This window comes from Oncorhynchus mykiss, chromosome 1 (genome assembly GCF_013265735.2).
Source record: "Oncorhynchus mykiss isolate Arlee chromosome 1, USDA_OmykA_1.1, whole genome shotgun sequence".
NCBI classification, from domain to species: Eukaryota; Metazoa; Chordata; class Actinopteri; order Salmoniformes; family Salmonidae; genus Oncorhynchus; species Oncorhynchus mykiss.
In genome coordinates, this window is record NC_048565.1 from 46,104,561 (window position 1) to 46,176,649 (window position 72,089).

At 41.9% G+C, this 72,089-nt stretch overlaps 1 protein-coding gene across 2 annotated transcripts; it reads left to right on the top strand.

The window, feature by feature from the left end:
- Positions 1-37,445: 37,445 nt before the first annotated feature.
- Positions 37,446-54,962, top strand: wt-t1a (Wilms' tumor suppressor 1a). Of its 2 annotated transcripts, NM_001124294.1 has the most exon segments (9): positions 37,461-38,219; positions 42,658-42,774; positions 43,714-43,816; positions 50,361-50,460; positions 52,526-52,670; positions 52,788-52,877; positions 53,113-53,196; positions 53,542-53,663; positions 53,665-54,124. In NM_001124294.1, coding segments are annotated over 8 exon segments (1,161 nt in total). In that variant the 5' UTR covers positions 37,461-37,819; the 3' UTR covers positions 53,665-54,124.
- The last annotated feature ends 17,127 nt before the right edge of the window (positions 54,963-72,089 follow it).

Sequence of the window (72,089 nt, forward strand, 5' to 3'; positions counted from 1 at the left end):
GGTCTTCCTTTAATAAAGAGGAATGTATTCTCATCACGCTGCGCCTTGGTCTCCTCGTTACAACGACCGTGACAGCAGGGTGGTGATAGTGCAGGGTGGTGAGCTCGATGCTCCTTTCCAATAACTGTCGAGGATCTTTATTTGTATTGTGGCGACATGATGATCAGTGCTTGGCTGCCAATTGGCAAATAAAAATGATCCCACTCTTATCTATACCCTCAGCATGTACCCTCCGCACTGTAGAGTGGGCATATTTGCTGTTTATCTTAGACATTGTCCAAAAACCGTCAACAGAGATTTTTTAAAAATAGGATGGAAACACAGAAGTTTAGTTTTTTATGTATTTGGTAAATGAAAAGTTATACAACTAGTGCTTTTTAAGTGCATTACGTCATGACCAATAGTTATACATCTGCAACAAGTCAGTTTGGAAATACACCTCTTTTGGGAAAATGCCATTTTTTTTCATGCAGATTTGAGAATATTTCAATGAAAACATTTCTCCTGTCAGAAAAAATTGGACTCAAATGTATAGATACTATATAAAATGTAGTCTCTGGTTTCAATTTGACTTTACACTATGATAGTAGATGATGACTTACAGGTCTGTGGAAATGAAGCGCCATGGACTGCTTGGATTGGACTGATGCTCAGATTTCCCAACTGTCTCCAACAGTTGGCAGTAGAATGGCCTTACTGAAGAGCTCAGTGACTTTCAACGTGGCACCGTCATAGAATGCCACCATTCCAACAAGCCAGTTCGTCAACTTCCTGCCCTGCTAGAGCTACCCCAGTCAACTGGAAGTGCTGTTATTGTGAAGAGGAAACGTCTAGGAGCAACAACTGCTCAGCTGTGAAGTGGTAGGCCACACAAGCTCAGAACGGGACCGCCAAGTGCTGAGTGTCCTCGGTTGCAACACAGAGTTCCAAACTGCCTCTGGAAGCAACCAGCACAAGAACTGTTTGTCGGGAGCTTCATGAAATGGGTTTCCATGGCCAGACAGCTGCACACAAGCCACCATGAGATCACCATGAGCAATGCCAAGCGTCGGTTGGAGTGGTGTAAACCTCGCCGCCATTGGACTATGTATCAGTGGAAACGCGTTCTCTGGAGTGGTGAATCAAGCTTCAGCGTCTGGCAGTCTGACGGAGGAATCTGGGTTTGGCGGATGCCAGGAGAATGCTACCAGGTCCAATGCATAGTGCCAACTGTAAAGTTTGGTGGAGGAGGAATAATGGTCTGGGGCTGTTTTCATGGTTCATAAATAAGCACTTTTATTAACTTCCGCTATCCTCAAAGTGTTGCTAAATTAGCTCTTCGCTTCAGTTTGATTCTCAAAACATGCACTTTGGTTGGAGAGTGAGTAACGTAAGTGTTTCCTTCCCTTTGCACAGGTAAAATAATGTGCAGTCACATATCTGGCATGCACCCAATCACCGGTCGGGTTTCCACTAGCTTCTGTAGCCACAGTCAGATTCCACAGCTACAAAGTCAAAATTGTCAAAACTCTTAATTTAAGGTTAGATTTAGCAGTGTGGTTATGATTAGGTTGCAAATTTAATATTAAGATGATACATTTCAGAAATGTGCTTTTTGTAGATATGTGTGCTGTGCATTCAGGTGTCAGAACACAGGTCCAAATGATGTCCAGTTTTGTTTGTTTTTCTCGCGCGCTGGCCTGGCTGTGTGCGAGCGGCTGATTACATTTAAATAACAGATGGCTAGCTAGGCCTACAACATTGCCTTTATTACTTTCATAAATGTAGCTAACTAGCTAAGCAAACAACACTGTCACTATATAATATTAGAAACCTTGCTAGATTTACTTAAAATCCCTTATTGTGTATTCTCAAAAGTGTGCTTGTTTCTTCCCATCCAAAAGAAATTAGCTGTGAAATTGGTAAGTCACCAACCATGCTACCTAGCCAGCTAACGTTAGCTCGCTGGAAGGGGTCTACCAGTAAGTCGGTGCCTTGTTCTGGTTTATTGGCCCTTGGACTTGAAGACGGTTGGTGAAAATGATTTACAGGTAGCCCAGACTTAACCAGGGTTGTACAACCTAGGAACCAAACGTAACGGGGAAACCGACCTGAATTTGTCATTTACAAAAACACGTTGTAAAATACCATGTGCGACTAATACACCCCTGTGACCTCAGGCTCTGAGGTCGACGCCATGTAGCTAGTCACAGGCACATTTCTCTAAACAGGGGTCTGCTAACTATATAGGCCTGGAGCTACACCAGTGGGTCTCAGCCAGAGGTCCTATGGGTGCCCGAGTGAGCTTTTAGGGGGTTCCTGAAAAGGCAGGGAGAAATCTAGCCCAATGTAGCTACGATAACCTACCGTTACTCCTTAAGGTCCAAGGACCTGGCTATTTTCAGAGGTAGGCTGGCTCTGACAGGCAAAAACTATATCTAAACGTGAATTAATTCTCAATTGTGATACGGTTCTAGAAAACATAAAGCCCTTTACTTTCATATATCACACCAAAATCATTTCACAAATACAAAATATACACTTACTGTTGTAACCAGCTTTATTACAGTTGAAGCTGACAGTATTTTTCAGTTCAATTACGTTTCTGGCAGCGTTCCTTTACACACGGGTGTTCAGAGCATGCTAGATGTCTAATTAGCGCAGGTGGTCGCCTTGACCGTCCATCTGTCTTCCGTAAACACGTGCTGTAACATGGAGATATGGACATGTGCGACACTAACCCTCTAAATGTGTTTATTCATTTAAAAAAGCATGTATTTATCGGGGTATTTTTCTCACTGTTATGAGAGATACATTCCTTATGTTTCCAAAACCATTCCACAAGCTATGGGTGTTCACGTTCAGACCAAGTGTGAGGGGATCTTAACAAAAGTCCCCCAGGAAAAATATACCTTCATCAATAAGCGCTAAAGATACCTCATCAATAGGCGGTAACTGTAGTTAGCGTCTATGAACGGGGAAGGAGCAATCTAACAAATACAAAACTAGAAGATTGATCGACTAGAAGATTGATCACACCGAGACAAGGTGATGCTTTTTATTCAAAGAGATAGACATGGAGGCAATCAGTGAGATGTACAGGACACAATTCAATCAATTAATTAGTTATTCCAGTTTAGTGCTGAGCGATTAACCGAAATGTTGGTTCTTTTTCTGTTTTCAAACAACTAATTGACCAACATCATTTCAACTATTTGAATTCCATTTCGTTCTGTTTTTTTTCCGGTGAGCTCAATGCCCACATTGCACAGTTTCTCTAGAGATAAATCAGATCCAGCCTGAACTTTGCAAAGTTTTTCTTCCCTTATTTAACTAGGCAAGTCAGTTAAAAAAAATTCTTATTCACAATGACGGCCTGCCCAAGCCAAACCCTAACCCCGACGATGCTGGGCCAATTGGGCGCCGCCCCATTCACAGCCGGTTGTGATCCAGCCTGGAAATGTAGTAGGGAGTTGTAGTTTCCAACAGGCCAATGTCCAACATAGTTTAGCAAATAAAGGTAATTAACTACAGTGATCATAATCCATTGTGCATCTACTTGTACAGTTGATTTCTTTTACACCTGCAATGGAAGAGACAGAAGAATTTGCGATCGTGAGTAGATATAGAGAACAGCTGTTGCTTCACGAGGTATCACTACCTGAAAATACATTGGTAGTTTCTATTCAGGAGTCATGACCTATTTCGCAACAATTCCTCCTTCACTCATGCTGCCAAACATACCCTCTTAAAACGGACTATCCTACCGATCCTTGACTTCAGCGATGTTATTTACAAAATAGCCCCCAACACTCTATTCAGCAAACTGGATGTAGTCTATCACTGTTTTGTCATCAAAGCCCCATATACTACCCACCACTGTGACCTGTATGCTCTCGTTGGCTGGCCCTCACTACATATCCATCGCCAAACCCACTGGCTCCAGGTCATCTATAAGTCTTTGCGAGGTAAAGCCCCGCCTTATCTCAGCTCCCTGGTCACCATAGCCACACCCACCCGTAGCACGCGCTCCAGCAGGTATATTGCACTGGTCATCCCCAAAGCCAATACTTCCTTTGGTCGCCTTTCCTTCCAGTTCTATGCTGCCAATGACTAGAACGAATTGCAAAAATCTCTGAAGCTGGAGTCTTATATCTCCCTCTCTAACTTTAAGCATCAGCTGTCAGAGCAGCTTACTGATCACTGTACCTGTACACAGCCAATCTGTAAATAGCACACCCAACTACCTCATCCCCATATTATTACTTACCCTCTTGCTCATTTACACATCATCATCTGCACATCTATCACTCCAGTATTAATGCTAAATTGTAATTATTTCACCTTTATGGCCTATTTATTGCATACCTCTCTACTCTTCCACGTTTGCACACACTGTACATAGATTTTTCTATTTTTCTATTCTATTGTGTTATTGACTGTACGTTTGTTTATGCGTAACTCTGTGTAGTTGATTTTGTCGCACTGCTTTGCTTTATCTTGGCCAGGTCGCAGATGTAAATGAGAACTTGTCCTCAACTGGCCTACCTAGTTAAATAAAGGTGAAATAAACAAGCAATAAAAGTGTACCTTATTTACTTTGAAGATCTACAAGGTGCCAATTTTGTCAGACAGCCCCGGCAGCAGCTCAATAGAGATGACTTGGGGATGAAATAATAAAGTAATCGAATCCAAAAATGTAATCTACACAACAACTTAAATATTTATTAAAACATTTGGTAGAAATGATGGTTAGTAACTGATAAGCAGTAATGGGCAGTACCTACCATCATGGGACTTAAAAAATATATATTCTGTGTTACAGCATTAATCCCGAACCAACCTCAAAAAGCCCTAATCGCTCATCACTATTCCAGGTATGCACTGTTCCCTTATTTGTTGCTCTATTTTTCAGTTGATTTAGGTCAGGATTGATTTAAAGTCCTGAATCATATTTGGACACAGAGAACCGATGTCATACCTGCTAAGTGCTCGGGTTCAAATAAGCTCATGTTGAAGTGAAGCAACCCGGTGATGTTGACATACAATGATGCAGAATAGTTTCTATTTCAATGTTATAAAGTTACAGTGACCAAGGTTTTCAAAATATGGCAATTTGTGTGTTTTAGAATATTTCTAAAACTATTCAGCTGTACCGTCCATCTGCTGTAAGTGTGTACTCTGGTCATCTCACGCCTCCTAGTGCTAGTAACAATTATTGGTGAATGCATAGGATTAAATGCAATTATTAGGGTACACATGCGTTAAACACCTTATGGATTATAGCTGGCAGGGATGATAAAGCTGCCGACCATGCGGAAGCACTTGCACATAAAATGTTGATGTCGCTTGCTAGATATCATATATTTTTTTTGTCAAAATACTGATAAGGTAAAAGACCATAGTAAAAAGTATGTTACTGCTTGGCTGAAACCAAAGCCTCCACCCACCCTGGCCCACCCTGGCTAAGGATTTACTGTATTGTCTAACTTGGATGTTATATTTATTGTAGTTAACCTTTTATTTAAACAGAGAGTCACATGTGAGGTTCTTTAGTGAGCTGCCAAATATTGTTTGGCAAGTGATCATGTAATTCTGAACCTCCCAGTCATCTAAATAATTTAAAATCATCCCATAAAGGAATCATCATATAATGGAAGCATACTAAACAAAAATATAAACGCAATGTGTAAATTGTTGATCCCATATTTCCTGAGCTGAAATAAAAGATCCCAAAAATGTTACATATGCACAAAAAGCTTATATCTACAAAATGTTGTGTACAAATTTGTTTACATCCCTGTTTGTGAGCATTTCTCCTTTGCCAAGGTTCGCCATCCACCTGACAGGTGTGGTATATCAAGAAGCTGATTAAACAGCATGATCATTACAGAGGTGCACCTTGTGCTGGGGACAAAAAATGGCCACTCTAAAATGTGTCACACAACATTATGGCTCAAGTTTTGATGGGGCATGCAGTTGGCATACTGACTGAAGGAATGTCCACCAGAAGCTAGAGAATTGAATGTTCATGTCTCTACCATAAGCCGCCTTCGACCTCTTTTTAAAGAGTTTGGAAGCACGTCCAGCTGGCCTCACAACCGCAGACCACATGTATGGCATCGTGTGGGCGAGCAGTTTTCTTATGTCAGCGTTGTGAACAGTGCCCCATGGTGGCGGTTTGGTTATGGTATGGGCAGGCATAAGCTATGGACAATGAACACAATTGCATTTTATCGATGGCAATTTGAATGCACAGAGATACCGTGACGAGATCCTGAGGCCCATTGTTGTGCCATTCATCCACCTCAATATCTTCATGTTTCAGCATGATAATGCACAGACCCATGTCGCAAGGATCTGTACACAATACCTGGAAGCTGAAAATGTCCCAGTTCTTCCATAGCCTGCATACTCACCAGACATGACACCCATTGAGCATGTTTGGGATGCTCTGGACCGACGTGTACGACAGTGTGTTCCAATTCCCGCCAATATCCAGCAACTTCGCACTGCCATTGAAGAGGAATGGGACAACATTCCACATGCCTCAATCAACAGCCTGATTAACTATGCAAAGGAGATGTGTCGCCCTGGATGAGGCAAATGGTGGTCACACCAGATACTGACTGGTTTTCTGATCCACACCCCTACCCATTTTTTAAGGTATTTGTGACCAACAGATGCATGTCTGTATTCCCAGTCATGTGAAATTCATAGATTAGGGTCTAATGAATTTATTTCAGTTGAGTGATTTCCTTAGATGAACTGTAACTCAGTAAAATCTTTGAAATGTTTGCATGTTGTGTTCATATTATTTTATTTGCACAGTCAGTATTTTCATGCTATTGTGTGGTCATTTATTTTCTACGGCATGAATTTATGATGCTTGTTTACTTCATCTCTTACAACATTATTGAGCTCAGTCATTACCTGGTGGTAATTATGTAATTGTGGTGTAAGAGCCCTAAATAGTTTGCTGTAGCTGTGCTTTAAGCATTTAAGTCAGCCCAGCCGTCGTGATCGATGACATTGTGATTAAATACGTATCAACTTCACCTCAGGGCTTTGGTTATGGCAGTGGTCTCCCTCAGTGCATTACAAGACAATAGTAATAAAACTCGAAGGTAATAAACCCTTCATGTTGCTGATGGGAATTATCCCGTTGTATGGATGGTGTCCTTTTAATTTGGCTTTTCATGGCTTATAGAATTGTTTAATATCTGCTCAAATGAATCAGAGGACAGGCAAATAAAGAAATTGCCCCCCCCCCCCCCCCCCCCCCTCCCCAGGTCACAATGTCATTTATGATAGTAGCAAATTCTAACTGGTTCATTTAATCCCTGCACTTGATTGATAATGGGGCAGGTTGAATGGAGAAAATACTATTTTCTATCAAAGGATCGTCGGCAGTGGAGACCTCCCACTTAAAAAGTGGTCATGATGAGGAGACAGGGACCATCTACAGGTCAAATTAAATAACTTATTTCATTTAAGATGAATGACAGGGCAATTTGTCCATTCAGTGTAATGGCTCTGACCCCTATTAGACTCTCAGGACAGCTTCATTTCCACCTTGATGGGTTGAAGATGTTATTCTCAATGCAGTAGAATTGCTACTACTACCAAATCATTGCACTGTATACCCTGCAGTTCTGTAACGTTAGGCGTATACCAAATATGACTTATTTGCTATATTATATTATATATATTGTTTTTACTTGTACAGGAGTTATCAGAGTGTTAATTAGTCCCAACAAAACCTCCTGACCTGAACGTCTTGACGGATCTCAGTGCACACTCAGGAAAACTACCCGCCACACTAAGCTAGGGTTACTGTGGAAAGACATAAATTATAGAATGCATTTGAATTCTTATTTCCCTAACTTTACAATACAATTATTGTATTTATTTTTTTTTGACTGGAGGACACGACTTTGAAAAGGAGCTGTCGTTATCATACACCCCTCACGAGACAGACAGTGGGATAATTTCCTTACAAGTGTTGGAATTTTAAACAAGTCTTCTTGCTGCAGTGGAAGAACTACATATTCACATGGAATGGGGATTTATAAACACCCTTTAAATATCTCTTGATGTTACTGTAACATAAAGCCGGATAATAGAAGAACTACATATTCACATGGAATGGGGATTTATAAACACCCTTTAAATATCTCTTGATGTTACTGTAACATAAAGCCGGATAATAGAAGAACTACATATTCACATGGAATGGGGATTTATAAACACCCTTTAAATATCTCTTGATGTTACTGTAACATAAAGCCGGATAATCTATTTTTACGTTCTTGGAAAAACTAACATTTTCAGGAACGTCTCCACAACAACAACTTCCTCTTCATCCCATTATTTACCAGGAAGAGCTCGGACACGTACGGCTCTATTTGGCCAAGTCATGAGGAATTGGGGAGTGTAATTTCGTAGGAGGTGTATTATGATTTTTCAGAGGAAGCTCACCGCCATTTTTGGCCATCTGGACACAAGCCAGCTGTAGTTGCACATCAGAACGGGGTCATGCAAGAAAAAAACCTGATGAATTCTCGTATTTGCTTGTAAAAAGGGGTACCCTGGAGCAAGCACTTGAAACCTGACACTGGACATGTTTAAGATTATAAGAGGAAAATAAACTATTGTCTCTTGCCTTTTATTGTTATTGCCATGTTTCTGGAACAGAAACAAAAGTATTGAATCTATGTGATCCTCAGGCATGCCATTAAAGTAACACTTTGTAGTTCTTGGGTTTATAGGTGTGAGGTTAAAAGGAGAGGATGTCACGTCAGAATATCTTGCCCAAGATAAATTCCATCACGTTTGTTTTCCTATATAGTGTGACAATGGAGTAGTGGCAAATATTTTAACTACACTGATTTTTTTTATAATCATATGGACGTATTAGGGGCATGACGTCAAAGTCTGGGTATCTCATTGGTTTACCTGCATTCAAACTCCAGATTCTTTAATGCCCAGACTAGCAATTAAATGAAAGCCGATGATAGGCATTTATCTGATCTTAGAATACTGTGTTGTGAATTTTCACATGTATTCAGATTACATATGGGATAGGCCTGACAATGTGTTTTGGCTCAGGCATTATTTAATCTGCTGTTGCCTCTTGATTTACTTGGATAACCAAGTTTAATAACCTATTTACTGGGCTCACCACCCATTATTCCTCTGCAAACTAACAGCTTAATCTTGTGTGCACTTTTCGAGTATGCAATGCATAGTTTAATGGGAACTTAAATAAACTCCATGAGCCAAATGCCACACGCATATGCAAATGAACTATATGTAGAAAGCGTTTTCCTTTTACCTGCTTTCCAGGGCACTAATATCACCACTCGAATGCACCCCTACTTCCCCGAAGATATTGGGATGAACTACTGAAACTCAATTCATAGTTGAGCCTCCCTCTTTGAATTTATTCTGTAGACCGGTATCCAACTCTGTCTTTAGGAAAAATGTATTGGTATTGATCATGATTTGTTCAGTCATTTTAAATGTTTGCAGCCGTTTTTATCTCAATATCAAACCATTTCTGGTTAACAATTAAGTACCTTACTGTGGTTGTTTTCAATTACAATGGTAAAAAGAAACAAAACTTGTTAACGCTGTCTGGGAGTTGTCTGAGTGAGGGGGGGGGGGGGGGGATACTGAAAATGAGCTGTTATTGGCAGAGAGGTTTGGAACTCTTTCTTATTGGTCTTTGGCCATGCAAGACCAAAACTCCATCCCACCTGAACAGGCTGAAATCTCAGGCGGCGTTTTCAAACCGCTCTTACACTAAAAGGGCAATGTCATCATTTTCACAGTATTTTTCCAACCTCACAGTGTGGAAATATTTATAAAACACTGGAGAATCAAGATTTTGACTGCACTAGGCCTTTTTGACGGCACTGCGAATAATACTCTAGTAATAATTTAAAATTTGAGATTGACTATGTATTTTATATATTATTTGTATGCACTTTGCTTCCGGAGGCTGAAACTCAGTATGAAGAAAAGATTAGTAAACTTGTATCGAAGGAGGAAATTAGAAAAGCAGAATATCTCACAAATGACAGCACCCCTTTTTTCTTTTCCTTTTCTCCAGATTTTTCACCCTCAACACCCCTACTTCCAGCGGCTATGTGGTGGAGTGGAAGCATGACTGTGGTTACGTGCACACAATAATACGGTTATTGTGGATTGTCAGATTAATGTAATAGTTTGTTTAAAATGTTTACATGCTTTGCAGGAAGAAGGATTTGCCTACTATTCCTGTTTACATGGACACATCTGAAATCAGGCCAACTGATGGGACTTAAATAAAATGCAGAAAATCGGCAATCAAAATGAGCGTTCTAACACATCTGAAATCAGGCTACCTGGTGGGACTTAAATTAAATAAATGTAGAAAATCGCCAATGAAAATAAGCGTTCTAGCACATGGTTATATCATGTTATTTTTGCAAAGACCATTTGATTCCGAGTTCGGATATATAAAGTTTGTATGTGAAAACTATTTATAAAATGCATACTTTCCGTTTCTCTGAATTCACTGCACTCGTGCAAACGCAGGAGGCTTGCGTTGCTGGTGCTGGCACATGCGCAGATCAAATACACCCCTGGATAAAACTGTAAACATGTTTTAGTCGGCGTATGCTTACTTCGATTTTGACCTTAGGATAAGCAGAGTAAAGTGTTTACATGACTATTGCCATACTCGGCCTACTGCCATAATCAGTTTTATATCAAATTATTGGTGTGCATGTAAACATGCTCAATGTATTTTTTGTGTCCAATTTTGCTTTATAGTTTGGAAACATTTGATTCTGATATCATGACATAATATCAGTCCCAAATCAGAGGTGTCGAAGATGAAACAATATGATAAAGCTATTCTTAAATTTTTTTTCCCTTTATTCATACTATTTTTTATTATTATTTAAAATGGTGTTGTACAAATGCAGTAATTCAGTAATGCCAAAATGAAGTTACTGAGTTTAGTTTATAGTTCACAAATACTATTCTATTGATTCTAATAAACTAAATACATCTATTGTGACAATGTTTAATTGAAGGGAAAGCACCAGCTGAACAAGGAGATTAACAGTCTGAAGGAGGAAGTGAAATTGTTACAGGCAACATTTCTAGAAAACACACCAGGAAGAATCCCCTCCGCTTTTCCCCCGTTTTGGGGGATATGGGTGAACGATGTGAAAAGCTATCCCACCGCTGGCCTTATGAGTTGGTGTGTATGTGGAATAGATACTGGGTTGAGACAGCTGATATATGGAAGTCCCCATGGTTCACTGCATTTACAACCTAACCCTGCTCTTGAGGAATGCAGGCTCTTTTTTTTGACATTTTATTTTGGAGTAAAATAATTGACTTCTTGCTTATATCAAGGCACAATTGTGTTGACTTTATTTGATGTCGTACTGTATATTAAATCATTTGTATGGTTAGTTTAAATGAATGTTATTTGCACATATGCAAGGCTTTGCTTAATACTACAAAACTTCCCTGAAAGTCTGCACTGTAGACTGTAAACATAACCGTCTTTTTACAGCGGTTCTACAGTTGTTCGAGTACAGTTTGGAGAAGAAATTAAGCGAGCTGGTACGGATTCCAATTATATAAAATGTCGACGGGGGAGAGTGGGAGTGGGCGGAATTAAAGAGGAGGATGAGGGGGAGGGATTGGCTCATCAGGAGTAACGGATAGGGAGTGTGTGACACTTGAACTGCCAGTGCAGCCGGGAAAATATCACTATAATATTTTACAACTGAGCCTCACTCTGTTTAACCTTCCAGTGGCAAAGAAAAAAAGCGTCTTGATTCAGACAATCAAACAAAAATGACAGCGACGAACAATAAAAGGCTCTCAGGCATGTGTCAAGTTGACTCCTTATCTCTAGGAGGGGAGCCCGGCGGCCAAGATGTTAAACAAAGGTCCTCTCAGCCCAAAGTGACAGCAAACTCTTTCCCAGTATCCTCCTTTGTGGCAAACGGACTTCGAAAAATCAGACCAATCCTGACCTGATCTGCTGAGAGAGAACCCACTTTACTTCTAGTTAGAGGAGCAGAAGCTGCAGCTGCAGACCCAGACTAAAGACAGCCACCTGAACCAACTGGCGGAAGTGGAGAAGTGGTTTGGGGCTCTTTCCAGACAGTGGGCCATGGTCAAGCAGGCCCACAAGAAGCTGGAGCAAAATGGTACTCCCACCACAGCCATGCCCACTAGAACATGTAGACATTTTATGTCAAACTTAAGTTGCTCTTATACCTGTGCAGAGGAAGTTAATGTAAAGTGTTACCATACGTTTTAAAAGCCAGACTTTGCCCAAGACTCTAATATACACTGAGTGTACATAACATTAGGAACACCTTCTCTTTCCATGACATAGACTGACCGGGGGAATCCGGGTGAAATCTATGATCCCTTATTGATGTCACTTGTTAAATCTACTTCAATCGATGTAGGTAAAGGGGAGGAGACAGGTTGAATAGGGATTGAGACGATTGAGACACGAATTGTGTATGTGTGTCATTCAGAGGGTGAATGGACAAGGCAAAATATATAAGTGCCTTTGGAATCTGTGTGCAGGCCACACATTACCAGGTAGCTTGTCTGGCATTCAACCAGTAACTCTGTTGTGCTTGGTTTTTGAAACATGTTAATCTTTTGCCCCTAAACCATAGTATCACTATTTATGTAAAGTAGTGATACAGTTACGGTGGGGTCAGCAGCTGCTATTAATTTAAAGAAGATAGGAATACTTTTTTCCACCTTGTGGAGTTAATCTGGAGGATGTTACTTTTCCATTTGCAGTAAAGATAAAGCTGCAGATGCAGTGCATTCGGGAAAGGGTTCAGACCTCTTCCCCTTTTTCTACATTTTGTTACGTTACAGCCTTATTCTAAAATGTTTTACATTTTTAAAAAAGTCCTCATCAATCTACGCACAATACCCCATTATGAAAAAGGGAAAACAGGTTTTTAGAAATGTTTGCAGAAACAGAAATACCTTATTTCTTATTACCTCCGAGACAGGATTGTGTCGAGGCACAGATCTGAGGAAGGGTACCAAAAAACATTCTGCAGCACTGTAGGTCCCCAAGAACACAGTGGGCTCCATCATTCTTAAATGGAAGAAGTTTGAGCTGAGCTGTGCTTCCTAGAGCTGGCTGTCCTGCCAAAGTGATACATCGGGGGAGAAGGGCCTTGGACAGGCAGGTTACCAAGAACCCGATGGTCACTCTGAGTTCCACAGTTCCTCTATGGAGATGGGATAACCTTCCAGAAGGACAACTATCTCTGCAGCAATCCAACAATCAGCCTTTTGGTAGAGTGGCCAGACAGAAGCCACTCCTCAGTAAAAGGCAGGCTGGCTGGCACATGACCTTAGACTGGGGCGAAGGTTCACCTTCCAACAAGACAACGACACTAAGCACACAGCCAAGGCAACGCAGGAGGGGCTTTGGGGCATGTCTCTGAATGTCCGTGAGTGGTCCAGCCAGAGCCCAGACTTGAACCTGATCGAACATCTCTGGAGAGACCTGAAAATAGCTCTGTAGCAACGCTCCCCATCCAACCGGACAGAGCTTGAGAGGATCTGCAGAGAAGAATGGGAGAAACTTCTCAAATATAGGTGTGGCAAAGTTTGTAGCGTCATCAATCAATCAATCAAATTTATTTTTAAAGCCCTTTTTACATCAGCCGATGTCACAAAGTGCTGTACAGAAACCCAGCCTAAAACCTTAAACAGCAAGCAGATGTAGGGGCACGGTGTCTAGGAAAAACTCCCTAGAAAGGCCAGAACCTAGGAAGAAACCTAGAGAGGAACCAGGCTCTGAGGGGTGGCCAGTCCTCTTCTGGCTGTCCTGGGTATAGATGAACAGCAGGGTCAGATAATAATAATCACAGTGGTTGTAGAGGGCGCAACAGGTCAGCACCTCAGGAGTAAATGTCAGTTGGCTTGTTGGCTTTTCATAGCCGATCATTCAGAGTTAGAGACAGGAGGTGCGGTAGAGAGAGAGTTCAAAACAGCAGGTCTGGGAAAAGGTAGCACGTCCAGTGAACAGGTCAGGGTTCCGTAGCCACAGGCAGAACAGTTGAAACTGGAGCAGCAGCATGACCAGGTGGACTGGGGACATATGACCAGGTGGACTGGCATCATACCCAAGAAGACTTGAGGCTGTAATCTGGTGCTTCAACAAAGTACAGAGTAAAGTGTCTGAAAATGCATGTACATGTGATATTTCCATTTTTTATATATATATATAAATGTGAAACAATGTTGATAAACCTGTTTTTGCTTTGTCATTATGGGGTATTGTGTGTAGATTTATGAGTGGAAAAAAACTATTTAATGCATTTTAGAATAAGGCTGTAACGTAACAAAATGTGGAAAAAGTTAAGGGGTTTGAATACTTTCTGAATGCACCGTATATAAATCCCAGAAATATTTAACTTGGTCAACAATTGCATGATTTCATTTCATTAATTAATTTAGTTCAGCAAGCTTACATTTGTTCAATGACTTTCTCTTTGTAGTCTCTGATGCCTCTCTTACAGTTGAAAATGTCATGAGACTCAACAATAAAACTAATGTCTGTAAACAGAAAACAAGAATCCACAATCATCTCCTTAAAACACTTGAGACGTGATCTAAATATGAATTTTAAAAGAGCATATCGACTGCTGTTTATAGGGAACAATTGGGTAGAGAAGGCAGTGTCTGGAAGTGTAACTCAAATAATTATCTGCCAAGGAGATCAATGTCACGCCCTGACCTTGGAGAGCCTTTTTATGTCTCTAGTTGGTTTGGTCAGGGTGTGACTTGGGTGGGCATTCTATGTGTTGTATTTCTTTGTGTTTGGCCGAGTGTGGTTCCCAATCAGAGGCAGCTGTCTATCGTTGTCTCTGATTGGGAATCATACTTAGGTGGCCTTTTTCCCCGCCTATGTTGTGGGATCTTGTCCTTGTATTGTTGCTGTTGAGCCCTACAAGGCTGTTGGTTCTCTCTTTCTTGTTTTTCTGGTGATTATTAAAGAATATGATTAACCTTCCCCACGCTGCATCTTGGTCCACTTCTTCAGACGAAGAAGTGATCATATATCATTGTTGTGCAGTATCTCTGTAATATACATGTACAGCATTCACTGTACTATAAAGTGCCGGAGACTGAAGGTTACACACATTTGACCATGACATCATTTTGTTACTTTTCCCTCTTATGGATGTGGATCGGAGTTTTGGGGTCTCCAAGTTTGTAAATGAAAGCACTCTTATGTTCTTGTCTTCGTCAAGGATGTGGAGAAACTTAATAACAAGCTTCTTAAGGCCAAAGTGTCATCAGTGGGTGGATCTGGAGAACTGCAACCTCATAGTCAAAGAGCAACCCAGACTGCATGTGGTAAGAGGGATTTCGTTTTTGGGAGAAAACTGGATATGTAGCAGGGTATTTATTACCTTGTATATCAAGACAAAATTAATGAAATGTTAATAATTAAACAGGTTTTTATTTTGCAGGAAACAGAAATGAATTAAAGGAACTCAGCGAAGAGTGTACGACTGAAAGGGCTGGAGAAAAGGTCAGCATCCAAACGGTCTTTCCCTGCATAGCATAGTGTATTACATTGGCCGCTCGACGGGGTGAAAATGTTAAAAGGTGACATTTGATTGATTTGGGGAAAGTGTGTCAGTGTAAAATGAAGGGGGTTGGTTTGTGGGGGTTAGGGGATTCCCACACGGGGCAGGCAAGCGGTTGTGCTTTATGTCATTAACACAGCCCCCACCCCTTTGTGTGTGTTCAAGAGGTGATGATCTCACTACAGCATGTCCAGCAGGTTCTGCTGTCATCAACTCAGGCTGTGAGCTGAGTGGAGCTGGAGGTTGAAGCACAGCGGAAGGAGTACCCGATCAGGCCTTTTAGCAGTTATTAGTGTCTCCTCGTTTCAAATAAGCAAACTAAGCTCAAGAAAATTGTTTTTCTTTTCAGATTACAAAACGGTCTGCAAAATTCACTTTCCCGTTCCATGTTTATTCTGCTCTATTACAACTTATTGCATTTTTTATTGCCCCGTGATTTTCTGAAAATAGAACACAATTTGATAGGTATGATTTAAATGACCAGAGAGTACTGTTGATGGTTTAATACAAAATGGTGGAACAAACACTTCCTCTGTCACTCTCTTTTCGATCAAAGACTTCTTAAAACCAGTTAAATGATTATGAAGTGAATTTCTACAAGGACAGAAATAAATGACGATAGTCTTCGCCGCACATAAAGATGGCGGACTGCACTATATATCACACTTTGCACATTAGTACACACGAAGTGCAACTGAATGATAGTGTGTTTATCCCCTGTTTACAGCCGCGTATCTTATTGCCTCTTACTCGCCCCCTCTACCCCAGTTTAATTCACATATTCATTCATTTATTAAAATCATTATTAACATGACACAGCCCAGCTGATTTGTATTGGCTTCTCTTCCTGTTTAGATCCCTCAGTCCAGGTTAAATAAACACATAAAAATGTATTATTGCACAAAAAAACCTCTCGGGTGATTAATTTTATTGCAGGCCCTTAAAAGAGAACATGAAGTGATCCGAGAGAAAACCCAGGAAAAACGAAGACTGATCTGATGGAGGAGTGCAGAAATTCAAAGATGACACTGGACAGTGAGGTGTCCCTGAATATTGTCAAATACGGTTGAAAAGATGCTGTGATGCACTGGACAAACATATTCAATGGACCAAGTCTCTCCTGTGATGTAAAAGCGTGGTCAAACTTAACTAGACACGTGTATGTTTGTGTCACTGCTTCACACAGCTGAACACAGCTGAGCACACTAAAGTTGTGTTAAAATTGTGTGTACTGCGTGTGCTTAAACAGAAGCTTCTGTGACATGTGGGGATCCAGTCAGTCCAGCTTCTGATCACCTTCACGAGAAACACATAGAACTATCATCCCCATGCTATACTGCAAGCAGAACGCATACAGGGCCTAGAGGTGGGGGACAGCAACGTTTGCCAAATAAAAATCTGAGTTACACATGCTGACATATGCTGAGTGTACAAAATACTAAGAACACCTTCCTAATATTGAGTTGCACCCCCTTTTGCCCTTAGAACATCCTCAATTCGCTGGGGCATGGACTCTGCAAGGTGTCGAAAGCGTTCCACAGGGATGCTGGCCCACCTCAATGTTTACCACAGTTGGCGTGTTGGCTGGATGACCTTTGGGTGGTGGACAATTCTTGATACACACAGGAAACTGTTGAGTGTGAAAAACCCAGCAGCATTGCAGTTCCTGACACAAACCGGTGCGCTTGGCACCTATTACCATACCCTGTTCAAAGGCACTTAAATCGTTTGTCTTGCCCATTCACCTTCTGAATGGCACACACACACAATCCACGTCTCGACTGTCTCAATGCTTAACAATCCTTTAACCTGGATTTAAAAAGTGACATCAATACGGGATCACAGCTTTCACCTGATCAGTCTGTCATGGGAAGAGCAGGTGTGCGTAATGTTTTGTACACTGCTGATTAATAACAGAGAGACAGATGTTTAATTGCTGTATTTCGACCGTACACCATGAATTCCTCAATAATACTCTTATCGGTTATCGTTTGCCTATACAGAGTGGGCTGAAAGACAACCAGAACCCAGTGGGTGAAGGCAGAGACCAATCTGCTAAGGGCATTCCTAGAGAGGATGCAGATGTAGTGGATGGAGAGGCACAAACAGGGGAATTGTTACAAATGTGCCAGGTAAGATGCATTATATTGTACAAACATAACATTATATTGTTTGCCAGTCATTGCCATTGCATGATTCATTACCATCGCATTCAAGTTAATTGCATATTTAATTGTGGCATCGATGTTGGTTCAATAACTTTGTAGAAATTGTCCCAAATGTATCTTTGGTGTTGTTTGGCTATGTGGTTTACCAACACAGATCAAAGCTGTGAAGTCGGTCCTGAGGGGTGTTTGGAGACTGTGATGGAGGTCTCTCCACAGACAGCCAACTATAAGGTTATCAACAGCGTACAGGTTCCGATCCAGCGTACACAGGCATGAAGGGAGGTGGAGAGAGACGTCAGGGTATTGACAAACCTAGCTTAGTGCTCCTGCCACTAGCAGGAAGTCTGGAGTGGTTGGCCTCGCTCCAGTCTGGATCTGCAGATGGTCCGACCACGGTCACAGACGTGGTCCATGTGCTGAGTATCTGCAGAGCAGGGGAAGGTCAGCCAGCTGACTCAAACAACAAACGTAACTCCAGTTATTCCAATGATCCAGTCTGCAGTTTGATTAATAATGTCTGGATGTCCATCTAACCGACAAAGGTCACTCTATGAGGGTGCAATCTGGCTCTGAGAACAGGTCTGTCTGTGGTGGGCTAGACATTAACCCAGTGGCTGGAGGAACAAGGGCTGGATGGCAAGAACAGAGGGTGTATACACCAGAGATGACAACCAGCCAGACGTGATAAACACGGAGGCAGCCAGAAAAGCAGCATCATCATTTCAGGACATTGGCCCAGTCCGAGCTGAGACCCCATCGGCAGTCTCACAGTCCTCAGATCCATGCAACGCGCTTCCTCAGAAGGTCTTTGAAATCAATGTAATAAGATGTCACACGCCAGAGGTCAACGATGTGTCACCTAGCAGGTCATTAACAGCTTCAGCCCAACACAGCAAAACACACATTGAGAATACAACAGAGCAAGAGATAACGGGAATATCTTGTCTTCCATCAATGCCCCTGAACCTTCCACAGCAAAACAGCCCCCAGAGTGTTGTTGCACAGGACTGTGCTCAGTTGGACTATAATATTGCCACCAAGAAGTCGGAGGATAAGCATGAACAACCAGCTAAAGACTGTGTCGGTGACAGAGGACACACTGGATCCTAACTGTCAGGAGACCTTACCAGAGAGTGGAGAGCTTGATGCGAGTCCTAATGGAACCCATGGAGATGATGTCCCTGAACATCCTTCTTCAAATGTTTGTGTGGACATTGCCGGCCCTGTTGGATCCCAGTCCCAACCTTCTCCACTTGCTATGGGCTCACCACAGTCTGAGAGGGTTCATGAAGGCCACTGCCGTAACTCTACAGTGGAGGAAAAGTTGAGACCACAACATGCCAATGAAAAGGATGCTGCAGTTACGCACAACAACCCACCGACGTCAAAGCCCCCAAGAATTGAGACCGATCTCTCCTCCAAAAGCAATCATTCAAGACAATCTGACCCGCTAAAAGTTGAAGAGAAGACAATGCGTTTTTTGCAAGCAACAAAAGATATGAATCATCATTTGTGTTAACTGGACATACATTCCAGGAACATGCAGGGCATCGCAATTAGTCAACGTACGAATGACATTAGGCCTACAACCTCTACATGCCAGATATCTCCAGTGTCTGAACTGAAAACCAAACAGTCCTCTGGGTTCCAACAGCTTCCTTCTCCATTCACAATACCCATCACCCTAAAGGGCAAGCAAAACAGTGAGTATGTCAGTACAGGTGAGTATGGCAATCAGTTAGTCTTCAAATAATCTTTCGAAGTACTTTTACTCTGAAAAAGGAACATCGTTGTTTTGCGACTTCATGATTGCCTCCTTGCGATTGGCATACCTGATATTTGATCAAGGGAATCTGATTGGCTTGAGTATATCTTCCATTCCCTGTTTGTCATTCAGATCCGTCAGTGATGACCACGTCTGCAGACTCACAGAAAGCTGACAACATCCTGACTTCCCGCAAGACAGATCATCGAGGGAAGTGGAACAAAATCAGAGATACCTTTCATGAAATATCAATAGAAAAAGTGAGTTCATATACAGTATCTAAGGAGCAGTTATGCAGAGCAATGAAAATAACTTGAAGCTCACTTTTTTTTCTTATTTGACAAAAACGTTTCAGCCGAGTGAAATGACAGCATTTTTCTCAGTTAGAGGTTGATGGAGAACAGCAGTATCTCGACTCCGGAGGGATAGATTAGTAGATGCGATCAACCATGCTTGGGGAATGTCTCGAATGTTGAATCAACTCTTCCGCATAAGTTTATAGGGAACCCTCAGACATTTCTGTCAAATCACAAGTGACAGAAAACAGTTAAAACAATTTCAGATAATTGTTTCCTGTAAATCTTTTTTATTTTGTATCCAGGCCTCTGGGTTGAGGGTCACAGAGTCTGAGTCTTAATGTTGAGGGTCACAGAGATACTACTGTGGAGGGGTTGGGATTTTCAACGTGTGTTCAACACATACAACTCACATACTACTCACATAGAGAATGGAGTAGCTGTGGGAATAGGCTACCTAAGGATACTTTGCTACCTCTCCTCACTCACTCACTCACACACACTCACTTACTCTCTCGTCACAATCATCGCAGTGTGTCAGTCTGCTGTTTATTAGAGCCAGGTGCTGTGAAATGAGAAACAATGAGCATGAGTTACATGTTTGAGGGGAAAGCACCTAAAACATGTAAAGGGACAATTTCAACAAGTTGAATCTATTATTTAAGCCTAAAAGGCTCATAACTAATAACTAACTGTCAGCTCTGAGATGCCCAACATCCCGACCCCTTCCACTTTGGGCAGCAGCAGGGTGTGGCAGGAGTACCCCAGGACTGACTCCTCTCCCTGTCACCCCAGCTTCAGCAGAGGGACTGCTTCTTGTGCTTTTCCACCCAGCTCACAGGACAACGAGGTGTCGCAGCAGTCTAATATCAGAGCCCAAATTGCCAAGATCGAGCAGTTCCTGTGCTCCGAGAGGTTGAGACTCCGCAAGAGACTCAAAAATGGAGGAGAGTGAAACTACGCAGTTATAAAGAAGTACGAGAGTAGATTTCATTCATTTATCGATCATTACATTCCACAAGTTCACTTGTTCAAACTATCAAATGTTCTGTTGTTGAGATTTGAAAACTACTCCCAAGACAGGAAGGCATAGCTTGAGTATTTTCGGTGGTTCCCTGTATTTATTTTCGGATATATGCAGTCTGTTATTTACCTACAGTTCAGTCAATTAAAAGTAGCCTAATTCTTTGTACCTGACATGTTTTAGTTGTATCGTTATAGACTTCAAAAGGGTCGTCAGCAGTCTTACGTTGCAATATGGACACACTGAAATAGATAAACAAAGTAGGAAGAACATTGCTTGGTCTAATTGTTTCCAAGCTCATTAACTCTTAATTACTCTACAGCCAATCTGGCAGTGTCTCAGAGGGAATTTAATGGAGAAAACACCACTCATTTCCAGCAGGAGCAGGACCACTGGGCAACTGTAACTTGAGTTAATTGGAATACACAAGTTACAAGAATCAATTAGTGCACATTAACCCAAATTAACAAATGCAAATGAGCTTCTCATTAAGTTTATGTCCCCCCTGTGAGGAAGCAGTAGAGACCAGATAGACACATGTTAGGGCGATACAGTATGTTGCTCACAGGCCTCACCGGTCAAGATTAACAAGTGCATATTCTATTCCGACTAACAGCGGGTGTAGAGAGCAGTGTTGAGAATAAAGAACGAGTCTTTAACCACAACACTTCTACTATTTGTAACCATGGATAATTACTATGCTGTAAATTGGCTATTGGGGTGATCACTTTGAAATGGATGCCAGAAGATGCTGTCAAATTGACTCGATCTAATCGAAACGCAGCAGAAATGTGTTACAATTCTGCCCATTTCCAATTTTTACAACTACAGAACCCCGGAAGATACCAAGGGAAATTGAATAGCTTTTCAGCCAGTTACCCGTACGAATACAAGTAAAATGCCAATTATCGTTTTGCTCCTACGGATGCTCAGTAGGCTTACCACTCAAGATGTATTCCACAAGAGAATTCCTCACACAGCACAAATAAGAAGACTCCACACACCTTCGACAGTAGCACAAGGTCTCTCCGAGGTCCATCTTACTACACTTACTCATCATGAACATGTCAAAATGTTAATGCCTTCATAAAGAAGTCTTATGTGTTTGAGTGTCTCAGCCAGTGTTGGTGACCCCTGTCCTGAAACGGAGGGTGGGATATGGGGCAATATGGAGAGGGTAATATGAATACACAGCCAGGATTATGAAGCGGTGGTCCTTTTGAAACAGTCAATTACACTTGAGCGCGGGAGGGCGCCCCGGTGTTAATTACCAGTTGGTTTTTATACAGTGTGTAAATAAAGAGGCTGCTGACATTCACATTCCATCACTGTGTCCTCACTGAGTGCCGAGCGAATTAGCCAGGCCCTTTCTTCTGCTCTTCTCTGCATGCTCCACTGGGTCGTGTGCTTTCCGCTAACATTAGAATAACACTGTTGAGGAAGGTGCCTCTCTCTGGGAACACGGCGCCCTGTTCAAAATCATGTCAACATAGTCTTCTTTCGCTGTGGGGTTGTGTGAATCATAGACCTCAATGAATTACAATTTTTTTTATTAAGCACTTCCTGTCTTATTGTTTGAATGTCTCAGCTGTGCTATTGTTAATCTTTTCTCTCTCTCTTTTTTTTTTTTTTAGATCCGATAGACAATGCTGTTCATCATGGGTGAGTGTGTGAGCGATGATTACTGCCAGAGTATGAAAAACAAAGTTGCGTAAAATACTAGAAGACCTTGACGTTCTTAACGTATGCTCCACATACTGTAGGTGATGAGCCTTGAAGAACCGAACAAACACCTCACATCTTTATGGTTTGAGTCAAGCTTTGAGTTTGCTTCTGATTTACATCCCCGGATCAATTGAATTGAAAGTCTTTATAGGTGGGGAAAACATTTTATTTGCCCATTTTCTGCAACCGTCAACCAAACGGATCCCTCGGAATGCTCAGCACTTTGTGGAATATCCCGAGGTTATAGAGCTTGTTTTTTTGTCACGTTATGCCTCTTTACTTCAAAAGCCATCACAATAAATCTAACCAGGAAGTCTTATTAAATTGAGAAGAAAATGTCCTTTTAAGAAAGCTTGAGTGCAATCCTGGCACTCTGTGTGCACTGCCTCGTGAAGTGAAATACTGCAGCTGCTGGTCTATAAAATACTTCCGGTACATGAGCACATTATACTGGGCTGATTTTACTCTGGACCCCCCCATAGTGCCTCTGTAGAGAAACCAGAGTTTTTTTAGAAAAGCATTGCCCACATAAGAGTGTTATGGCAATCCAATGAAAACATAAACCAAAGATGTGTATTTAAAGTAAGAAGGGATCTAGTGTTTGATTATATTTTCAATAGTTTTAAAGATCAAACAAGCTTGAACTTTTTGCATTCATTTTACACATCGACTTTGTAGCATTTATACACTTCAGTATTGTTACAACAATTATACAGCCTCTGCAATTAATAGCTGTACTAAAACTCACGACTTAACAATGAATAACCGACCTTACCTTTGCTTGCAAGGTTTAAGATGAACGACTACGCTCTTGGTCTCCCTGTGTGCATGTGTGCCGCTGTGAAGCACTTCTGTTCAGGCCCTCTCGTCTTACCCCGGGTCTGGAGCACAGAGAAGATAATCTTAGGCCGCCCCCCCCCCCCCCCGCTGTCAAAGGTCACCAGGGTTTGAAGTTCATCCTTTATATCAGTTATGCTCTTAAGTAAGCTCCGCCCCCTTGTCTCTTCGCGGTCTCACTTTTTGCCGTCAGTTATCAGTCTTCAACTGATGAAATATCCCCGGTGCAAATCCTGCTGGTGAGAGACATGGAAGTAAGGCTAACACTCTTTGGACGGTTCCTCTGATTGAATTATACACGTCAAAGGCCACCATGCCAGCGCCACACGCGCGTTTGATTTGAGCAAGGTTGAGAACATCACATGGGGACATCCTCCTCCCACGGCTAGGAGGTACAGTGGGTCACCCTATATGTCTGTATGAATAACTCTGACTGTGTGGAGCTCCATAAAGGATGAACTGTTTCAGCTGTGATTGGGGGAGGAACCGGAGCCGGGCCTTAAACAGTATGCCGTCTTGCATTGAGCCGCGTCGCCATTGAGGTGTCAGCCCATAAGTCTCCAACAGCAGGACGCAGCAGCCAAATGATGGAGAACACTTCTTCACTCCAGGGGATCTTGTAAAACTGTCATGCCCCTTAGCCTCTCCTCCTTGTCTGGGCCTCAACCTCAGCCTGCACTACTCTCTTCCTAAATCACGACTATATAATAGCACGCCAACATCCAGTAAAGGGCAAATGTGTTTAGTTAGCAACTTGTAGAATCGCTAAGAGAAGCCGTGTTTCTGTTGTTCACTAAGTAGTGGTGTTCTGTTTATTTAACGGTGAAACATGGATGGAGATCAGAGCTACATTTTGTCCTGTTTAATGTTTCAAAGGGCTAAAATATGTGTGGAATACTGTACAACAACCAATGTCCTCTGTAACCATGTCAATGCTAGTTTATGACAGGATCAATAAGGTGTTGTTTAAAGTTACAGTAGACCTACTGTGTGTGGGCGTTCCTGTGTTCAGAATTCACTGTGTTACTCAATACTGCTTTTCTCCACGATATTTTCCACTGCAACGATTTTCCACGTCAAATGAAAATACTGTTATAGAATGCGCTCTGAACTCTGCTTATAACCTGAAGAAACTTAAGATTGAAACTTCTGCTTGATGTTTTTAGATCCACCTTATAGGGAATGTTCCGTGCTCTTGCTGTATTCAACACATCACAAAGTATTGTAACTCTGATTTAACCTGGTATTATTTGATATACTTACACTTACGAACTGTCTTTCGTTTATTCCTTATAGGGTATCTGCTTACTTTAGCAGCCAACCAGAGAACCTCCTGATGAGGCTTCAATGACATGCTCCATTACTCTTACCAAGCGACCCTTGACTTCACCTCCCTGATGAATGTAGCCTCTGACTTGGGGAGTGTTGATGCCAGGTTAGCTGTCCCTTTTTCCTCTCTCTCTCTCTAACCCTGTTTTTTTTGTGTGAATCTTGGTGCAGGGTCTTCAGTGATACGACAATATTATATGAGACGGAAAAGGACGTTATGAGATGACAGATGTTATGGAGCGTGTTATTTGAGGTCTCTTTCTCGCTCATAAATCTGTTTAGAAGGGAGCTGTCGCGCAGGCACTCATACATCCTCCAACTGGGTCACATTATTACCACTCAATTAGTAGATCCAGTCTCAGTTTTCAGCACTGTGGCCCTTCACCCTGGTTCCCACTGGCCAGAGAAGAGCTCATCAGAGAAGGCTACGTCTGGGTGAGCTGCTGGTATGCTGGAGGGAGAAGTCCCAGATATAGGCAGCTCAGTGAAAGTATAGAGGATAGGCCATCCAAGAGGGGCTCAGTAGAGAGGAACCAGTGCCTGGAGCAGGTGCTTTCCATCGCGGTCTTCCTCTATGTTCATAGGCATCTGTAGGCACATAAAAACACCAGGCTGACAGTCCCTGTCCATCCCTTAGCCCTCATCCAATCATGGGGATGCCCCTTAATGTCTTTGTCGTTGTTTTTTTTCTTCTTCTTCTCACTAATAATGCTAACTGACTTTGTGTCTGGAAGGATGTTCTTTGGAAGGACAGTCTCTCTGATCTACCCACTTCCTTGTTTTGTCATGCCGCTCAGGGTAGATGATTTGTTTCTTTCTCGATTATTGAGTTCCTTGGGATAACACGTAGATGTGTGGATGAAGTCTGTGAGGCAACTTTCCGGGAAACAATGATCAGATCTGATCAATGAGCTTCAGATTGATGATGTAGCGTTCAGTGTCTAATGACCTGTCCGATTGGAGGAAAAATGGGGTCAAAGGTCTTCAGATTGATGTCGGTGGAGTTCCTGGTGCCACTGTGTGTTCTATTCCTCAGCAGGGATAAGCAACGTTTATTTATTTAGTGTGTTCTGTACAGTATAACCATCGGAACTCGAGTTTTGGCATGTCTTCCAAGAAGACGTGCATATCACCAAGAGTCGATAGTGTGATCATTTTGGTGGGAACATAAAAAAAAAAAAATTAAATAAAAAAAGCTCCACTACATTAGAATGTTATTACAATACCTGCAATAATGTAACGTTGTATAGAACACAAATGTAATACAAATATTACATATGTCGCACATTTAATAGACATTGCACACCACAACACAACATCATCACGTGTCACTTCATTAATTATTAAATTGAGGAATGTGCATGACTCTTTATCTTCATCTCGAGAGCAAGGGCCAAGACACAGCAGGAATTCAGATGATTTAGCAGAGTTTGACCCAATCGCTCTCTCACATGCACTACAATGGCAGAGTCCAGTGATGGATGGCCTTCATGTCACTGAGGAGTGTTTAGTTAGTGGGTACTCACTGCCTCACAGCCACGGTCCAGGAGTGAGCTAAATTTACACTGATAGTGGCTGAAGCGGCACTGCTAAAACGTCATGCCCCAGAGCAATGACTGATGATCAGGATGTCAAATCTGCCAATAACACAAAGAGAATATCAAAAAATGATGTTAGAATATGTCACGCCCTGACCTTAGTTATCTTTGTTTTCTTTATTATTTTGGTTAGGTCAGGGTGTGACGAGGGTGGTATGTGTGTTTTTGGCTTGTCTAGGGTTTTGGTATTGTCTAGGTAAATTGTAGGTCTATGGTGGCCTGAATTGGTTCCCAATCAGAGACAGCTGTTTATCGTTGTCTCTGATTGGGGATCCTATTTAGGTTGCCATTTTCCTTTTTGGTTTTGTGGGTTATTGTCTATGTGTAGTTGCATGTCAGCACTCGTTATTATTAGCGTCACGGTCGTTTTTGTTATTTTATTAGTTTGTTTAGTGTTTCTTCGTGTTCATTGTAAATAAAGGAGAATGTATTCAAATCAGGCTGCGCCTTGGTCTCATGGTTACGACGAACGTGACAGAATATTACATTATTCTGGAAAATGTCTAACTTTTCTTTAGGAATCTGTGATGCATATGGTAGGCCTACTTGGAACTTGAGTGATGTTCTTTCTACTTCCATGTTTTTGTCGTGGTAAGGCCCTGCATTTAGGCTACTGTAGGCCATGTGAAACTGTAGTGACCAGCCAGTGAACCCAGTGGCAGACACAGACTAGACTTCATGTTTACTGTGCTCTTCTTAGTTTTCCTGCCAAACGTTCTAGGCAGAAAGGTAATCTTGTTTCGCCCGACTCCCCATTAGTAACTACTGGAGTATGTGCCTCATGGACAGGTGACAAGGACGTGATGTTTAGGGAACAGAACACAACCTTGAATGTGGCTTCCACATCCCTACTTATATTACCACGACTCATGACTCACTCACCACCCAGCAATGAGGATAGATCAAAATTGAGACCATCATCAAGTGACACTTCATTATCTCCCAGCTCTGGTGAGTCAGAGGAATCAAAACAGCCAGGCAGTGGCGTGACCAAAACAAGCTAGTACACCAATGAACGCTTGTCCTTGGGTGATGCTTTTCTCAATTTGAAACACTGTAACATTGTGACCTTTTTATCAAAGCAATTCGTTCTCCATTCACTATCAGCAGAGTTGGATCCCGTCGCTGACACCAACCGTCTGACGTGCTCTTCATTTTAAGAGTTCAGTACCGTGGATTTGGCAGCAGATCAGAACTGCTCTGTTATTTGTAGGACTTTGATTCCTACTATACTGATGCTGTGGCGTTCTTATACACAGAGATAAGTAAGTTTGAAAAAAATGGGCAGACCAAACATCATTTCTTCTGTCTGTTGAACCCCAGCCAGCCCTTCTCCACTTTCTCCTCCTCACAAACCATAGAGAGTAGAGACTGAACAGTTTCAACTCAAAGGATTGCTAGTGTGTTGTTAGGAGGTAGAACTCACCGTTTTATACTACTTGGGACTTTCCTTTAGGTATTGCACATTACTTGTCGAGCAATACCTATGAGGCATTTACGAAGAGGCAATGTAGTCTGGAAATTGTTTATAAAGGCTGTTATAGGGAGCCATAAGCAGTTGCAACGGCTTATAGTAATTCATATAGTTCACAATGGATGTTATTGAAGTTTTGTATGTCCTACAGTACACAGGTAGACATTGTGTGAACGTGTTATATACAGCGGGTTCATAGGAACTATTACCAAAACGACTCCTTATGAATCCTTATCACTGCATTTCTAAATAGTCCTATTGGTATGTTTCTGTAGTTTCCAGGCATAGTTCAGTGTAGTGTTTTTGACATGAATTCAAGTTAGTCTGACTTGCAGCATACCAAGGCGCATGAATTAATGGTGCTGCAGCTGGCGGTACCTCTCTAGCTGATACGGCGCTCAGTGCCTCAGTCTCCCTGTGTTTAGGTAATGTTGGACGGCTTCCAACATCCGCTCAAATAGCTGAACATTTCCCCGTTCAGCCTTTTGAAGAGTTGCCAGTGTTTTTAAGATACTCAAGTCTCACACAAGTTTCGGGCCTTTGCCTTATCAACTGCACTGCCCAAATCCATCACCACCTGCACGTCCAGTACCACCTGTTATTCTTAGATCCTCCTCTTTCTGGTTGTAAATCAAACTCCCACACGCTACATTATTATTTCTGACCAGACTGCGAGCTCCGTCTGTAGCTTTTCCGTAGAGGTGGGCCCAGTTTAGTCTTGTTGTCATTTGCATTAAGGTGATAGAAAATAGGATTAAATGTAACTTTTTCTCTCCCTCTCTGAGAGTCCCATGTTGCTCCTCCAATATAATCAGCGAAGGTTTGTTACAGTGACTACAGTAGCTAGTATGGTTTGTGTTTTTGTTATACATTTTTTTGTATAGCATTGAGTTAACTGAATGGCGGTACAGATATAGCTTAGTCAGTCCTCTGTAGCAGTTAGTAAACAATGGGCATTGTGGAGCACCAGCCCCAAGGCCACCTCTCTCTCTCTCTACTGGACCTTAGTAATAATGACTGTATCAGTCTACTATCCCCAGAGAGAGAGACGCCCCAAAGAGGCTCTTTCTCATCCAACACCTGTGTAGTTTTTATGTCGTTCTGCATGTGGCCATGCTGTGCTGATGTGAACTGACCTCGGTGGTATCCGCAGATAGTGTAGAAGGGAGTGAGCAAGGGCCTTAACGGCACCAGTACGAGTACGAGAGAGTGCCCGATTATTTATGCTGAGCATGTGAACAGAGGGACATTGTTTTGAAGCAGACTTTGGGTGGTTTCAAAAGCGAGTAGCCTAGCTTTGAGCCAGTAAACGAAAGGTCGCTGGATTCAAATCCCGGAGCCGGCAAGGTGGAAAAATCTGCCGTTCTGCCCTTGAGCAAGGAAGTTAACCCCCAAAAACAACCGCTCCCTGGGCGCCGATGATGTGGATATCGATTAAGGCAGCCTCCCCCGTACCTCTCTGAGAGGGGTTGGGTTAAATGCGGAAGACACATTTCGGTTGAATGTATTCAGTGGTACAACTGACTAGGTATCCCCTTCCCAGTTAATGTAGTTCACTGAAGACGAAAGCTGATTATAGAAGACAGTGATTTATTTGAAAAAGGGTTTTGTGTTATCTGTCAGTTGTAACATCTGTACAGGTTGTTGCAGACTGCTCTCAACAGCTGTCCTCTGCACTCCATTGAAGTGAGGCCATGTTCTCTCCATGTTTACAATAATTTGTCGCTTCAAGTGCTGTCTGTTTGCTCAAGGCGCCAGAAGCATATTCAAACTTGAGTGTTCTCTGCCATGGATTAAAAGCAGAATTTCTCATTTTCTCTAAGGCCTCTCAGTGGACTTAGGCCACAGATGAATCAAACGACTGAAAGTCGACTGGGGCTATCAATTAGTGCAGAGCAAATGAAGTGGCCCAATGTTCTACCTTGAAGTCCATCATTCTCGAAGGAACTGAAGGGTGTGGAAAAACAAAATATTTTCTGGGTCAGCTGGATCACTGTGTTTCTTGAGACTGAAAAGCACTTGGGTAAAAGTCTGTCAGGTTTTATTTGAAGATCATTTGTTGTTTGTAGAGTAAAAATGCATTGTATGGCCCTGGGAGCTATTACTCCTCTTTGCTATTTTTAAGAAATGCCAGATTGGACATCTACAGAATGCCTAGGAGATCCTCTGGGATAGGAAAACCTTTGATACATTTAAAAAAAAAAATAGAGTGAAAGGGTGTATGTGTGTGAGAGAGAGAGAGAGAGAAAGAGAGAGAGAGATCTTCGTTGTCAAGGTGGGGTATTATGTCTCAGTCCTTATCGGACATCTAAAGAATGATCATGATTAGTCGGCCCATTGATCAGAACACAAAGGACAAAAAGATGTTCATCAGAGTCCAGTTGTTGCATTCATGTTTTAAACAATAAGTATGTAGTTATTGCTAGAAATCAATCAAATATGAAACATTATAGCATTAAGCTGTGAAACCATAAGGGACCGGGGACCAAGCCCTGCTGCACACTGCTAGAACGAACAGCAGTTTGAATTGTCTCATAGCTCTGTCTTTATTTCCCCAGCCTCAGACGACTCAGCCCTCCAATCTTATTTCCAACTCCCCTGTTGATGGTAAGATAAAGGACTTTGACACAGTGACTCTTCCCGACATGACAGGCTTTTTTTTCTCTCTTGCCTTCTTCCCCGAGTTTAAGAGTTGAAACGTGGGTCAGCAGCTTTTAGCAGAACCCCAGACTAGAATTCCAGATGGTGGAGTCAGAAACTATCTCAGCTCATCAATTTAACGGAGTGCTGCTGCATATATCTACGCTTGCTCGGGCCAAAGCTTCCGGCCACACCATGGCCCCAACGGAACAAATTGAGACATATCTTGTCTAATTGGTTACATGATGACCACTATGTACCCTACAAGGAAGCTGTCGATGGTGAAATGATGCTGAGTGCATATTTCCGTTAGGAATCCCAAACTCTGACACGTCATCCTACGGTGTTGACTGACCAAATGTCCATCTAGGCCTATGGCAGTTTTCCAGTGTATTACTGAACATTCTTCTATACCAAGAGGAAAGTTGACACCATGTTTTAAAAAAAAATGATCAGGGAAATATTCCCTGCAAGAACATTTCTGGAATGTAACAAATTGAGGCAGTTACTGAGAATCTACTTTTATTTCCATGTAAACAGAGATGGTGGCCATTTTGAGTTCACTTTCATTCATGTCTACTGTTTGTGTCAGTGTTGCCATGAGCACTGAGGGGTTGGCAAGATCGGAAGCAGTGGAGATAGATCAAAAACAAGGACTACATAAAATATTTGTGATTAAATGCAACAACACATTGGGGTCTATTCAGGGCCGGCGCTAGCCTTTTGGGGACCCTAAGCAAAATTTGGTTGGGGGGGCTCCCCCACCTCGCGTGAAAACATTTAATGGCCCCTTCTTGACAATGTAACGTTCATTTCCTGCCTAGAACCAGCCATGGGTCTATTGGTAACATTACCAAACATATGTTTCTTTATAAATATGTTTCTTCATTAACATGCTTAGTTTCTCCCAAAGTTGTTGTTCCAGCAACGGCTGATTTAGCTATCACGACTGCACGCCTAATCTCAGTTTTTGCAATTTTTTTTTGCAAAACATACATCCAGCATTGTTCAAATCCATTTCATGCGCTAGCCTACCATCACTCTCAGACAGGCCTTGTTTCCAATGTTTTCTATGCTATAAGCACTTTTCACAAAAATCTCTGTTTTTCTAGGAAAAGCAGTGAGTCACTAACTCTAACCACACAAACACTATGCTGTGTTTAGTTTTCTCTCTGTGTGTTGCTGTGTGTTTTGATGGAACTCTGATCCAGCATTCTGCTCTGTCCCCCAGCCTCCAGCAGGCTAAAGCTGGGTCACCCCGGCTATTTATTACTGAGCTCAGTAAACTCACTGAGGAATACCAACCATACAGACACGGGGCCTGACAGATTCCTGGGTCTCTGCCTTGTTTTACAGTTGGACACTGCTTGTTGGGAGTTATGATGAGTGAGGAACACAGCGTGTGTGTTTGTTTATATGGGCAAGCGTCCTTGTTTGTGGGCGTACAGAATAGGCTTCACTCCCAGGTGAAGATGGCCACTAGTGGATTCCTATTCTCTCCCTTACTAAACATCTTGGATTGGATTACAGCAGAGACGGGGTTGAAAAGGGGAGTTGGTGCACTGTCACAGAAGGGAAAGTAGCCTACTATTTTTGTTGAAGCTGAATGTGCGTGATTTGGCAAAAGTTAATGTGATGTCCTTACAAGTCATTACTTTCTGTATCCACTTTTTCACTTTGCTGGTTTACAACGCATATTATAGACAAGGATCTGATCATTCCTCTGGGACTTAAAATGCATCCATTTAACTTTCCTGAAATGTACAATTCCTGAAATTCTTAACTAGCCGAGATAGGGTCGGGGTCACGATCACTCATCGTTGCAGAAAGTGTATTTTCGTTGCTCTCGGGGGTCGGGATGGTTTGCCCCATAATATGGCCGCTGTCTTCTTAACTATAAAAGCGCCTACATATTTTATCATAAAAGCGTCAGCGGAGGTCATAATTGGTAATGGCTGCAAATTGACACTGTCTGTCAAGCAATAACACTTTTTATTTTAAAAACTTTTTATAACACAAATAAATGGTTTAATGCCCCCAAAATAAGCATATATTAGAAATAAAATGACATTTATAGCAAGTTGGATGTTTGAAAATAAATGTTTTTGTATGGTTTTCATGTTTTGAAAAGTTATTTTGATAAATTTGATCCATAGCCACTTTTCATGGACATTTTTCTGGTATTCATTCAAAGTGTTGGATTTCTGTGATACTCAGAGGCTGAGAAATTGTCGATTGAGCTAATCTGACATACATGTACCAGTACCACCTAAAATGGCCACCGATATAGGCAAAATGAGCTCATCTGCCACGACACAACACAACACAATACATCAATTGCACTATAGCGGTGACAAGCGGTGCCCACAAACTGTTAGGGCATACATAAAGCTGTCCCAACAGCAGTCCTAACATCAAACCCCTGCTACACTTGACTATCAGCGGAGCCTTGTCTGGCAGCAACAGTTCATTGAGCCTCATTTATTGCCTTTCAAAAAAACATAGCTGATATGTCTGACTTGGTTAAACAAATGTGGTTTCTAATGACAATTGAGATGTACAAACTATGGCATTAGGGGACGAGAAGCGGATTAGAGGCAATCTGTAATTCCGATTAAGACATTAATGAGCGAGCTAGGACGGACGCTGTCAATATAACTATTTGTTTAGTTTAGCACTTATGAAATGTAAGGCGACAGAATTCAGAACATGGGACGTTCTTACAGTGTTCTCCCTGTACACCAAGTCAGAACCGAAGGATAAATAAAGGGGGCATGTAAGCAGACAATGAAAGTTCTTACAATATTCGATGATTACATTTCTCTAAAACAGGCTATAGGCTACATGTGCACCACCAAGTCAGAATAGTAGGTGAAATGAAGAGAGGTAAATATAGCAAATTATTAGGGTGAGGCATGTGGGCTCCTAACATCTTACTACACAACATACACGTAGTATTACTTTCTTAGCTACAGGATACATATCTCCCTGGCATATTACAACATTTATGCAGCAGCATACAATACATTTTGGACTCACCTTGTTGTGCTCACTTGAACAGGAAGGTGGCGCGGCAGTCCTTCGTGGGCAACTTTTGTCATCAAAGCCTGGTATTCTCTGGATTTATGGTGCTATCAAGACAACTGGGAACTCCGGAAAAAAACAAGATTGAATCATGATGACGTCATTGATCTTCAGGTCGTAGCTCTAGAAAAAAGGCTGGATTTACAATTCCTAGTTGGATGACCTTTCAAAACCTATTTTCCCAGTCGGAGCGTGTTATTTCCTGACTTCCCAGTTGTCTTGAACTCGCTGAAGTCACGTCTTCGCAGTTCCTAGTTAACAGTTGTTTTGAGCACAGCACAAATCATGCTTCATTGACAGCATGGCCAATGTTGAATGTTTATCATTTTAAACTTGGAAACAAGCCCCTTCATCCCAGATTTGGGACCACACAGCCACTCTCACTGATTCCTTCCAAACCACTCGTTGTTGAATTTACGATTTCCAACTTGTTATGTAATGTTTATGGCCAATGGCCAATGGCCGATGAGCACCAATACGTTTTATCTATCATTTCTCTTCGTTATTTCTCTTCATATGAGAAGGATTAAAAATGATTTTCCAGTAAATTGTCGACTTGATTCATGATGATGACTGCTAGCTAAGATTTTGAAAGTATGATGTTGACATGATCAGTCCTTTGCCTTAATGACAGCTTTGCAAACTCTTGGCATTTTCTCAACCAGCTTCATGAGGTAGTCACCTGGAATCCATGCTGACTTGCCTAGTTATATAAAGGTTAAATAAAATAATAAAAAATAATAAAAAATGCTTTTCCAACAGTCTTGAAGGAGTTCCCACATGTGCTGAGCACTTGTTGGCTGCTTTTCATTCACTCCGCGGTCCAACTCATCCCAAATCATCTCAATTGGGTTGAGGTCAGACAATTGTGGAGGCCAGGTCATCTGATGCAGCACTCCATCACTCTCCTTCTTGGTCAAATAGCCCATACACAGCCTGGAGGTGTGTTTTGGGTCATTGTCCTGTTGAAAAACAAATGATAGTCCCAATAAGCGCAAACCAGATGGGATAGTGTATCGCTGCAGAATGATAGGCTACTGTATAGCTGCTCTGTGCCAAATGTTGTGCTTGTATCACAAAGTGCACTACGGAGTCAAAGTTTTCAGTTCAGCCACACAACACTTTTTTGTTGCAATTTTTACCCACCTTTTTTCCGCAATTTCGTGATATCCAATTAAGATCCAATTGTAATTTTGTCTCGTCGCAGCAACTCCCCAACCGGCTCCAGAGAGGGGAAGGTAGAGTCATGCGTCCCCCGGAAACATGACCCGCCAAGCCGCGCTTATTAACACCCGCTCGCTTAAACCCAGAAGCCAGCTGCGCCAATTTGTTGGGAAGAAACACCATTCAACTGAAAACCGCAGTCAGCCTGCAGGCCCTAAAACAGACAACGCTGGGTCAATTGTGTGCCACCCTATTGGACTCCCGGTCACCGCCGGTTGTAATGCGGCAACACTGCGATGCCATGCCTTAGACCGCTGCACCACTCGGGAGGTCCTACACACACCACTTTTATACAAAAGAGAGACATTTTTCCAAACGGACCCATTGCCGCTTTTAGAGTTAATTTTGCAACCTGTGGATGGGTTTTGCGCGGCCCCTTTTTAGTAGGCTATAAGAAGATAAGACCTGGCCATATAGACTATTCTCTATTCGAAACGGAATTATCCGTGCTGAAGTATGCTAGAGACACATTAATCATCTTGTGAAGTTTTGTCTAGTTCCCTACCACAGCGGCTGCCATCATCAGATGCATGGTAACATTGGTAGGACAGCCTAATTAAATAGCCTTCCAAATCCTATCGCTGTTACAGTGGGAGCATAGAGAAGATGTTGGAGTCTTTCCGAATGCGCAAAATGTATTTATGGATTGAAAGTAGAGAGGTAGGCTAGGCCTACTTGTTTTGTCTTTCAGAATATTTAAATGTTTAATAAAAATATATATAACTAATAAATAATGCATTTCAATGTGTTGCCTTGTCATAGCGCCATAACACGTAATTTACACTGGAAGATCATTTGAAATGTATTCATAATCAAGGATGTATTAACAGTCTATTTTGGTCTCAGGGTCACAATCCTTTTTTGAAAGAATTTATGCAAATAACCCATGTCTAGAAAATGTACTTCATCATCGATAAAACATTACTAATATAAGTGTAGGCCTACTACAAATTAGAAGCATAGTTTGTAATTATTAATACACAGATAATAGAATAGAACAATATCATGTAATAGTGCTTTATTGGTAGTAGTTTTAGTATCAGTAGGCTATTAGTATTATTTTTCTACTTGGATGAACTTTTAGCCATTGAGCTAAATTCAACTGGTTCGATAGACAGAGGTTCCTATAATGTTTAGAAATACAGTGAACGAATTAAGAAAAAATACAGGGATTATCGGAATACATTTAGTCAAAACAATTCAGTTTCAAGTTGAAATGTAACGTGCACACAAGTACAGTGAAATGCCTTTCTTTGAGTTTGCAAGAAAGGCATTTGACTGCACTTGTGCATATGACATTAAAACTTGAAACTTAAATATGCCAATCAGAAAATAATTGACAAAGGCACCTATATCGAAAAACGAATTGTGTTACTTTGAATGAGCCGCTTATTTAATCAATGTCAACACATATTCAGGCTATGGTATCATTTCAAGAGACGAGAATGTCACTCCATCGTTTATATGTCGTGTTCAGGTACATTTTCTGTTCGTAAATAGAGGGCTTTTAATTGCATTCATGATATACAACCTAGGCTACGTGCAGTGACAAGGCATGAGCAACACATAATGTATATCCAACTCACCGAACCAAGAAAACATCCTCATCACGTCGCACTACATGAGAAAGAGACGCTGATTTCATTGCGTCAACCAGAATGTAACTCATTTAAGTGTATGTTCCAGTTTAAATGACCAACAATGTGAGATGTGAGATTATGTTGTTATTTCGAAAGCACTGCCTACATTTTGTTGTTCTTTATGCAGTACTATTAAATAGGCTATGTGTCAACATCACACATATGTTCTATTGGTTGGTAAAGCTGATTAATAGATAGAGGCCGCCCCAGGAATAAGTTAAACAAACAGTATGTATAATAATTCCAAATCTAACTTTTTTTGGCAACATCCAAAGATTCAGTGAATAATCCTGTTCAAGACAAATCAAGCAGTGGTATTGGTACTCACAACTTATTTGCACGTGCTGCGGAAGGAATATAGTGAAGGTACACTCATCTTATTTCTAAATCCACCAAACTATTTCAATTTAAGTGGAACTCTCTCTCAATCACTCACTCTCTCACTCTCTCGCTCACTTTCTCACACGCGCACGCAGGCACGCACGCACGCACGCACACACACACACACACACACACATGCGCATTCATCCATACACACACGCTGATCAAGTAGACAGCAAACCCGGTTCCAAAAAAACAGATAAAGCAACACCTCATGTCACGATGCCTCTCCCCTGTTTGACCTAGATATTCTGTGTGTATGTAGGCTATGTTTCATGTTTTACATGTATGTAGCTCTGTCCTTGAGCTGTTCTTGTCTATTAATGTTCTGCATTATGTCATGTTTCATGTTTTTTTTGTGGACCCCAGGAAGAGTAGCTGCTGCTTTCACAACAGCTACTAGGGATCCTAATAAAATACCCCAAATCACACAAACAGGCCCATTTAGACTTACTGCATGGTGTGAGCGTACATAGAGAGGTGTTTAGAGTGAGGGGCTGAGGAGCCATACTGTCAATGAAATGAAGCCAGCTTCTCATCCCTCTTGCTCATTGGCCTTGGCTCCTCCTCCAGCCTCCTCACTAGGTCTCTATTTGAGCTCTGTGGGCTCTAAAGAAAACAGACGCATGAGTAAAGGAATAGAGGGCTACTCCTCTCCTCCTCTCCTCCCTTCCCACTTTTTCTCCTCCATTCACCGAGCTGAGAGAACACTCCCCAGGCTGGACCTCCAGACAGCACCTCTCTCTGTCCACCGCAGCACACAACAAAAGAAACACCATTGTTTCACCTTCGTTTGGGGGCAACTGTCTCTGTTTCCCTAGATACAAAGATTGCCGTTTTCCTATGTTACAATGAGGCTTTGTTGGGCGTGAACTTCCACAGAACCAGGAGCCGGGTACATCAGAACGCCGAAGAAGACTTAGGTCCATTTTCCGAGCGACCCTGTCGGGGTTTTGGACAGACTGGTTTCAGGGTGCGGTTGCTCCGCCAGAGATGGGCTCAGATGTGCGTGATCTCAATGCCCTGCTGCCCCCGGTGCCATCCTTGTCAGGGGGGAACGGGAATTGTACCCTGCCCGTCAGCAGTGCTCCTCAGTGGGGCCCCGTACTGGACTTCCACACTGGCACCCCCTACAGCTCGCTGGCGCCCCACCCCTTCATCAAGCAGGAGCCCAGCTGGAGCTCTGGAGACCCCCATGAGGACCCCCACTGCGGCCTGAGCGCCTTCACTGTGCACTTCTCCGGCCAGTTCACTGGCACAGGGGCCTGCAGGTACGGGGCCTTCGGGGCTCCCCCTCCACCCAGCCAGCCCCCACCAAGCCAGCCAAGGATGTTCAGCAACGCACCCTACCTGACCAACTGTATGGACACCCAGCCCCCCTCCAGGAACCAGGGTAAGATGAACCATAATCATCTCTTCTGGAGATTAGTGGAGTGAAGCGTTACTGTGGTTGCACAAAGACTTGATATTAGGTTAAATACGATATTGTAATTCTCAGAAAGAATGGATTTGTTCCGTTTTGTTCAAAGTAGTTTTAAGGAGTTACGTTTCTAGTCCTGTATAATTTTGCGAATTTATGCTTTTCTTATGATTTCACTATATTCCCTGCCTACACTTTTTTTGCTGACTCTAGTGATGTACATTTGTCTGTAGTTCACGATCAATAAACAAACAAATGATTAATAGATACACCTGGAGAAAAAGGTCCCATGAACAGTAAATGCATTTGTAATTTCAAGGAAACTTGTGTTTTGTTATGCTATTGTATAGTGTGTCAGTGATACTCACTGATCTTATCGTCAGCACAATTCAATGAAAATGTGTTGACATGAGTTTCCAATTGAGAAAATCTCTGCATTTGCTATGCTCTTTTCTTTATTACCTTATCACAATTTTCACAAACGTATTATTGATTTAGTGAGTTTATAATTAGTGCGTTGCATACATATATATATAAAAAATATTGTTTAGTGCCGCTCACTGAACTTAGTACTGTTTAAATTATTTACTAGTAGTATATTCCACTGCAGTGAGTCAATTTCATAACGAATGATATTATTCATCACTGACATTGCTTCTAAATGAATGTGCCCTATTCACAAAGTGTTATTTCGAACAGAATAGATTATTTTCATCACGAATGGATGTACAATTTGATCTCTGAAATTCTAATAGCAGTAGCTGTGTTGTAGTTCAGCTGATCATACAGTTGCCAATCCTCATACAACCGCAGGACTCTTAAACATTAGAGTATACTAAAGAAACGTTGCCTTTATTGTGGACTTGTGTTGTTGTTGTTTTTTTTACAACTGAATCTCAAATTCAAATGTTTAAGAGTCCTGCGAGAGGTTAATATACATAGCTACTGAACGTTCAGTATTATGCTGAACCATTAATTAGCCATGGCATTAGGCCACTGAATAGGCTATAGAAGAGTGTGCTAATGTGTTACAAATGAAGGGGAAATGGCTCAGTGATGACAGAAAAGGTCATTCTTTTTTTATTTGTATTATGACATGAACTCATCTCAGTAGTGTTCCTTAAATCAATAAAAGTGTATCTGAAGCTGACCAATTGTGAGTGTGACATATACTTGGCTTCTGATTTCCAAGAGAAAAAAAATAGATTATTATGCCTCGGTTTACACTTTGACCCGAGCTATTTATAATCAAGCTCTGGGATTTCTTTTTAGGGCTGTTGGGGGTCACCAATGTTCACACACCAAATGTAATCAGTCTGCACTTTTAACGGAGGATTAATTAGAAATAACATCAGTTTCAAAGGGCTCGTCCAACCTTCAACCCACTTATCACACCCCTTCTGTGCCTGGCCAGGCAGTGCAAACAAGCATGGCTCAGACTCATGCGGGTCACTTTCACTAGATACTAAGACAATGATGGTCACTGAGGGAATATCCACTGTAGTCATGCTGTGTTTACATTTAAAATACGAAACTTGAAAGTCAAAACGAGTTAGTGTGAGGACAGGTATTTTGTGTGCAGTAGTGTCTGTGCCATTAAAATGTGTGTGTGTGTGTGTGTGTGTGTGTGTGTGTGTGGGAAGTTTACTTGAATGGAAGCTGAGGAAAAGAGAATAGTCTAGTTAAGGTATTATAGTAGGGACTTTCCTTGTAAAAAAATATTTAAAACTGCAAATATTTGTATTACCCTTCAATGGGTTATATTACCCTTCAGAACCCTTTTTGTTCTGTATAGTATTTTTAATTAACGTGTTGTTTCTAAGTATCATTCTGATATTCCAACGGTCACACAGTTTTATAGTTGACTTCCCTTGGTTTACCATACTGGTTGACATTTTTAATACACGGAAATTCTGTAATAACTTATACAAGATTTGTAGGCTACTTCTTGACCCGCTTTTTCAAAACGAACAATAAAAAAAGACACGTATTGAACTACAACTACTGGGAAAATATAGATGGAATTCCGAAGTTGATTAATATCTATACAGTCACTGTGATATTAGTTTTTTATTGATGAAGGCACTAATTTATAGAATTAGATAGTATCTGACTATTGATCAATTGGGTTACCGGTTGACAATTCACAAATCTGTAATATTTGAACTCTTTGGGAGTCAGTAAAAACTCTTTATAATTTATTATTACATTGATACTATACTGTAAGTAATACGCATAAGGCCGTGGTTCAGTGATTTACATTTGAGTACTTTGTCCTTATAATAAATGGCTTGTGAATGATTCATCATCTTTTCGGCAAAAGTAATAAGCAGACCATCAAATAAATTATTACATTTAATGTGCAACGCATTATATTTTAGAAGATATACGCAGTGCATTCGGAAAGTATTCAGACCCCTTGACTTTTTCCACGTTCTGTTACATTACAGCCTTATTCTACAATGGATTAAATCGTTTTTCCCCCTCATCAATCTACACACAATACCCCATAATGACAAAGCAAAAACAGGTTTTTAGAAATGTTTGCTAATTTATTAAAAATAAAAAACTTAAATAGAACATTTACATAAGTATTCAGACCCTTTACTCAGTACTTTACTTGGGTATGATTCTACAAGCTTGGCACACCTGTATTTGGGGAGTTTCTCCCATTATTCTCTGCAGATCCTCTCAAGCTCTGTCAGGTTGGATGAGGAACGTTGCTGCACAGCTATTTTCAGGTCTCTCCAGAGATGTTAGATCGCGTTCAAGTCCGGGCTCTGGCTTGGTCACTCAAGGATATTCAGGGCTGGTCCCGAAGCCAGTCTCCCAGTCCCTGCCGCTGAAAAACATCCCCACAGCATGATGCTGCCACCACCATGCTTCACCATAGGGATAGTGCAAGGTTTCCTCCAGATGTGATGCTTGGCATTCAGGCCAAAGAGTTCAAGCTTAGTTTCATCAGACCAGAGAATCTTGTTTCACATGGTCTGAGAGTCTTTTAGATTCCTTTTGGCAAACTCCAAGCGGGCTGTCAGGCCTGATTGGTGGAGTGCTGCAGAGATGGTTGTCCTTCTGGAAGGTTCTCCCATCTCCACAGACAAACTCTGGAGCTCTGTCAGAGTGAACATTGGTCACCTCCCTGACCAAGACCCTTGTCACCCGATTGCTCAGTTTGGTCGGACAGCCAACTCTGGGAAGAGTCTTGGTGGTTCCAAACTTCATCCATTTAAGAATGATGGCGACCACTGTGTTCTTAGGGACCTTCAATGCTGCAGAAATGTTTTGGTACCCTTCCCCAGATCTGTGTCTTGACACAATGTTGTCTCGGAGCTCTTCGGACAATTACTTCTACCTCATGGCTTGGTTTTTGCTCTGACATGCACTGTCAACTGTGGGAAATTATATAGATATGTATGTGCCTTTACAAATCATGTCCTAGCAATTGAATTTACCACAGGTGGACTCTAATCAAGTTGTAGAAACATCTCAAGGATGATCAATGGAAACAGGATGCACCTGAGCTCAATTTTTGAATCTCATAGCAAAGGATCTGAATACTTATGTAAACAAGGTATTTCTGTTTTTTACGTTACCATTATTGGGTATTGTGTGTAGATTGCTGAGGATTTTTATATAATTAATCAATTTTACAATTAGGCTGTAACGTAACAACATGTGGAAAAAGTCAAGGAGTCTGAATACTTTCCAAAGGCACTGTATATGGCAGAAAATTCTGGTCACTTCGTAGGTGCATTTGGTTTTCTTCACATCCCTCTCTACTGCAGTGCGTAAAGCAGACTGGTTTAAGGTGAGGACACTACCACACAAACTCCCTGGGCAGTGCCCTTCACTATGCCCCCTTGTGTCCCAGACCAGCCCAGGAGGCTACCCAGCCCTATGTAAGCCTACTGTAATGGGGATCATTCCTGTCCTCCTCTCCACTGTCAAGACAGAGATGAGAGGAAGACAAATAGAGCTCTTTAATGAGTTTTGAGTAAACCCTGCTGGGGCGCTGGTGAAAGTGGCTGTGGTGTGCACTTACTGGCGTCGGCGTTGGTTGGTGTGTGATTAATGAACTGGTGCTGCACCCTGGGTCAGACATAGACATGATTAAGCCTTGAACCTGGTGTCAGCCCTCCAGTGTCCTGCCACAGTTTGTTTTCACTCCGGACGCTTTCACTCTCACCCCAACGCAGGGGCAACTGGAGTTTGAGGAGGGAGGAGGAAGGTAATTTACCTACCCATTCAGTACAAAGGGTTATGGTTCTGAATGTTAACGGATGAGCTAAATCAGAATTTATAAAGTAACTTTTCACATGCAAACACGTTTTTACGTACTTTCCATGGTCTGAAAAACCTTGATATTATTCATTTAGTTTTTCTAAACTGCTCTTCTTTGTCTTTACAGGTTACAGTGCTTTCGATGGTACCACTAATTACGGTCACACTCCCACACACCACTCCTCCCAGTTCCCCAACCACTCCTTTAAACATGAAGACTCCCTCGCTCAGCAGACCAGTATGGGTAAACAGCACAATATTCTCACCTAGATTCCTGCTTGTTTGTGTGTGTGTGTGTGTGTTTGTGAGCGAGCGAGTATTAAAGTATATATGTGTGTAAACACGTGTATTGTGAACTCCATACTCCTCGCCTAGGGAGTGGCCTCCATCTTAAAGTCACTGCGAGGTTAAGTCTTACAGTGACCTTCACGTCAGTGTCCTAAATCACTACCATCTTGGGTTTTTCATTTTCCTTTTCTTCATCCATGGCCCTCCTGTTAGTAAACGGCTGAACGTGTGTTGTTAATTTTATATCTGTGATGTTGTAAATTTCAGACTCTCTTCATGGAAATGATAACTGTAGGAAACAGCGATACAAGATTGTTGGAATGTTTAGAACTGCCCTGGGACCAATTCACAATATGTGGAGGCAGAGCCAAAGCAGAGATCCTTCATTTGCGCTTTGAAAAAGCAAAAAGATTCAGTGTGCTTTACGGCTTCAAAGAAGAGCCTCTTGTTTGTATAAGTGCTGTGTACATTCGGGCCACAGGTCACAGGTTTCTTTCACAATTTCCATTTCAGGATAGTTTTTCTAAGAGAAGGATCCATTCGTTCAGAGATGAGTTCCCTGAAAGCTTTATAGCTAATGTGGCTCTTCTTTCTTTGACCCATACCCACGTCAATCGTAGAACGGCAAAGTGCTTCAATTGAAACATCTTGATTGTTCGCGCACAGAAAATGAACCGTCAGACAAAAATGTTTACTGTTGTTACTCTCTCATAGCCGTGCGTCTGGGTCGTCGAGAGAAATAAAGGATTGGGGAACTCACTTCCAGTGTAGTCGTGAAGCTGTCTTTTATCCTTAGGACTGTCCCATGACACTGTTTAAATTCTCAATCTGTCATGTTAGTTGGTGGGGGATCATTGAGATGAACAGTAACGGTTTCCTTTGTCTGTTTGTGTAGGTGAGCAGCAGTATCCTGTCCCTCCACCCGTGTATGGATGTCACACCCCATCAGACAGCTGTGCAGGCAGCCAAGCACTACTGCTAAGGAACCCTTACAACAGGTAGGCGCTGGAGCCTCTCCACTACAGTAGCTTCACTTGTTCTTACCTGACATCACATCCCTGCCACTCGCCTTAGCCCCATCCTTATCAGTCCCATGAGCCCCAGTCAAATAGGCCTACCACTCACCTGTCATCTATTGCCACAAAGCAGCAGGCTGACAGGCAGAAATCTTACTAAGGAATCCTGTTTGTAGTGACTATCGTCTTGTTAAAGGTAGCTAGGATGCTCTAAGGACAATCTGTACAGGATGTTCACCTGCGTAGTAGTCCTAATCTGGCCAAGGTTGTGCTGCCCTCAGCCAGATTGTCTGCTAAGACAACAATCATCAGCATTGTGGTTCTAAAATGTCACGCTGCCATTGAGCACGCCCAGTGGCTAGAGGAAGTAAAGTAACAGGGAAAGGAAGTTGGACAGAAGGAGAACATCCTGATTTTCAGTCAGGAAATTATCAAAATAAAGCCATTTTGTCGACTTTGTACTCTCAAAACCTTCCATTGGACTAAATCCACCGCAGTCCTTCTTGACAAAGAATAGTATAATATAAAAGCACATTTACCGTGTTGTGTTTACGTTGAAAGTTAGTTGTCTTGCGGAAAAAAAATACTTCAAGTAGATGGTATGGATGAGGACCATGTCTAGATAAACTCCTACCAGTTGTCAAGACAGAAGCAGTGCTCAGCAGGCCAAGATAAACAGTGTAATCCACTACTGCTTTCCAGTCTTAGACCAATGTTGAATTCTTCCTAAAAAAAGTAGCTCACTGTCCTCTGAGTGGAGAGAACCCCATTGTAACCTCGCACAACTGTTAAAAAGTTGTAGAAAAAGTACCCAATTGTCATACTTGAGTAAAAGTAAAGATACCTTAAAAGAGAAAATGACTCAAGTAAAAGTGAAAGTCACCCAGTAAAATACGACTTGAGTAAAAGTCTAAATGTATTTGGTTTTTAAATTTACTTACGTATCAAAAGTAAATGTACTTGCGCAAATATATTTAAGTATCGAAAGTAAAAGTAAATGTATAAATAATTTCAGATTCACTATATCAAGCAAACCAGAAGGCACAATTTTCTTGTTGTATTATTTTACGGATAGGCACACTCTAATACGCAGACATAATTTACAAACAAAGCATTTGTGTTTCGTGAGTCTGCCAGATAAGAGGCAGTAGAGATGACCAGAGATGTTCTCTTGATGTGTGTGAATTGGACCATTTTCCTGCCCTGATAAGCATTCGAAATGTAACAAGTACTTTTGGGTGTCAGGGAAAATGTATGGAGTAAGAAGTACATTATTATCTTTAGGAATGTAGTGGAGTAAAAGTCAAAGTTGTAAAAAAATATGAATAGTAAAGTAAAGTACAGATACCCCAAAAAACGACTTAATTAAGTAGTACTTTAAAATATTTTTACTTAAGTAAAAAACACCACTGCTGTTAACTCACTGGTCTTGAGACGGCACAAAATTAGCTTGCATTCCTCGAATAGCTTTAACATTTTGTTTTCAGCTCAAGGGAACATAAAGATTCAAAATAAGAGGATAGTAGATAATGGGAGTGTGTTAGACATGGTCTGGAAGCCCTTTCTTCAGGTTCTGCTCCTCCTGATATCCAGCTGATATCTGTTGGGGAAGGGAAGGGGCTGGGAATACTCAAATCAAAACCGCTCTCTAATCAAATTCCTGGTACCAACAGCTCTGTATTTATACAGTGAGACTGCAGTTATGCACTTTCTAATGATTTGGAAGTACATTAAGTAAAAACAAGCTAGGAACAAGGTTTCTTTGGGAAGCGCTGGTGTAGAGGATGAAGACTGGTGTCCTCCCCCCCCAAAAAACACCTTAAATCAAAATAACCAAACATTTGGTTATTTTATCAAGATATTACATCTTAGGTAGGTATAGAACTTGTCATTGAAGACTTTACCTAAATTGTACAGTAATGGTTTAGAGAAAGTTCACAGTGTACCAGTGGCAATTTTAGCATGTAAATCTTGGTGGTGCAAAAATATTTTTTAATTATGCATGCCAGCAAAGCCACCACACAACACAACACAATACATTAATTGCACTAGAACGGTGACAAACGGTGCCCAAAAACTGTTGTGTAGTGGCCTACATAAAGCTATCCCAACAGCAGTCCCAACACCTTACCACTGCTACACCCGGCTATCAACGGAGCCTTGTCTGGCAATGAAACAGTTAATTCAGCCTCATTTACTGTCTTTAAAAAAAACATAGGCGGACTTGTTTAAACAACTGTGGTTTCTACTGACAATTGAGATGTACAAACTATGACATAAGGGAAAGACGAGCGGATTAGAGGCAATCCGTAATTTCGATTAAGACATCAATGAGCGAGCTAGGACGGATGTTGTCAATTTAACTATTTGTTTAGCACTTTTGAAATGTACAGTGACAGAATTCAGAACATAGGCCGTTCTTGCAGTATTCTCCCTGTACACCAAGTCAGAACCGCAGGATAAATAAAGGGGCCATATAAGCAGACAATGAATGCTCTTACAATATTCAATGATTACATTTCTCTAAAACAGGCTATAGGCTACATGTACACGTGCAACACCAAGTCAGAACAGTAGGCAAAATCAAGATTATTAAATTATTAGGGTGAGGCACATGGGCTACTAACATCTTACTACACAGCATACACTTAGTAGTACTTTCTTAGCTACAGTATACATATCTCCCTGGCATATTACATAATTTATGCAGCAGCAAAAAATACGTTTTTGGGACTCACCTTTTGCTGTAGTCACTTCCTTCCATACCACTCATTGTTGAATTTATGATTTCCAACTTGATGTGTAATGTTTATGTCCGATGGCCGATGAGCACCGATATGCTTTATCTATAATTTCTCTTCATTATTTATCTTCAAATGACAAGGATTGAAAAGGATTTGCCAGTAGATTGTTGACTTGATTGATGATGATGACTGCTAGCTAAGATTTTGAAAGTATGATGTTGACATGATCAGCTACTGTACCTATAACTTGATGTTACATCATTATATCTGTGGCCAATGACCTTGAGCCTTCTTGGATGGGCACTTCTAATGTATCTCTATGTTAGAGCCCAAAGGGCTCAAATTTTCGAGGTCTCCCCTTAGACTTCGCAGTGACGTAGTTTCCCCATGAGTGACAGAACACTGAGCCAATCATGGCACACTGCTCCGTATTTCCTGCTGGCTTGCCCCACCACCACCATAGAAAGCACTGAGCTGGGCTGAAACACCTGCATTTTGGAGCTGCATCATTCAAGAAAAAAAAAGAGACCATGTTTGTGTGCAGCTTTAGTAACTCAATGATATATAAATATATTTTTACATTGTTTGCAAACTGATATGTGACACGTATTAATGCCAAAATAACATGCAAAACAGGCAAGCCCCACCCCATTTTTTGCCAATGATGTGGGGCTCAAAACAGGCTCTGCCCCACCTACCCTGAATGACGGGTTGCCACTGCAGTGTACTAACAATGGGCACACCCTTCTTCTTCCTTTAACCCTCAAGACTGAACTGTGACACTTTCTGTCATCCAAATTGCTGAATTGATTTGAACTAAAAAACTACAGCCTAAAAAGTCAAACTCTTCTGAGCACTGTTGGGGTAAGTCGTGCCAAAGGGTTAGTTGAGCCACCACTTGTTTTTAGAAAACCATACACAAAATTAATCATGTGACCAAATATTTAGGAAGAGGTCATAATTTTATGGAGTCTGTGAAGGAATAAACCACATGAAAAAAGTGGTAAGCAAGTGAGGTAAAAATAAAACAGAGTTCAATTAATGTATTGTGTTATAGGTTTCAAGATGCTTGTATCTAAACCAAAGTAGATCGTTGTAAGACAGTTGGGGTCTCTGTCAGCTATAATATGAGGTCTTAAACCTAGCATTAAAGTGCATCCTAGTAGCTGTGTGGGCTAATAGTCAAAATGGTTGCTTTGGTGTAGGGGCAAGTTGAGCAAATGGCTAATCAATCTACCCCATACAAATGATGATTATATTTAGTCAGTTTTATGCATAATATGCATAGAATTTTGAAGACACCTCGCATTTGTGTGATTAGTCATGTTGAAATGATGAAAAATGCCATCCTCAGTTGGGTGCGCCCCCCTCTAGGGCTAGGCCACAATTGAAGTGCTTTTTTCCCCCAAGGCATTATCACTGGGATATGATGTTACACCTGGGCCTGACCTATTGTTAAAAGTGTATTATTTTGTTTTTACAAAGAGTTTAGAAATGAGTCCCAATGCTTACCCTGGCCCTAAGCTCAATTTACCCCGTAAGTTGTGCCAAGGGGGGGGGGCCTTCATTAAATCACACGTTTGACCACTCACAGGCATTGCTGAGGTATTTGATTTTGCGGCAGAGTGGGACTCCACAGGGGCCCTGTCATTTCTCACTGAGGTGATTGGAAAGGAGAAAAGACCTCATATCACAGAAGTCGCATACGGGTTGCTTGTTGTTTTACCTTAGCAAGTTCGGGTTGTGCCTGAAATGGTGATTTCGGATGTTTTCCATGCCTGTGTGTGACCCTGATATGTTAAAGGTGACATGATAGTGAGTCTAGGATCGTTTCAGAGGGCTATTTCTAGTTGAGGGGGAAACATCACTTTTTCTCCTGTTTTAGTGCTGTAATGAAAATATCCTCTTGCCTTCTTGCTTTCTTGTCATTTTTAGTGGCCCTCTTTTTCCAACTCCCTTTCCATCTCCTCCCGAACCTCCTCTCTTTCTGTTTTCGCCAGGTATCGTGGGCAGGTTAAATTAGCTTCTCTGTTTTGTACCTTCCTGTGAAATGTATCCTGCTATAATTTTCCCGTGCAGGGCATTAGCCTTGACCACAGTGGGACATGTAATGGAGGGGAAGGGCCCTGCACTGGGGAGTAGTGGAAGTGGATCAGTACACAATGGGATGGCTTTCCCCCTGGGATTCTCCAGCCAGGGTTACAGAGCCAGGGCTCAGTTAGACTGGAGGGGAGGGTCTGACCCTTCCACCACCTCCCCGAAAAAGCCAGCAAAGGCCGGGGTGACTGAATGATTAATCTGCTGCTAAATGAGAGGGACTCTGGTGCTTAGGCTGTGGAAAATCAGACTTGGAGTCTCATCTCCAGGGACTCACGCCAAAGTATGCAATGTGCCTCTTCCAGATAAACGCCACCACTCCCCCGTCTCTCTCCCCAGGCCCTGTCTCTCTCCCCAGGCCCTGGATGCATACATTAACGTGAGCTTGAGGTGTTTAGCTCCACAGTGAATGAGTGAATGAATGAACTGTGAGGAGATTTATTGCAGCATGCAGCTTGCACTGTCCCGACTCCGGCTATCCTTGGAAAGAGTAGAGACAATTACAGCCTTATGCCTTCTCAACCATCTATTCATAATTTAACTGTACAGGATACAACCCCCTCCTTCCATGAAATACAAAAATGACGGACAGTTTTGTAAGACTAATAATATAACGGTATTGCCATCTGGTTATTATGAAACTAGATGTGACCCTTAGCTGCCTTGAAATAGCTGCAGTGTGTGTAACTGAACCAACTTGAATGAATACTTTCGGGGGGGGCTACCTTCGTCTTTTGAGGGATTAATAAGTGTTCAGCTAAAATTGCCATTTCTAAATTGAATAGTTTTTTGTTTGTTTTTTTACCTCATAAAATAAGTAGGTTAGTACACAATGGATGGATAGCACACAATACCTGACCTGTGTTTGTTATTTCTACATATACTACAATGGGTCATTGTCCTTTTGTGCTACTGTATGTCCTTATCCTGTACGTCTATTTGATTGAGAGTAGTGTGTGGGTGACAACACGTTTTGGCAGAACGTCTTGCGGTGTTAACCAGTTGCTCTTTGATTTACTAAAACAGGCCCTTATTTATGGAAGAAAAATAAGTTAGTATGCAGCTTGAATTTGTGTTAATCCAGGGTTAGAGAGAGAGGCCAGTTTACCGCCTAGCCGTATGAATAAATCTGGGAATGACAGGAAGTTAACCATTAGTCTTTCCTCCGAGTTCCACTTTGGATGCTTTAGGTGAATATACTGCACTGTGACCCGTAGAGCAATTTGCCCCTATGTCAAGACAAGTTATAGCTGGTGATTCTGCTGCGTTTATTTATTGGGAGCTTTTACCTGCTGTGCATGCTATTGAAATACAATGCCAATGCAACTTTGCTGAACTGGCTTACATAGATAAGAGCGGGAAACACTTAAACGACAACGTTCATTTACGAGTGGGAGACCCTTTCTTAACAACTTTCCCCTATATTTCAGGAGTGGGCCGTTTACGGCAACATTTTACAGTACATTTAACGGCGTGGAAGACAATAGCCATTCATCCCACGATTCATCCTACAATACATCCCACAATTCATCCTACATTTTCATGCCTTTCACTCAGTCCGCTCTTAAAACTGCTGAATGGTCTTGAACAGCTTTTTATGTGAATTGTAATTTGGCAGACAAAATAGGAAACGGTCACATATTTCCTCACTAAAAATGCTCTTGTGTCTTTCTCTCTGTGGACAGCCATGCTACGGGCTATGAGAGTGACCCCAGCAATCCCATGGTGTATAGCTGCAGCACCCAGTACCGCATCCACACCCACGGAGTATTCAGAGGCATTCAGGTCAGTTCTGTCCTCTCACGGCTTCTGAGTTCGCATCCAGGTCACACACTCTGATTCCTCTCTCCATACACATCTTTGCTTATGTGATCAGGGCCAAGGTCGGGACGTGGCGCACAGACCAACACTTTCTTGCATGAACACACATGTACACACACACATGTACATACACACATGTACACACATATACACACACACACACACACACGCACACACGCACACACACACACACACACACACACACACACACACACACACACACACACACACACACACACACACACACACACACTCCCTAAATGCCAGCACAAGGTCATCCTCTACTCCCGAGCTCCAGGCACTGCACGGGTGCTGGCAGAAGAGGAGGAGGTGGGAGAGACTAGAGAGATACAGTACAGGAGGGAGAGAGGGAGAGCGAGAGGGAGAGCGGGAGAGAGAGAGAGAGAGAGAGAGAGAGAGAGAGAGAGAGAGAGAGAGAGAGAGAGAGAGAGTTAATAGCCTGACGCAATGAGCAGACTATGCGAGAGGAAGCAGTCCTCTGCCAGAACAGTTGAGACATTTAAAAGGCATCTCAGGATGAAAAGGGACGAGGAATCACTTTCAAGAAATCCATTAGCAATAAAGCCACAGGTTCCTTACACAGGCCCATGTTAATAAATCATTAGCTCTTCATTAATGTCCGTCAGCAGCTTTAAAGCACAGAGAGAGCAGAGATTCTCCAGACCTATTCCCGTTGAAAAATGGGAATTTTGGTACTACATCCGTCTCTTTCTCCCTTCTCATTGTTCTCAAGTGAAATGAATTCAGTAAAACCTCATTCACAAAATGAATCGCATAAGTATGCTTAATCACATAAGTGTGCAAAAGTACACTGAGTGTACAAAAACGTTAAGAACACCTTCTCTTTCCATGACATGGAGCGACCAGGTGAATCTACTACCCTTTATTGATGTCACTTGTTAAATCCACATCAATCAGTGTAGATGAAGGGGAGGAGACAGGATAAAGACGTTTTAAGCCTCGAGACAATTGAGACATGGATTGTGTATGTGGGCCATTCAGAGGGTGAATGGGCGAGACAAAAGATTTACGTGTCTTTGAACGGCGTGTGGTAGTAGGCGCCAGCCGCACCTGTGACATGAACTGCAACGCTGCTGGGTTTTTCACGCTCAGCAGTTTCCCGTGTGTTTCAGGAATGGTCCACCACCCAAAGGCCATCAAACCAACTTGACACAAACTGTGGGAACCTTGGGAGCCAACATGGGCCAGCATCCATGTGGAACGCTTTCGACACCTTGTAGAGTCCATGCCCAGACAAATTGAGGCTGTTCAGAGGGCAAAAAGAGGTGCAACTCAACATTAGGAAGGTGTTCCTAATGTTTGGTGTACTCAGTGTATATTTTTTGAAAGTCATGTTCAAGTTGTACGTGGACACTTGGTGCTCAGAAAGCTTTCCATTTGACATTGCCATCATTGGCTTTGCTCCCTCCGTGAAGTGGGGCGTCTAGACAAGTCAGGCATACGGTAGTGTCATAAAACACTGAAGTTATTTGCTTATCAATAGGCTGCTAACGCTATTTATTAGAGCGCCAGTGTGCCCACAGAGCCCATTACACTAAGCGCCTGCTAATGGACAGCAGATGGGTATCAGGGTCTGGGAGGGAGGGGAGGGAGGGAGGGGGGAGAGAGGTGAGCACAGGGGGGCACGGACAACTGAGATGGGGTCTGCCTAACGTCTGTGACTAACTACTTTAGAGAGTAAATCAGTGGCATGGAGTAAATTTGACCAATCATTTTACGGCTAATTCCAGTATAATGAAGCCCCCCTTGGCAAGGTAATTACACTTCTTCTGCCTTTAAAAAAAAATTGGTTATTATTTTTGAGTTACATTTTGCTGCAATAGACTAGTGGGTAGCTTAGTTACTATTATCTCTTCGTACGATATGTCGTGGTTCTAAACCTGTATCATGGCTCACTGTGTGTGTGTGTGTGTGTGTGTGTGTGTGTGTGTGTGTGTGTGTGTGTGTGTGTGTGTGTGTGTGTGTGTGCGTGCGCACCCTTTCACAGGATGTCCGACGGGTGCCAGGTATCGCCCCTGCCATTGTTCGCTCAGAGACCAGTGAGAAGAGGCCGTTCATGTGCACATATCCTGGCTGCAACAAACGATACTTCAAGCTGTCCCACCTGCAGATGCACAGCAGAAAACACACAGGTAAGTGCCAGGGCAGCCATAGATCAAGCGCTCATGAGACTAACATACCAGTGTATCAGGGATTCAGGTCTTGCTGTACCAAAGCCCTCTCTGTGTTCCCCTGGGCCCTCGCTCCAGGCGAGAAGCCCTACCAGTGTGACTTCACCGACTGTGGACGAAGGTTCTCCAGGTCCGACCAGCTGAAGAGACACCAGCGAAGACACACAGGTTTGCCCTCTCTCTCTCTCTCTCTCTCTCTCTCCCACTGCTTCTTTTTTTCTGGTTCCTTTTCCCTCTTTTCAGCTTCTCTGCTCGAGCTCCCTCCATCTCTCTGCCCTCTGTATTGTAAATAGAACGCTGTAGCTCGTGCTCCCTTTGGAATGGCTTCTCCCCTGGCCTCTGCTCTACTCTGTCTCTCTCTCTGTGTGTGTGTGTGTGTGTGTGTATGTGTGCGTGTGCCTAGGGGTTAAACCGTTCCAGTGCGAGACGTGTCAGAGAAAGTTCTCACGGTCTGACCACCTTAAGACCCACACCCGGACTCATACAGGTAAAACAAGTGCGTAAACTTTGATTTTTCCACATTCTGCTTATTACTTAGCTAGTTACTTCACTTTTTCATGAACAGTCGGTAGGTAACGTCTCAAGGCTTTGGTGGTTTAGTATTTCAACTAATCTACGGTCTGTTATCATACTGGATGAAAATAGGTTAAGTCAGTTCATTGTAACAAATGACCTGTTACTGAAAGTGATCGAAAATGATCATAGGCAATTCATTCATCTCTTCCTCCCCTTCAGTTAGGTTTAAACCACAATACTCCCTGACAGCGCTCTCTCTCTCTCTCTCTCTCTCTCTCTCTCTCTCTCTCTCTCTCTCTCCCACTCACTCTCCTAGGTGAGAAGCCGTTCAACTGCAGATGGCCCAACTGTCAGAAGAAGTTTGCCAGGTCCGATGAGCTGGTTCGTCACCACAACATGCACCAGAGGAACCTGACCAAGCTCCAGCTGGCCATCTGAGCCAGAACTTAGCCAGCCTCACTGCTCTCAAACATCCTCCCTACATGAGACTGAATCCTCCAGCTCGCACGGGGGAGCAGCAGCAGAGCAGGAGGCCGACAACATTGTTCATCTGCATGTTACTGTACAGCCTCACCAACAGACAGTTCTCCAAACAGTGCCACCTAGGGACAGTCCTCTGTTCATACACTCTGATTCAGAGGGTTATTTTAGTAAGATATATTTAATGAGGAAACCAAACAGTTTCTATCGCTTGTCAGTGTTCTATAGATGTGTATAACTTGTGTGCCCATTTCTCAGTTGAAGTATTACAGACTAATTTATTTGATCATACTTTTGTGAATTTAAATCCTTCACTGGAATGATTTCTGGAAAGGGGGATTTCTGGAAAGGGGGACTTCTGGAAAGGGGGACTTCTGGAAAGGGGGACTTTGGTCCAACAGTATCTTCATCATCGCTATTGTTCAGTCCACATCCCTGTGTTTTTGATTTGATCTGCACCGGGTGGTTGAAACAGAAAACTACACCATGTACGCTTTTGTCTGTGATGTTGTCTGTAAATATTGTTTCACTTTGACAGTGGATTTTGGGGCTGTGAGTTTAAACAAATATGTATCGGGCACACTGGCTATGTGGCCAAGAAGTTGTCACATTAAATGAGGTAAATAATCATACTGGACCATGGATTGCATTCATATTCTTGCCATGGAAAATGTGACTTAAGTATTATAGTTTAGACTAGACCTACTTCGATAGATCCAGGAAATGCTTTTTTAAGTGTGTATTTCATGTCATAAAACAATCTGGTTTTTTTCTCTGAAGTGTATTATAAATACATTACAGTCTGTTCCCATCTGTTGAAACTGTATTGTTCTTACTGTTTTTATACAGTATATATACTGATTCTGTTGTTGTTGTTGTTATTTTTTCCCATTGCGTTCTGTATTAAAGCCCCCTCGTAGTGTGCAAACTGCCTGGGCAGCTGTGTTGGCTCAGGGGCCAGTGTTGAGTTACTTTTGCCTTCACTAACAGGGCTGATCAACCGCGCTCCTGAGACCCACTGACCAGAGCGTAACCTGACCAGGTCATGACCCCTTGTAAGTCACCTGACACAAGTTACCAGAGGAGGCTTATACTGGCCCGGTCTCCGAATAAAAATAGTTATGATAACAAAATACAACTCTTGACTGTAGCTAACATCCGCTGCTTTCTTTATCTCTGAGCAGATTCTTTTCAAATTCCTTGACTTCTGAGTGAAACAGGAGACGCAGATAAAAAATAAACGTGTTTTCTCTCAAACTCACTGTTCCTTGGGACTATTCATCTTAATTAAGCGGTGCAGTCTCCCTGCACTTAGAAAAAAATACACTTTTAATCCACTATTGTTGTTTTTCAAACAAGAAAAAAATATCCACTTTAAGTTGTGAGTTTTTTTTTATCGTTCGAAGTCCACGTAAATGCACTGTCTCTGTGCAAACAACAAACAAAAAGCTTGGTACAATTTCAAAATGAATCACAGTTAGTTATAAAACTTTAAGGCCGTGGAATTCTAACTTTTTCAGCGGGGACCGCAGTTATTCTGCCCGGACCCCATTTTTATCCAACAAAAATGTCTTGCGACTTCACCCCCAAATGTATTGACACAACCTTAAAATTGGTACTTTTCGATTTTTACATAAACAAATAACCTTTAATAATTTCATTTTCATTTTTCATCTAAATGAAAAGAAACCAATACATTTACTGAATAAAATTGTATTTTTCAAATGGCCTTTCTCAGAAACATTTGTATATTGTCCAACATAATAATCTGTACTCTTCATTTTTTTTAACCTAAATATATAAATGTTTTGTGTCACTTACAATTTCCTTGTTTTAGAAAGATTTTTTTTTTTTGTCCATTAAAATAACATCAAATAACATTAAATGTTGTAAATAACTATTGTAGCTGGTAACGATTTTTTATGGAATATCTACATAGGCGTACAGAGGCCCATTATCAGCAACCATCACTCCTGTGTTCCAATGGCACGTTGTGTTAGCTAATCATTTTAAAAGGCTAATTGATCATTAGAAAACCCTTTTGCAATTATGTTAGCACAGCTGAAAACTGTTGTCCTGATTAAAGAAGCAATAAAACGGGCCTTCTTTAGATTAGTTGAGTATCTGGAGCATCAGCATTTGTGGGTTCGAATACAGGCTCAAAATGGCCAGAAACAAAGCACTTTCTTCTGAAACTCATCAGTCTATTCTTGTTCTGAGAAATTAAGGTTATTCCAAGCGAGAAATTGCCAAGAAACTGAAGATCTCATACAATGCTGTGTACTACTCCCTTCACAGAACAGGGCAAACTGTTTCTAACCAGAATAGAAAGAGGAGTGGGAGGCCCCGGTGCACAACTGAGCAAGAGGAAAAGTACATTAGAGTGTCTAGTTTGAGAACCTCACAAGTTCTCAACTGGTAGCTTCATTAAATAGTACCCACAAAACACCAGTCTCAACGTCAACAGTGAAGAGAAGACTCCGGGATGCTGGCCTTCTAGGCAGAGTTTCTCTGTCCAATGTCTGTGTTCTATTGCCCATCTTAATCTTTTCTTTTTATTGGCCAGTCTGAGATATGGATTTTTCTTTGCAACTCTGCCTAGAAGGCCAGCATCCCAGATTCGACTCTTCACTGTTGATGTTGAGACTGGTGTTTTTGAGGACTTGTGAGGCGTCTGTTTCTCAAACTAGACACTCTAATGTACTTGTCTTCTTGCTCAGTTGTGCACCGGGGCCTCCCACTCCTCTTTCTATTCTGGTTAGAGCCAGTTTGCGCTGTTCTGCGAAGGGAGTAGTACACAGCGTTGTACGAGATTTTGAGTTTCTTGGCAATTTCTCGCATGGAATAGCCTTCATTTCTCAGAACAAGAATAGACTGACGAGTTTCAGAAGAAAGTGCTTGTCACGTCGTATGTAGGTGGCAGGGAAGTCAAGCGCAGGAGAATTCAACTTGGTATAAATGGAGTATTTTAATAACTTAAAACATAAACTTCAAAACCAAAGTCCATAGTAAAATAAATGTGGGTACAAAAACCCCGTCGCACACTAATCCATAAAACATGAACATAACAATAAACAATCTCTGACAAGGACATGAGGGGAAACAGATGGTTAAATACACAACAATTAATGAATGGGATTGGAACCAGGTGTGTAAGAAGACCAGACAAAACCAATGGAAAATGAAACATAGATCAATGATGGCTAGAAGACCGGTGACGTCGATTGCCGAGCACCGCCCGAACAAGGAGAGGCATCGACTTCGGCAGTGCTTTATTTCTGGCCATTTTGAGCCTGTAGTCGAACCCACAAATGCTGATGCTCCAGATACACAACTAGTCTAAAAAAGGCCAGTTTTATTGCTTCTTTAATCAGAACAACAGTTTTCAGCTGTGCTAACATAATTGCATAAGGGTTTTCTAATGATCAGCTAGCCTTTTAAAATGATAAACTTGGGTTAGCTAACACAACATGCCATTGGAACACAGGAGTGATGGTTGCTGATAATGGGCCTCTGTATGCCTATGTAGATAATCCATTAAAAATCATCACCAGCTACAATAGTCATTTTCAACATTAACAATGTCTACACTGTGTTTCTGATCAATTTGATGTTCATTTTAATGGACAAAAAAAAGAGCTTTTCTTTCAAAAACAAGGACATTTCTAAGTGACCCCAAACTTTTGAAAGGTAGTGTATGTCGTTTTTTTTGTGTTTTTTGGTAACCCAACTGCTGTTCCCCCACGACGCCACCAAGACTTTAAATACCGCTGCGTTGTGGCCTAGACTCAATCCGATCAAGCGTTAACCAGCAATAGCAGACTGCGGCACAACTGATGCTTTGGTGTTGGAGTTGGAGGTGGAACTGCGTTGGAGCCGTCAAATCGGTGAGCAGCTGCTCTTGCGATCATTGTCAGGAAGCCACTTCCGCCCCACTCGTGTTAGAAGCTCAGAACTAAAAAAGTGTAGGCCGCATAGAAATAATAGAGACAAATAGTAATGGTGTCTTTTTGTAGGCACTAACTCCTCCGTCGTTCGCTGGACAAAGCCTTTAATGGGAAATGAATTCCGTTTCTGGATAAATGCCGAAAATAAGGTCTGTGGTAAACACAGGCTTAGGAGATCTTGTACTTTTTGTTCAATCAGATTATCTTCATCAGCTAACTTCACCTTTTGTGAATCTTGAAGCATTTATGTAGTCAAAAAAAAACACATAAAGGCTTCATAATTCACAAAGGTCATGTTAACAGACTGTTATTATCTCATAGAACCAAAACATAAAAGATCTCCTAAGCCTGTGTTAATAACCTCAGACCTTATTTTCCGAGTTTATCCCAAAACCCTACTCTTGCCCTATACATTTTCCCCATAGGAATGGCTGAATGAGCCAGAGATAACTCACTTCCGTTTTTAGGACTATAAGCGGGCGAGCTCTATTACACTCAAATTGAAAAATCATTCAACTAAATAATGAGGGTTTCTATCATCTTAATGGAGGTGCAGATTCCAATGGTAATGTCCGCTTTAGGTATAAGACCGGCGAGACCCTTGTGGAGTTGACAGCTCTGACGCAGTTCCACCTCTGACACCGTCAAAACATCAGCGATGCGGATGCCGCCTAAATGTATCGGATGGTGTTTGACCACGTTGAGAGAATATTGTTGTGGCCATCCTCTTCTTTAGCTATTCGCTTGGCCCCAGCGTTCCGTAAATCAGCTTGACTCTCCACCCTATTAGTCACGTAAAAAAAAAAAATCCCCCGCTATATCTCAAGAGTGACAGTGGTTAATCTCTGTCCCAGATTTCTGCTCCATGGCCCGGCTCCACGGCCTTTGAAGAGAGGTGGCTGTTTTTTGTAACTTTAATGCGGTCCACTTGCAATCGTCACAATAGAGGCTGTATGGAAAAACCCTCCACTTGGTACGTTCCGTTTAGACAAATGTGGGACTTTCTAGGAGGACAGGGTTGAATGGGATTGGATGCGTTTGACGTTAGTGTAGTGTACTATCGCAGGCCAACTTTGCCGTACTTTATACACGGCATGAATCGCCTTTAGTGTTATTTCTGAAGACGTTGCTCATGAGGTTTACCTTCATCATAAAAGGTCATTAACATGTTTGCATGACTACCCTATGGTCTTCAGATGCGCTAGTCTTCCAGTATAGCAGACACGAGATGTACGGTATATGAAACACATTAAAGTAGTGAAGAAAACGCAAACACCTTCAAGCCTCTGGTCCATAACTCGGGACGATTCTGAGTGACTGTTGATAAAGACAAGAGATTGGCTTTAGGTTCAGGTCAGAGAGACGTCTCCGAGGCGTGCTCCTCTGTGTCAGTTGACCCAAACAAACCGAACAATGAATTGATATCTGAAAAAAAACATGCACAAACATTATAGTGTACATTTGATGTCGCCAAATAGATGCCCCATGTTCCTACAACTTTGAAATCCCTCTTTCGTAATGCACTCTTTTTCAGAATGCAAAAGCCGTGGCGCTGTGTCCAGCGATGTGGGAATAATGCACATCAACAGTTAAATATTAACCATCCTCATCCCAACGGCTGTTATGCAAACTATTCAGCTGATACGGACGCTGTTCAGAGCTTATACAATTTCAAACCTGATCTCCATCCTATTTTCGTCACACTCAACCATTCTAATTATATCAACAACGATATATTATATTACATCCCTTTATATATAATAGTGACCTTATTAAACGCACCAAAAGCATTAATTCAAGTCCGATAGGTGATGTTAGGGTGTGACCAGTGTGTGTGTGGTTGGTGTGTTGAGCTTGTAAAGTGCTGGTTGGGTGATTCCATCCTGATAAGCCCTTAGCCGCTTCGCTGCTCTGCTGGCCAAAACAGCCTGCCGCGACGCTGACACGTTTACCACCTAGACCAGTTGAGCCAGTCTCAGCCTCTTCGTCGAGCCTCTCATTTGACAAGATTAACAGGGAAACGGGCGATAAATAAATAAAGACACAGGAGGGAATGTGTAAGGTCTTAGGCACTCAGCATCTGATCGGTTTGTTTATTTTGGGGGATAGGCAGTGAGACCAGAGGAGTCTGTCGGCCGTCGGGCGGCTTAAAGCCCGCTGCTGAGAATCTGACCCGAGGAGGGTGGAGAGGATATGAAGTATCAGTGAGTTGTAAATCTCATGGAGTTACACTTCTCACCCCCAACCACATTCACTTATCCCAAAGACATGTGCACTCCAACCTGCATGGCAATGGAGTGCATAAACAGAACCTGTAACATCACCTTGGGGTCAGAGTCGTTTCGTAGCTCTAGCCTCCTTAATTAACCTTACTTGATTACAAATCATCTGTGGATGCTTGTGGATGCTCCTGGGACGCTCTTGGGTTTATGGGCCACAATGCAATGGTAGTTCCTTAGCGCACTACGCAAATACCATTTTCACAAGCAATGGCAACTAAACACTGCCTTACCTGCAATTTATAGAAGCTCTTCCCCTATAACAAACAGGAGAGTGCTGATCAAACACAAGCACATGCAGAAGTGTTTGATTAAAATGCTATTTATTCCATTGTTTATAACGCACTTAAATCCTATTATGATTATGAGAAATGCATCACTGAAGATAGAATGGAAAAGTGAAATCGTTAATAACACTCAAATCCCATATTTTTTCTCAGCAGGCAGTCAGTAAGCTGAGCCAAATCACAGCTATAAATCCTTCACAGGAACAAGTGAACCAATGAGGAGAGAGGGAAAGCTGGAGAGAGTGAGAGAGAGCGAGAGAGCGAGAGAGAGAGAGAGAGAGAGAGAGAGAGAGAGAGAGAGAGAGAGAGAGAGAGAGAGAGAGAGAGAGACATTTTATTTGATTTATTTGACTATGGTTACTGATCAAACCTTAGAAAAATCTTGATAAAGTACAGGCTCAGTGAGCACAGCCTTGCCATTGAGAAGGGTAGACACAGGAAAACCTGGCTCCCTGTAGAGAAAAGGCTGTGCAACCACTGCACAACAGCAGAACATGAGACAGAGCTGCATTTCCTGACAAAATGTCAAAAATATAAAACAATTAGAGAGTGTAATTTCCCCAAATTTGAAACCCTTATTCAAGGTTTCAAATACCTCTCTGATAAGAGTAGGCTCCCCGTCCTGTTGGGGGAGGACCCAGAGAGCTGTGGGTTGGCAGCGCACTACATTGCTGCTTGCCATAAGATGAGGGACAGTGTCTGACAGACAAATCAACCTGCACATGTCCTCTACTGTATGTGTCACGATCGTCATGGGAAGTAGACCAAGGTGCAGCGTGGTGAGCGTACATTTTCCTTTATTTGATAATGTCGCCAACAAAAACAATAAACAGTACAAAACGACCGTGAGGGCTTACAGGGCAAAGTGCCACAAACAAAGTTACCTACCCACACTGAAAGGAGGGAAAAAGGGCTACCTAAGTATGATTCCCAATCAGAGACAATGATAGACAGCTGTCCCTGATTGAGAACCATACCCGGCCAAAATAGAGAAAGAAAACGGCTCTCTTAAGGTCAGGGCGTGACAATATGCTTATTGTTATTGTCCAATGTATGGTTATTTTGACCCTTGGTTATTGTTGTTACTGCTGTCCCGTTGACTATTTTAATTCTTATTATTTTCATTTTGTAAATATCCAAAGAAAGCTTTGGCAATATGTACATTGTTACATCATGCCAATAAAGCACATTTAATTGAATTGAATTGAATTGAGAGGAGAGACAGTGAGAGTAGAGAGAGAGAGAGAGAGAGAGAGAGAGAGATAGAGAGAGAGAGAGAGCGAGAGAGAGAGGGAAAGAAAGAAAGAAACAAGAGTAAATGAGCTAGTGAGTCTTGGTGTTGCGCAGGCCTCTAGGGTAATGCTGTAATGGTAGGAGATGATACTGTAGATGTTTGGGCCCTGGTACGACTCAGCGCGAAGCAGAGTGCGGCCTGTTCCTCTGGAGGCTGCATTCCTTCAGCTCCTGCTGCCTGTCAGAGACATGGGCCAAGGTGGGGCCGGGGAAGGTGGCTCTGGAAAGGGGGGAATGTAGCTAGTTGAGTCTTAAACTGTAGTTGTGTAGTGCCTCTTTGATATCATAGCATTGTAATCAGTCACGGCTGTGAAATAGAGATATGTACAGTACCAGTCAAATGTTTGGACACACCTACTCATTCAAGGGCTTTTCTCAATTTTTTCCTATTTTCTACATTGTAAAATAATAGTGAAGACATCAAAACTATGATATTAACACATATGGAATCACGTAGTAACCAAAAAGTGTTAAATAAATCAAAGTATATTTTATATTTGAGATTCTTCAAAGTAGCCACCCATTGCCTTGATGACAGCTTTGCACAAGCTTGGCATTCTCTCCGAAAACCCGCCAACAATGCTGCACCAATTCTGATTAAAGAATACAGAGGATTTTGGTTGCACTACATTACAGTGACCTTATTACTGTGTTTCATATTACACTGTAATTATTGTAAATACTAATTGATACACGTTAGTTACAGTTACCTAGGGTTAGTATGGAGGCTATAAGGTTGTGATTAAACCAGGAAGTGCACAGGAATATAGGGTTAGGTAAGGGGACTAAAGGTCTGTTACCCACAAGGGGAACAGGGTGCACGGGTGCATATGACGTCCTAGGTCAACCCAAAACACCTATAGTTAACAAGGAACACCAGACCAAACCAAAACACCTATAGTTAACAAGGAACACCAGACCAAACCAAAACACCTATAGTTAAAACTTCTCTGGGGTAGGGGGCAGTATTTTCACATCCGGATGAAAAGCGTGCCCAGAGTAAACTGCCTGCTACTCAGGCCCAGATGCTAGGATATGCATACTTGCATAGTATATAGTATATTTGGATAGAAAACACTCTGAAGTTTCTAAAACTGTTTAAATGATATCTATGAGTATAACAGAACTCATATGGCAGGCAAAAACCTGAGAAAAAAATGCAACCAGGAAGTGGGAAATCTGAGGTTTGTAGGTTTTCAAGTCTTTGCCTATCCAATATACAGTGTCTGTGGGGTCATTTTGCACTTCCTAATGCTTCCACTAGATGTCAACAGTCTTTAGAACCTTGTTTCAGGCTTCTACTGTAAAGGGGGAGAGAATGAGAGCTGATTGAGTCATGGGTCTGCCAGAAGGCCATGTGCTCAGTCAGGCGTGCGCCCGTGAGAGTTAGCTCCGTTCCCTTTCATTTCTAAAGACAAAGGAATTCTCCGGTTGAAACAGTAATGCAGATTTATGATAAAAACATCCTAAATACATCGCTTGACATGTTTCTACGAACTGTAATATAACTTTTTTGACTTTGTCTGGACCTGCATAACAGTTGTATTTTCATCAACATTTATGATGACTATTTCTGTAAATTGATGTGGCACTCTGCACTTTCACCGGATGTTTTGGAGGCAAAACATAACAATGCGCCAATGTAAACAGAGATTTTTGGATATAAATATGAACTTTATCGAACAAAACATACATGTATTGTGTAACATGAAGTCCTATGAGTGCCATCTGATGAAGATCATCAAAGGTTAATGATTCATTTTATCTCTATTTCTGCTTTCTGTGACTCCTCCCTTTGGCTGGAAAAATGGCTGTGTTTTTTTGTGACTAGGTACTGAACTAAAATCCGATGATTGTCTCGGTAATGTGTTTTCGGACCTTCCCTTGGTTGTATTCTGTATTCTCGCGGGGCAGAAATCTCAGAGACCAATTGGTACTCTCTGATTTACCACCCCAAGATATTCCTGAACAACGTCTATTTGCACCCCAACTGGATGGAAATTACAAGTGTAATGGCTGTGCTCAATGCAATGGCACTTATAAATGTAGATCCTTCAAACACCCACAAACAGGGAAATCGATCCCAATCAAAGGGGTGCTCCACTAAGGCAGTTATTTATCTTATAACTTGTTCTTGTGGTAAAAATGATGTGGGTTAAACAAAACGCAAATTAAAAGTACGTATCTCAGAGCATCGTTGCACCATTAGGTGCAAAAACCCCACTTTTTGGAGGCAGGCCACTTGATTTTGTCTCTGCGTTACATTGGCATCGAACTTGTCTCCTTCCCTAGGAGAGGGGGGGGGGGACCTTGATAATTTATTGTTAAAACGAGAGGCTGCCTGGATCTTTAACTTAAAGACGCTTGCTCCCTTCTGTCTCAGCGTAAACTTTGATCTGAAGCCATTCTTGTGATTATTGTGACTTTGCCATTGTAATTGTTTGTAAGCTTGTGTAGTCTAAAATGAATTTATGATCGTATGCTATCCATTTGTTTTTTGTATGCTGTTCTTTGTATGCCATTTTAATATTTGAGAATTAACCAATGATATTAGGCCACTCTTGGCCATGATTACAGACACCTGTGTATCTTTTGACACTATATAAACGAGTCATCCCGCAGTGTTTGTGATTATACCCTGATGAAGACAGCTTGGCTGCTGGAACGTTGGATATTAAATATGGATTCAATTTGGATTAAAAATTCGCCTTTATTTTCAAGTTTTCTACTCCGCTAGCCAGCACCTCGCCTAAATAGGTGCATGTTTCTTTTTCTTCTTGGTACTGAACTAACATAATCGCATGGTATGCTTTTGTTCATAAAGCCTTGAAATCGGACACTGTGGTGGGATTAACAACGAGTTTATCTTTAAACTGGTGTACAATACATGTATGGTTGAGGAATTTGAATTATGAGATTTCTGTTGTTTGAATTTGGCGCCCTGCACTTTCACTGGATGTTGGTCAGGTGGGACGTTAGCGTCCCATGTACCCTTGAGAGGTTAAGAAGGAACACTAGACCAAAAACCTATAGTTAACAATGAACACTTCAAAACCAGACAGAGTGGCTAGGGGAAAGGGTCACACAGGCCACTTCTAACTCCTACCAGAATAAAAAGAGCTGCCCTGTAGTACTTCTAATGTTAAGGGGTAGGGTTAGGGTTGAGGCCAGGGTCAGGGTTAAACCAGGATATGGACATGAACGAGGGTTAGGGTTAAGGGTTTGGGTTGAACCAGGATATGGACATTAACTAGGGTTAGGGTTAGGGTTGAGGGTTAAGGTAGAGGGTTAGGGTTGAACTAAGAAGTGGACATGAAGTCAGTGTGTCAGAATCTGCAGAACATTGTGAAACACATGGAGAGGCACAACAGTGGAGTCATACCCTCAACTTGGACTAGAAGCTGAAACAGTATATGTGATGGAATGTTTGGTTTAATGTTGGAAGTGCACATCTCTGTTTCAGGCCCAAGCAGAGGTGCTCTGCAAGCCTGTCCTGTGAGTTAAGGGTGATGAGGGGGTCTGCCCCGTTCCACACAGTAAAACAGGCTGACAGAAGAAAGCAAACACACAGGAGATGACATAAAGTGCTTTAGAGAGGTCAGTGCTGCAGCTGCACCACAGAGGGAAGAGGGTGAGGTGCTTTGGGTGCACCTCTCCAGTGGCCCCTGAAAGTGTCAGTTAACGTAACCATTTAGATGGCAGGACTCAGGAGAGAAGAGAGCCAGGTTACTGCACACACACACTGTCTGATAATTCATCCCCCCTGGTCTAAGAGAAGGGAACAGAGTGATCAGAGAAAGGAGGTTTGATTTAAATGCCTTTTTCTGCTCAGGCATGGCTCTTCCTCTCTCAGACTGGTGGGTGCTGGTCCTTCTCAGGTCCTTCACTGTGGCACCAACTTTCCTCTGACGAATGACTTCATCTGATGCAGTGAGTTCACCACACACACAAAAAAAGTTGTTCTCCCTCACGCAGCGTTATTCTCTCAGCACTGTTGTAAAATGAACTCTGTTGTTTCTTGAAATAGAATGGGGAAGAATATATGATCGGAATGAAAAGTGGGATAGAAGAGAACATTCCTGAATGGATTATTTCCCAGTGTTCCGTGTTATAAAAAGGCGATAAATTCATGTAAAGCCTTACATGTGAATATAGTATATCAACAATGATGGTGGGATCTCAGTAAATAAAGGACAGATATATCCACTCCCGTGTCATGTTCCAATAGCTAAGGGAGACGGGCCCCGAAATATATGGGTTATGGCCTATCTAGATTCTGCTACAGCGGTTCGTGTGGAGTTTCATTAGTTCCAAGGAGATAGTCCAAAAGATTATGAACAATACGTTTATTTAGAAAGTGAAACACTCTTTTTTTTTTGCCTTATCCGGTCCATGGTGTATTAACATAGATGGGAAATATTTCACATAATAAAAACATAAACTAGCCTAGATGTGTTCTCTTGGGTGATGAAATCTTATAAAAACATCAAGCGGAACCTATAAATAGATTAAACAAATATTTTATGATTAATGGTCAGATAAAACATTTGACTGGGTCTCGAGATTCTGAGTGATTATCTGTAGGCGTACAGGAAGGGCAAGTATTTAAAAAAAAAGTAATTTGCGGAATTGATTCATCAATTTGCTGATGTTTCATAACTGAAAACTGCCAAACTATCTAAAATGTTTTATGACATTGGGGAACACATTGGGAGGGATCTGGAATATCTTCCTGGTAGAGGCAACCAGGTTTTTGTCTAAAATGTAATGGTACTGGGTAAAGTTCATGATGCCGGTGACCTTAACAAGGTCCCCAGGGCCACTGGAAGCAAAATAGCCCCATAAAATCAAAGATCCACCAACATATTTTACAATATGAGTTCTTTTCAGCTTATGCATGCTTATTTTGATGCCAAACCCACTACTAGCGTGAGCTCTATTTTAATGTGATCCAACAAATGTAAATGCCTGGAGTTTACTAAAGGGTACTGGCACTTGGATTGAAACCGGTGGTCAGATGACATGAAAATAGAGCTCTTTGGCCAAGTGGTGGTTGGTGTGGGGTCAAAATAAGGATGCATATGCAGAAAATAACCCCATTATCTAAAAAGTTTGGCCACTGAACAATGCACACACACACAAAAAAAAAAGGCTCAGTCATTATCCTTGCAAGATGAGGGGTTGAAAGGTATTGAAAAAAAGGGGTGCCTATAACTTTGACCCCTATCTTTTTCAGAGGACAATTGGATTAGTTCAAATATCTTTATCATAGTTTAAAATAATAGAATTGGAGTGTCGTAAAGTACTAAAGTAAAAACACTTTAATTAATAAATCCTCTACGGGATCGGTGTCCCTAAACCGGGACAGTTGTTGCTAGGGTGCGCTAATGTGACTAGAATGACGTTGTAAGTAACAGCCAACTTTCCAGGACATAGACATGTCTTATACAGGCAGAAAGCTTAAATGATTGCTCATCTAACTGCATTGTCCAATACCATGCTATTGTTTTAGGAGAATGTACAACAACAAAACACTTTTATCATGATAAATAATACATTCATCTCTGAAGGTAAATAATGTACTTACGTTCAGTAAGTTTGCTCTGATTTGTCATCCTGAGTGTCCCAGAGATCAAATGTGGTATAATTTTGTTTGATAAAATCAATTTTTATATTCAAATGTAGAAACTGAGTTCTACAGCTTGAACCCCTGCTGCCACTGATTTGGCAGACTCACCAAACACAAATGCTTTGTTTGTAAATTATGTCTGAGTGTGACCCTGGCTATCCATAAATTTTAAAAAAAAAACAAGACAATTGTGCCGTCTGGTTTGCTTAAAATATGACAAATTTTAAATAATTTGTACTTTTACTTTTACTTTTGATACTTAAGTATATTTTCGCAACTACATTTACTATTTTTACTTAGGTATATTTAAAACCAAATACTTGAAAACTTTTACTCAAGTGTTTTTTTACTGGGTGACTCACTTTTACTTGAGTCATTTTCTATTAAGGTGTCTTTACTTTTACTCAAGAATGATAATTGGGTTATTTTTCCACCACGGTATAATGTAATTTTGGGGGGGATCATACAATAAAGCTTAGTATTTGCATGATTTATTTTATACAGTTTTTTTTTTGCTCATTTTAATAAGCGTGCCAATTATTATTGACCTGACTGTATGTGCCCATGTTCCAACAGCAGGTTGTACTATATATATATATATATATATATTTGTGCAATACATTTAAAAAGAAAAAGTGATTCTGAAAAAGTGCTGTAAAATATGTGGAGAGGAGAATTAGCTGAAATCTGATTTAAATAATACAGTACCTGAGAGGGCATCATGGTTCTCACGTCCTTTGTAAAAATGTATTTTCTGAAAAATTGTTAAAGAAAATCTTTAAAATATATGCAATAGCTCTCTCTAGTGGTGAAAAGCACATCATCACATTTTACCCGTTGTTTTCCCATCCATTGTAAATAGAAGGTACTTATATTGACTGATGACGCTATAATTGCCAACCCACAGCGCCACCTAGTGCCAGGACTTGAAATAAATGATATATTTTTTACAATAGCGATTGGAACCGACAGATTATCATAAACTCATCCAGTAATTTACAGTGTAAATATCTTTCTCAATTGGTGTTTCTTGTATATTTCCCTTATAGAATGAAAGCCCCATGAGCATAAAACGGATGGTTTGGATCAGGAAGGAGTAGCCCTAAACGTGTGGAGTGTGTTTGTACAGAGCCAAGTGAAAACTACCCAGCAGAGTATCACATTTCAGGGGCACATCCATCACTCTACAGACAGCAGCCACAGACAGCCATTGGCCACTACCTGGGAAGGTTCAAAGTCACATGCTGCGCTGTTTGTCTGATTTATGAACTGTCAGAGGTATCACATTAACAAGAGATTAGCCTCAACAAGGAGATGTATGATATAAACAAAGTGAAGAGGCGGCGAGCGGCCAGGGAAACAGTCAGCGGGGAACAGAAGCTAAGGTGCTGGTGGACAGACACACAATGAGAGGCGTATTGGCTATGAGCCAGGGCTAGGTTGTTTGGTTGCTTTAGGTTTGTAATTGTCCTTTGGATGTGTGTTGTCTTTATTCAAGGATACTACTATTGCAAATACGGTTGGTTAAAAGCAGACAAAAATTTATGAACAGGTTTTTTATTGTGTGAATGGCTACTGGTATGATTTATAATGCGTGTGTATTACTCTATAACTGTGTGCATGTGTGTGCACTTGTAGGTGTATGTGTGTGTGCGTGCTGTTGTTTCTTACCATATGTATGTCAGTTCAGTGTGTAAGACAGTTGTTGTTGTGCTTGTTGTCCCCAAGGCTAAGTTGGAATTGGCAGGGGTGCCCCCCCCCCCTCCTCCCTCCTCCCTGTTCCGTCCATCCCTCCATCCTTCAGCCTCCAGCTCAGCAGGATCCTGAGCCCTAGTACTGAGCCACATCCTGCCAGAACCCCCCTCTCACTCTCCTCTCAGTCTCTGGGAGGTCTCAGCTGTCCCCCTCGGAAGGCACATCAATCCCCCCAGGGGATTTCCAACACTCTGCTAGCTAGGACCACTGTAGGGGCCACTAACACACAGGCACATAAAGGCCCGCCACAAAAGAACCCTGGAAAAACCTCTATCTCTTGCTCTGAGAAAATACTGTGTTGCAGTTGCTCTTTCCCAACCACATGAGAGCAGTGTTAGTCTTTGTCAGAGACCTGGAGTGATGAGTGTAATTACTAACTGCACTGAGGAGGAGTGTGAAACCCTACAATGGTTTATGTCAGGGCACCTGTACTTGGGTCGGAATCCAGTGTGGGTTAAGCATTTATGATGTGTATGGAGTTGTGTGTCAGTTAGTGTGCAGTTCAATACATATAGGAATTATTGTGGTAAAGGTGTTTTAAGTGAAACATGTCCGTGTTTGGTCTGGAAGAAAGTTGCGTGTTTCAACTTGCCTTTACTTCCTGGATATTACTTTAAAATAAACCACTGACAACACGCACGCACACATACATAAAAATGCTCTCTCGCTCTCTCTCTCTCTCTCACGAATGCACAACAGTGCATGCAAACTAGCCACAGATACACACGCACGCACACACACACACACACACACACACACACACACACACACACACACACACACACACACACACACACACACACACACACACACACACACACACACACACACACACACACACACACTACAGGAGGAGGCTAAGGGGAGAACTGCTCATAATAATGGCCGGAACGGATTTGCATTAAATGTCAGAAAACCATGTGTTTGATGTATTTGATACCATTCCACTTAATTCGCGCTACAGTCATTAACACGAGCCAGTTCTCCCCAATTCAGGTGCCACCAGCCTCTTGTAATACGCAATGATGTGCAGTCAGGGTAGGCAAGGTAGGCAGTGCCAACCCTGTAATAATCTAATAAAAAATAGCTGTTAAGAAAATTCTATAAAATATTGTCATTCTTTTTATATCTAATGTTTTTTTTCTCAACAATTCTAGTGGTTTTTATGCAAAAAAAGTCTTTGCTTTTATGCAAAAAAACTTTGCTAAAACTGCATCAAAACCTCAGAACATGTCCTCGGGTATTCATTGCCTTCCTTTCCAGACATTCAAATAGGTTCAAATCGTTGAGGGCACAGCCGTTCCTGAGTCCAGTCACGGTTAATGGACAGGGTAAGCATAGGCATCGCTGCTTTGCCTAGCTTGAAGATTAATTTGTTGCATTGAGCCGATTTCATATTTTGCGCATTCATATTGCCTAAACATGTTGTGTGGGTATTACCATGGGAAACTGCGCACATTTGATCTGGTCTACATAAATGGCACTTGCATCCCTTGAACTGAACAAAGCTAGCTAGCGAACAAAAACAACCTGAGAAATGGACACTATTGCACCTCCAAAATGTTCCAAGTTGGAATAATGTAATGCGCCATTTGGAGGGTGAAGAGTGGAACCTATAATGAAAGTTAAGACCAGACAGAGGCAGCATACAGGAGCTCTACACACAAGAAGTGACCATGACACGCAACCACTATATCCCTCATTGCTAGCTGTCGGGCAAGCGAACATTGAGTACTGGACTGTCCGCTTGTCTGAAACGTCATTATCAATTATTCCTTTTTTTTACCAGACTTTTACACATCTTGGACATTTACTTTTGCTTTGTGGATGTAATCAGAATGACTTGTGTCAGTGTGAAAATGGAACCGGAGTAGGCATTGGGGATATGTCTCCCAGGACTGGGGCCTGCTGTGTGCATGCAGAATAAAATAAGGGGTTCCGCTTTGACTTCTACAACTATGTCACCAAGAGGTTCACCAGATGAATGGACTTCGTTTACAAGTAAAGGTAGGCCTAAATGCGTTGTCCTTTTTTCTTATTTAACTAGGAAAGTCAGTTAAGAACAAATTCATATTTACAGCCCCGTCGATGTGGATGGGGATGTGCTCGGCCCTCTGTTTCCTGTAGTCCACGATCAGTTCCTTTGTCTTTCGGACTTTGAAGAATGGCCCTGCCGTCTCACAGGCTCCTGACCAACTCAGCTATTTGTGTGTGTTTTTATGCTGATCTTAACTTTTTTTTGTACATATTGTTTCCGCCATTATTTCCTATGCCCTAAAACAGCTTCTGGACATCAGAACAACGATCACTGACCTCGATTTGGACGTCGTATTTACCCCTGATCAGGCCCTGGACTCGAAAGCGGAAGCAGCGGCGAAAGAGAGGCAAGCGAGGTGGCGTCATGATTAGGTTACGTCGGCGAGCATGTACCTTTTGTTGGCGAACACACAATCCCAAGAGAGCAAGCTGGACAAGCTCCGTTCGAGACTATCCTATCAACGGGACCTGAACATCTGTAACATCCTATGTTTCTCAGTGTCGTGGCTGAACAAGGACATGTATAATATACACCTCACTGGCTTTTCCAGGCGTCGTCAAGATCGGACGGCAGCCTCGGGTAAGAGGGGGTGGGGGGTGTCTCTTTGTTAACAACAGCTGGTGTGCAATCTCAAATGTTATGGAAGACTTGAGTTTTTATAATACCTCATGATAAGATGCAGACCGTACTATTTACCAAGAGAGTTTTCATCAGTATTTTTCGTAGCTGTCTATTTACCACCACAAACTGATGTTGGCACTAAGACCGCACTCAACGAGCTGTATAGGGTCATAAGCAAACAAGGAAATGCACATCCAGAGGAGGGGCTTCTTGTGTTCGGTGATTTTAATGCAGGGAAACTTAAATCCGTTTCACCTCATTTTTACCAGCATGTCACCTGTGCAACTAGAGGCAACACAACTCTAGATCACCTTTACTTGACACACGGAAGCGCATACAAGGCTCTCCCTCACCCTCCCTTTGGCAAATCTGATCCTCCTGATTCCTGCTTACAAGAAAAAACAAACAGGAAGTACCAGTGACATGTTCAATACAGAAATCGTCCCATGAAGCGGATGCTAAGCTATAGGGCTGTTTCGCTAGCACACACTGGAATATGTTGTGTGATTCAACTGATAACATTGAGGAGTTTACC

Excerpts from the sequence above, each read along its gene's own strand:
- wt-t1a (XM_021581733.2), top strand. The coding sequence starts at position 37,820 with ATGGGCTCAGATGTGCGTGATCTCAATGCCCTGCTGCCCCCGGTGCCA. Across the intron at positions 42,775-43,713 it reads CGCTCAGCAGACCAGTATGG|GTGAGCAGCAGTATCCTGTC; the intron begins GTAAACAGCACA and ends CTGTTTGTGTAG. Across the intron at positions 43,817-50,360 it reads CTAAGGAACCCTTACAACAG|CCATGCTACGGGCTATGAGA; the intron begins GTAGGCGCTGGA and ends CTCTGTGGACAG.